The sequence below is a fragment of the Panicum virgatum genome, chromosome 9K, assembly GCF_016808335.1.
Source record: "Panicum virgatum strain AP13 chromosome 9K, P.virgatum_v5, whole genome shotgun sequence".
Classification (NCBI taxonomy): Eukaryota; Viridiplantae; Streptophyta; class Magnoliopsida; order Poales; family Poaceae; genus Panicum; species Panicum virgatum.
Window position 1 is genome coordinate 69,164,581 of NC_053144.1, and position 66,300 is coordinate 69,230,880.

The 66,300-nt window shown below is 49.8% G+C and overlaps 9 protein-coding genes and 1 pseudogene across 12 annotated transcripts in view; 5 read left to right on the plus strand and 5 right to left on the minus strand.

Moving 5' to 3' along the window:
- Positions 1 to 5,473: 5,473 nt before the first annotated feature.
- LOC120647436 lies at positions 5,474 to 8,750 on the plus strand. Its single transcript, XM_039924231.1, has 6 exons — positions 5,474 to 5,733; positions 5,834 to 5,910; positions 6,034 to 6,070; positions 6,726 to 6,933; positions 7,373 to 7,799; positions 8,350 to 8,750. Exons 1-6 carry the CDS (start codon positions 5,586 to 5,588, stop codon positions 8,572 to 8,574), a joined length of 1,122 nt encoding a protein of 373 aa, XP_039780165.1. The 5' UTR covers positions 5,474 to 5,585; the 3' UTR covers positions 8,575 to 8,750.
- An 878-nt stretch (positions 8,751 to 9,628) lies between these two features.
- LOC120647435 (plasma membrane ATPase-like) lies at positions 9,629 to 13,682 on the minus strand. 3 transcript variants are annotated; one of them, XM_039924229.1, is made up of 12 exons: positions 13,626 to 13,682; positions 13,334 to 13,453; positions 12,065 to 13,189; positions 11,861 to 11,965; positions 11,631 to 11,775; positions 11,368 to 11,532; positions 11,037 to 11,275; positions 10,902 to 10,934; positions 10,716 to 10,797; positions 10,437 to 10,597; positions 10,184 to 10,357; positions 9,629 to 10,104 (listed from the first exon to the last, which is right to left on the minus strand). In XM_039924229.1, exons 1-12 carry the CDS (start codon positions 13,680 to 13,682, stop codon positions 9,634 to 9,636), a joined length of 2,877 nt encoding a protein of 958 aa, XP_039780163.1. In that variant the 3' UTR covers positions 9,629 to 9,633. The 3 variants fall into 3 exon arrangements, with proteins under 3 accessions (XP_039780163.1, XP_039780162.1, XP_039780164.1); XM_039924228.1 differs by having other exon boundaries at positions 13,334 to 13,490; positions 13,597 to 13,682; XM_039924230.1 differs by having other exon boundaries at positions 13,334 to 13,447; positions 13,620 to 13,670.
- A 919-nt stretch (positions 13,683 to 14,601) lies between these two features.
- LOC120647443 (uncharacterized protein At4g15970-like) lies at positions 14,602 to 16,572 on the plus strand. The gene is made up of 2 exons (XM_039924238.1): positions 14,602 to 15,197; positions 15,273 to 16,572. Exons 1-2 carry the CDS (start codon positions 14,760 to 14,762, stop codon positions 15,753 to 15,755), a joined length of 921 nt encoding a protein of 306 aa, XP_039780172.1. The 5' UTR covers positions 14,602 to 14,759; the 3' UTR covers positions 15,756 to 16,572.
- A 1,006-nt stretch (positions 16,573 to 17,578) lies between these two features.
- On the minus strand, positions 17,579 to 20,941 carry LOC120647442 (probable protein phosphatase 2C 27). Its single transcript, XM_039924237.1, has 5 exons — positions 20,702 to 20,941; positions 20,168 to 20,338; positions 19,885 to 20,082; positions 19,191 to 19,396; positions 17,579 to 18,630 (listed from the first exon to the last, which is right to left on the minus strand). The coding sequence occupies exons 2-5, from the start codon at positions 20,321 to 20,323 to the stop codon at positions 18,072 to 18,074; spliced, it is 1,119 nt and encodes a 372-aa protein (XP_039780171.1). The 5' UTR covers positions 20,324 to 20,338; positions 20,702 to 20,941; the 3' UTR covers positions 17,579 to 18,071.
- A 358-nt stretch (positions 20,942 to 21,299) lies between these two features.
- LOC120647441 (glyceraldehyde-3-phosphate dehydrogenase GAPB, chloroplastic-like) lies at positions 21,300 to 24,097 on the minus strand. Its single transcript, XM_039924236.1, has 8 exons — positions 23,876 to 24,097; positions 23,658 to 23,768; positions 22,953 to 23,114; positions 22,694 to 22,861; positions 22,448 to 22,608; positions 22,261 to 22,322; positions 21,687 to 22,143; positions 21,300 to 21,591 (listed from the first exon to the last, which is right to left on the minus strand). The coding sequence occupies exons 1-8, from the start codon at positions 23,951 to 23,953 to the stop codon at positions 21,456 to 21,458; spliced, it is 1,335 nt and encodes a 444-aa protein (XP_039780170.1). The 5' UTR covers positions 23,954 to 24,097; the 3' UTR covers positions 21,300 to 21,455.
- Positions 24,098 to 24,964: 867 nt separating this feature from the next.
- LOC120647439 (exosome complex exonuclease RRP44 homolog A-like) lies at positions 24,965 to 38,626 on the plus strand. Of its 2 annotated transcripts, none has more exons than XM_039924234.1 (24): positions 24,965 to 25,134; positions 25,210 to 25,350; positions 25,444 to 25,601; positions 26,500 to 26,555; positions 26,662 to 26,784; positions 26,885 to 27,015; positions 27,103 to 27,343; positions 27,434 to 27,590; positions 27,681 to 27,921; positions 28,013 to 28,169; positions 28,249 to 28,317; positions 29,063 to 29,188; positions 29,321 to 29,373; positions 29,873 to 29,979; positions 35,885 to 35,939; positions 36,024 to 36,123; positions 36,204 to 36,315; positions 36,624 to 36,744; positions 36,838 to 36,897; positions 36,980 to 37,085; positions 37,529 to 37,624; positions 37,707 to 37,788; positions 37,963 to 38,028; positions 38,173 to 38,626. In XM_039924234.1, exons 1-24 carry the CDS (start codon positions 25,081 to 25,083, stop codon positions 38,366 to 38,368), a joined length of 2,808 nt encoding a protein of 935 aa, XP_039780168.1. In that variant the 5' UTR covers positions 24,965 to 25,080; the 3' UTR covers positions 38,369 to 38,626. The 2 variants fall into 2 exon arrangements, with proteins under 2 accessions (XP_039780168.1, XP_039780167.1); XM_039924233.1 differs by having other exon boundaries at positions 24,970 to 25,134; positions 27,431 to 27,590.
- Positions 38,627 to 38,628: 2 nt separating this feature from the next.
- LOC120648281 lies at positions 38,629 to 40,848 on the minus strand (annotated as a pseudogene).
- Positions 40,849 to 57,656: 16,808 nt separating this feature from the next.
- Positions 57,657 to 61,248, plus strand: LOC120647444 (protein MLO-like). Its single transcript, XM_039924239.1, has 13 exons — positions 57,657 to 58,106; positions 58,215 to 58,272; positions 58,522 to 58,757; positions 58,850 to 58,966; positions 59,111 to 59,171; positions 59,270 to 59,355; positions 59,458 to 59,532; positions 59,618 to 59,706; positions 59,804 to 59,853; positions 59,947 to 59,987; positions 60,122 to 60,331; positions 60,417 to 60,545; positions 60,655 to 61,248. Exons 1-13 carry the CDS (start codon positions 57,984 to 57,986, stop codon positions 61,045 to 61,047), a joined length of 1,668 nt encoding a protein of 555 aa, XP_039780173.1. The 5' UTR covers positions 57,657 to 57,983; the 3' UTR covers positions 61,048 to 61,248.
- On the minus strand, positions 61,232 to 63,671 carry LOC120647445 (phosphatidylinositol-glycan biosynthesis class F protein-like). The gene is made up of 8 exons (XM_039924240.1): positions 63,345 to 63,671; positions 63,178 to 63,243; positions 63,046 to 63,088; positions 62,709 to 62,763; positions 62,461 to 62,509; positions 62,217 to 62,284; positions 61,987 to 62,104; positions 61,232 to 61,624 (listed from the first exon to the last, which is right to left on the minus strand). The coding sequence occupies exons 1-8, from the start codon at positions 63,654 to 63,656 to the stop codon at positions 61,511 to 61,513; spliced, it is 825 nt and encodes a 274-aa protein (XP_039780174.1). The 5' UTR covers positions 63,657 to 63,671; the 3' UTR covers positions 61,232 to 61,510.
- A 1,426-nt stretch (positions 63,672 to 65,097) lies between these two features.
- LOC120647446 (dolichyl-diphosphooligosaccharide--protein glycosyltransferase subunit 1A) overlaps positions 65,098 to 66,300 on the plus strand; it is a 4,707-nt gene continuing 3,504 nt past the window's right edge. Inside the window, exons 1-3 of the mRNA XM_039924241.1 lie at positions 65,098 to 65,339; positions 65,446 to 65,490; positions 66,264 to 66,300. The exon at positions 66,264 to 66,300 is cut by the window's right edge and continues 592 nt beyond it. Of these exons, the coding sequence (XP_039780175.1) occupies positions 65,220 to 65,339; positions 65,446 to 65,490; positions 66,264 to 66,300 (202 nt within the window). The 5' untranslated portion in view covers positions 65,098 to 65,219. The remainder of the gene's footprint in view (positions 65,340 to 65,445; positions 65,491 to 66,263) is intronic.

Consider the following 66,300-nt stretch of genomic DNA (forward strand, 5'->3'; position numbering starts at 1 on the left):
GCTTTTCTTGGCTGTGCTTGGTTGTTGGACACACGCTTTATTTATTTGTATCCTGCTGATACTCTCAACTCATATACAACATCATTTGCTAATTGCTAGCTAGGTAAGCCGGCCGTTTGCTTGCTTGCATGCATGTCGCGGTCGTCAGGTGTGTCATCATGCATGGTTTATCACTTTCAGTTGCTGGACTGAAACAGTTAGCAAATGCTAAGCAATGCAAGCTTGATTGCTAGCTGATCGAATTCATGGAAACGATTGAGAAGGAAGAACCAACAAAGACAGTGTGCACCCAAATGAATAATGGGTTCAGCAAGTTGCTGGTGTCTGTCCAGTGTCTACAGGCAAGCAGAGGAGGAGGATGTGGAGGTGGACAAGCCAGGTGCATGTCAGAGGCCATCCTGGCGTGAAGCTTGGCTTGCTCTGCCCCAGGCTGTCTTCATCTCCGCTCGGGTCAACAGCTCTGCCCCAATCTCATAATTATCCCCTCCTACGGCAGGCATATGCTCTGACCGCATCTGAAACACCCCCTTTGTCTCCAACCTTTTGTCTCTTGCCCGCCGCTGCAATCGGCTGCCCTACTCCTACGCAGCAAAGCCCCGTATAGTTTATAAAACAATTTCTACGGTACCCATCACATCGAATGTTTATACACATACATGGATCATTAAATATAATTAAAAAATAAGTAATTACATAGTCTAACTGATTAGCATAAGACGAATCTTTTAAACCTAATTAGTCTATAATTAGACATTAATTATTAAATAACGATAAAAGTGCTACAGTGTCAAAATCCAAACATTTTCGCGAACTGCTCTCTCTCTCTCAGGCTACTGGCTATAGAACTTTAGAGGAGAGGAGGCAGGTGTTGCACTGCGAGTATATGAGGTTGCTAGCCTGGCTGATGGATGGTCATTCATGTGCAAAGACCAAGGTTCACCAAACCGGTGGGAATTGGTCCGGTTTGGTCCGGTATGAAACCGGTCCAAATTCAAAATTTAAATTTAAATTCAAAAAAATGAAAAAATTCTAAAAAATTCCTAAAAATACTTTAAGGTGCGACGAATCTAATGGTGTCAAATTTTCTCAAAAATTCATTCATTTAGTATGGTTTGCGGAATTTATAAGTTAAATAAAAAAAAGAAAAAGAAAAAAGCGGCGGCCCATTAAAGCCCATCGCGCGGCAGCGCGCATTTAACCTCGCGTCTGAGGACCCGAAGCCTCAGTCGCGCCTCCCTCATCCGCTCCCCCCTCATTGACTCCTGTCCGCCGCCAGAAATCGCCGTCCGCCGCCCGACACCGGCTAGCCGCCCGTGGAGCTCGGCTAATCAGTCTCCTCCACCGGTAAGCCGGACCGGTAGCAGATCTACCGGTCCCGACCGGTTAGCCGCCCGGGTAGGCCGGTTTACCGGCCCGGAGAGGCGGTAAACCGCCAACTAGCGGCGGTAAGCCGCGGTCAGGTAAGGTTTTTTTCCCTAGGATTTAGGTGTATTTAGATGTTTTGTTTTAGGATTTAGGTGTATGACTTAGGTATATTTAGAATTTAGGGAAGATTTATATGTATTACATGATTTTTTGCACTATGTAGTAGGTTTTAGGTAGATTTGATTTAGGTGTATTAGATGATTTTTGACACTATGACTTAGGTAGGAGTTAGAATATTAGATGATATATTTTTGTTGTGCATGTATGCAGATAGACAATGACAAGCAGATATGTTGTATGGGAATACGGTGAAAATCTTTATCCCGGATGGCGATGTAACTATTGTCGTACGCAAAAAGGAGGAGGTGGTGCGACTAGATTGAAACAACATTTGGCTGGGCGCGGGGCAGAGGTGGTCCATTGCAGGAATGTGCCACCTGATGTGCGGGACTTCTTTCAGCGTGAGTTGGATAGGGCAAAGAAGGCAACTGTTGTCCGGGCCCGAGAGAGGTTGAGACGGGAGAAGACTGCAGCGAAGGGAAACTATCCCGGTGATGAAGAAGATGAGGAGGCTCAGGTGCAGCGTGCCATGGATATATCGAGAGCGGAAGCAGAGTTCCGATGGGGGGTGGAACAGAGAGGAGGTACATATGAGCGTGGAGGGGGTAGTGGTTCGACGAGGGGGAATGTTATGCAGAGGATGTTTCGAAGGTCCACTTCGCAGAGGGAGAGTCCTGTGGTGGAGGACAATAACTTGGCAGCTGGTGGGAGAAGAGGAATGACACAACCAAGGATTGATACAGGCTCCTAGACGCAGAAGGGTAAGAACACAAAGGAAGCTATTGTTAAAGCTTGGTTAAAGTTTTTTTATATTGCAGGAGTACCTGGAAGACAGGCTGACAGTCCATACTTTATTAGCGCGGTCAGGGAGACACAGAAGTGGGGTAAGTTTTCTTTCATTGCAATGATACCTATGAGGTTACATTCTTGTATCTCATGATTTTCATATGGTTGCAGGTGAAGGTATCGCATCACCCACTGGACGGGATATTGATGGCAAGTACCTTGATCAGAATGAGCAAGACTTGAAGACGAGGTACGTAAAGTTTCAGAAAGACTGGCCCTTATTTGGCGTCACGTTGATGTGTGATTCATGGACTGGTCCGACGAGGATGAGTGTCATCAACTTTTTGATATATTGCAATGGGGTCATGTGGTTCCATAAGTCTATTGATGCGACTGGAAGAACTCAAGATGCTGCATATTTGTTCAAGGTAGTCCCTAAATATGTTCCATTCACATTGTGTATGTTTTGTCATGTTACTAAACAATCTGTCTTCCATTGCAGGAGATTCGAAAGGTGCTGGAAGAGATTGGACCGGAGAATGTCGTGCATGTAGTCACCGACAACGGCTCGAACTACAAAAAAAGCATGCAAGGAACTACTAAGTGACGTGTATGACCACATATCTTGGACAGCTTGTCTAGCACACACCGTCTATTTGATGTTGAAGGATATAGCTCGAAGGCCTGAACATGGTGTTATCATCAAGCAGTGCAAGCGAATTTCAAATTGGTTACACAATCATGGTCAGTTGAATACAATGATGAGGAACGCAATCGGTGGTGAGTTGGTCAAGTGGAATGCCACTCGATTTGGAACCAACTACATGTTCCTAGATAGCATCTATCGGAAACGTGATCGTTTCATGCAATGGATGGCATCTACTGAGTTCCAACACAGTAAATGGGCGAATACCGAAGATGGTAGATTTACTCATGCAAGTTTTTCAAGTATGGAGTGGTGGGATGCAATGAAATATATCATCGACACGGTTCAACCAATATACAAGTTCCTTCGCTTCACTGATCAGGACAAGAAGCCGAACATGTGCGAAGTCGTGATGGCCTACCAGACTATGAAACATGAGCTGCAGTCTTTCTTTGGAACAAATGTTTCCACACTGAAAGAGTATATTGAGGTGGTGGACGAGAGGTTGGGTGACGTGTTCATAGGCACGTATGTGGGTCCAGGTAAGCACACATGAGTCGTCTATTTTTAAACTCTATTGACATAATGCTTATTTGAAGTGATTTATATTTTGCAGCTGCTGTCCTAAATCCGAGGTATGCATATACGATGGATCCAACTCAACAAATGTTTCGTGGACTCAAGGATACATTTCAGCGCATGACGGATCTCCAGAGCGTCGTCCAGGCATTGCAGGAGTTTGACGTGTTTCGGCAGAAAATTGGCGAGTATAGCAGTGAAATGGCAATGCGGATGGCGATGGACCCAAAGACATCCCCATGTAAGAGTTATTCCGTATGAAATTGTTGTTTTCTCTATTCGAATATATTGCTTACATACTCGGTTGCACATGCAGCGTCCTGGTGGATGATGTTCGGATCAAGTACTCCAAAACTGCAGTACCTTGCCATGAGGCTTGTTTCACAATGTTGTTCGTCCAATGGATGCGAGCGGAACTAGAGTACTTTTGCCTTGCTGCATACAAAGGTTCGCAATCGGTTGTCGCACAAAAAACTTAATAAGCTTGTCTATGTCAACTACAACCTTCGTCTCTGACTTGAGGAGGTCTCCGGCCCACTGATGCGTGAAGAAGGTGATTTCATTGACCAGCTAGCCCATCTTTCTTTCTATGATGAGAATAATCCGGTGCGGGAATGGATGGAATATGGTAGATCTAACCGGTCTCCAGTTCTGGACGAGGATGATAATGACGGCGACATCCATCTCCCGTCCCATATTGTCAGAGATCAAATAAACGTGTCAGATCTACGTGTGAGGCTGGGCGAATGATTCCATCAGCGATTGGGCACATCAAAATATAGGTGACACTCACCTAGGGAAGAGAAAGTTGCAGAAAGGGCCTAAGAAGGGTGACCCGAAGCGTCGAAAAGGCAAAGGAACAACAAAGCCAGTGAGCAGCGACACCGAGACTGATGATGGCGAAGGTGAGCGTAGTCCTCCGTATCAGGAGTCCGAGGATAGCAGCTCGGCCGATGACGGTGATGATGGTGACGGTGCTGATCCTGATGCTGGTGGTGGTGGTAGTGGTGCTCATGCTGCTGCTGGTAGTGGTGCTCGTGGTGTTCATTTCACAGTTATACATTGCACATATAAATAGACACATATTTCTGACTATGAGTATTGAGTCTATTGACTACTAATTATGAAATTTGGTTGATTGCCGGGGAGACTCAGTTCACACATGCTACTCAGGACACCGACCATGGAGTACCGCACTCGCAGAGGAGAACAGGTGGACCGACAGACTATGACAGTCCACAGCACTCTTCTTCCTCCTACAGCGATTCCAGGCACTCTTTTCACTACCCCATTCCTGACATGCAGCCACCGACGAGATGGGTGTACGAATGGGAAGACCCCCATTTTTATACTATGTTAGTTCAGGAATGGCAGACAACATCGGCGTGAACGGGCCAAACTTGGCAACACTAAAAGGCTGAGCTGCTTAGAGTGCGAGGTATCGCTTTGATGTCCACCGCCGAATACCAAAACGCGTCCCAAATGGGGTCTTCCCATTCCTACGTTGAACTTTCATTTCATGTGTATAGGTGTATGACTCCGTATTTGTATGCACGCTTATTACTATTGTATTTGTATGCATGATTATAAATTATTGCTTTGGTAGGGTCATTTACATTAAAATGTGCATAGCTAATGCCGAAATTTCCTTTTATTTCACACCGGGGATCCATTTTTTAAGCGTCGGAAAACTGCACGAAACCACCGGTATACCGGCCAAACCGGCCGGTAAACCGGAATAACCGGCCGGTATGCCTCTAAGAACCGGAACGCACAAGTAACCGGTATATCGGCTAAACCGGCCGGTAAACCGGTCTAACCGACCGGTATACCGGTTAGAACCGCTTCAATGAGAAAATTTGAATTCAAATTTGTATTTGACCGGTTCCGACCAGTAACCGGCCTAACCGGACCAGTAAACCGGTACCGGACTCGGCGGTTAGGCCGGTCCGGTCGGAAAATTAAACCCTGGCACAGACACGCATGTGAAGTGGCTGGGTGTCTAACCAGATATATAGATTCTGATTTTCAGTTCTTGCTAGCTGGTCGGTTCGGCGTAGTTGGAGCGAGCGAGCTAGCTGAGAGATAGATGACCATGGTGAGGACGGCGGTGGTCGGCCGGGAGAGGAGCGGCGGCGTAAGGCAGTACAACAGGTCGAAGGTGCCACGCCTCAGATGGACGCCCGATCTGCACCACTGCTTCGTCCACGCCATCCACAAGCTCGGGGGACAGGACAGTATGTGCATGCCTTTCCTGCTAGCTTGATCATCTTCTTGCTCCGATTTTCCTCATCTATCTTTCTCAACATACCACGAGCTCTGAACCTGTGGCTGCAGAGGCTACGCCGAAGCGAGTTCTGCAGCTGATGGGAGTGGGAGGACTCACCATATCTCATGTCAAAAGCCATCTGCAGGTTCATCACTACTTGAATACGTTCTTCATCTCTCCCCACACACACACCCATGTTCTTAATTTTTCTTCGATAAATTTGCTCACTAGCTAACTGAACAGCTTTTATTTCTGAATGTTGAAGCAGATGTACAGAAACATGAGAAATGGTATTGGAATGCAAGGTATACAGTATACATCTTTCCTTTTGTTTCAAAACGAGTTATTACAAATCTGTACACATGTATATCCTAGTTGTCCTGCCCTAGTACGTTCAGGAACATGATCTTTTCTTTCTTCCCACAAACGTCAGGAGAACTGAAAAAGGAAGCATATACTTATCTTTTCTTCTCACCCCTGTAGCTGGTTGGATCCTTGTACTGTAGAGCCTCTAAAAGTAGCTAAATATATACTTTCTTTTAGAAGAAAATAGCTAACGAGTTTATTTAGACTTACGTTCGTGAGCATTTTTTTAAAAAAAAGGGTCAACAAAGTAAATGCACCTCAGTATTATAGTCTATATATGTATAATACCAAGGCTCACATCTAGTGATGTAATTACTAGTCTTGAGAAAGAAAGGCTGTTGGTTGTTGCATTGGTCATGGAAAAACTAGTTCTTCCTTGCAATTCATGCATGTGTGCATGGATGGCACGATTCTCAACGGCAATAAATTTTTTATGTGCTTGCTTTTGTGCAACCCAATGGCTAGGTGTATAGAAGCAGTGATATACTGTACTCCATGCATACAGCTGCTGCAGCAGCACACTCCATCAGCGTCAGAGAACAAAACCTAAACTAACCCCCATTCTTCCTATTCTTTTGCCGATCCGGCGATCAGGGTCGCCGATGCAGCAGGTGCCCCGGCCGGATGAGGAGCACATCTACGGAGGAGGCCGCGGCATGCATGTGGAACTCTGCAGTGAGGATGCGCAGCGGCAGCAGTGGTGGGATCATGAGTGCGATGGCCCCTGCTGCTGCATCTGCCGCTCGCCAAAGCCTAGAAAGGAGCCAACAATGCCGCTGCTGCTTCACCCCCAACTGAAAAGGTCGCTGCCTTTTATTTTTTACTCATTCCCTTTTATTCTCTTTCGATGCGGTCTCTGCCAATCTATATGCTCATCGGTCACGTCAGGAGGCAGCCATTTCGCGCCGCGAATAATTGCCTGTTATAAGTAGTTACTTTCTCTGGTTTCCTACTTTTTTATGTGTATCAAGGATGCTGCTGTGGAATGTTTGTCTATATAAATGCCAGCATGCATGGTTGGTCCGTTTTATATTATCATTATTCAGAAGTACATTCTAAGTTGGTACTAAGAATACATTTCAGATAAGTTAATTTGTACGCCCTCCAAATTAAATCAAACACTGGCAATTCACCTGCATCTGAACGCAAGTACGTACGAGTAGCAGGCAAATACTGGTGGAACTTGTTGGCAGCGAAAGGGCATGCATCAACTAACTATGCATGCGTGTGCAACCAAACAGCAACAGGACGGAGACGAGGCGGGAGCGGGAGGAGGAGGATTACGGCGGGAGCGCGAGCCCCAAGAGCCTGCTGCTGCGAGGCCCAGGACCAGGAATATGTGAGGGCGACGGGTCATCGCCGCCGCGCCTCTACCGCGCCCTCGCAGCAGCAGCAGCAGGTGGCTACAACTACATGCGCATCATGCAAGCGGCCATGGGCGGCGGCGTGGCTGCTGCTGCTCCTCCTCACGCGGAGGCGGGGGTGGTGGTGGAGCCCCTGCAGGGAGCGGGAATAAAGCGGCAGCGGCACGAGGCGCGGCCCCTCGCCGCAGCAGACGGCGGACACGGCGCCTCTGCCCCTCCTCCTCCCTCTCCCTGCAGCAGCAAGCTCTTCACATTCTTGGGCTTCGTGGTGGCGCCGGGGCCGTGCCGTGACCACCCTTCTGAGGTATGCCCTGCACTGCACCGCACTGTCTGTCTGCCTGAGGCATGGATCGGGGGGGACAAAGCGCATGGATGGACGGATCGATCGTCGTCTCAGAGCAGAGAGCACGCAGCAGCACAGCAGCTAGCGCAAACTGCAAAGCGTCCTTGTTCGCGTGCGGGACCGGGACGCGCCCTGTGAGTTACACGGACCATGGTTGCCGTGTTTTTGTCCTGGCGCGGCCTAGCTTGCTGCTGCATCGCACGCGTGCTGCCTGCTCCCCCTCGACTTCCTTCCTGCAGTAGCTAGAGAGCACCAAAAAGGCAAAAGCTTTGAGGTGACCGCCCGGGCCGGCCTGATAGTCAGGTCTCAGGTCTACTGCTGCCTTTTCCTTTTCTGCACACTACTAAGAATAGCGTACTACGATATACTACTGCAAGAAAAATGCTGCATGTGACAATACAGATTTGCACGTGACATAGTAATAATTAATAATAATATGTTCTCATAAAATTTTTTAGCAGAGTCAGAGTGTGATTTTAATTCAATGTTAGCTTAATATGCGTGTATGCAGATAGCCGGCAGAAGGACTCCCACCGGCCACAGCGTCCCTCCCACGGCGAACCGGTTGCCGCCAAGCAAGATGAAGACTGCCAAGCAAGCACACGACGACGACGACCGCGGCTGCTCGCTCTCGCTGACCCTGGCGCTGGACGCCGGCGGGAGCGGCGAGGAGACGACGTCGTCGGCGGGGAGCCGGATCAGCCTCGACCTGTCGCTGTCCACGTCGTCGAATTGACCGACCTCTGTCTCTGCGTCCTGCGCTGCGGCGGCGTGTGTGCTTGCTTGTGCCCATGTGACGGACGTGGGGTGCAGTATGGGCCTAGGTGGGCCTCTTGCTCAATTTTTGCCTGGTGTCCTTGTAGCCTTTGGCCCATACAGCCCAGATGTAATAGCAGCCAAGTTTCTGCTACATGCCAATGGTGTGCACTAAGAAGAGCTAAGATAATCTTATATCCCTAGATCTCGATCTAACCTAAAAGGCATGCGTGATCAGTCTAACAGATTTTTGAAATCCGTATGACAAATATTTGCGTAGAGAAGAACCGGTTCAAAGAGTTACTTATATTTCTCTACTCTTTTTTTTCAGATTACGGTTGTGATCTTTGCATTAAACATACGGTAGCACAAATCCCCCGGCCGTCGTGTTTACCACTTTATCTTGTTGTCGATAGAATGGTATCGAACAGAACAATAAAAATCCGATGCAAATATAATAAATATTAGCAGACCAGGACATGAATCAAACCTATATAAGATTTAAATTTTGGGGGCATGCGTGATCAGTCTAACAGATTTTTGAAATCCGTATGACAAATATTTGCGTAGAGAAGAACCGGTTCAAAGAGTTACTTATATTTCTCTAGTATTTTTTTTTCAGATTACGGTTGTGATCTTTGCATTAAACATACGGTAGCACAAATCCCCCGGCCGTCGTGTTTACCACTTTATCTTGTTGTCGATAGAATGGTATCGAACAGAACAATAAAAATCCGAAACAAATATAATAAATATTAGCAGACCAGGACATGAATCAAACTTATATAAGATTTAAATTTTGGGTTCATCACAAACAAGCAAAACTGTTGCAAATAAGTTAAAGAGGGACTTCTAAGACGGAAACAACTTTTTAACCTATAGGATATAGGACTAATAACACAAACACGTCTAAACAAACGACCTACGATGACCGGACCGACGTGCACCTCGTACATGATGAGATCCTAAAAAAAATGCGCAGCCAATTCAATGAAGCGCGCCGCTGGCGGGGCCCGCCGTGCAATGCCTGCGTATGTGTTTACATGGTGTAGTAGGGAGACTTGACAGCCGAGATGTCGATGCCCCGAAGCTTGGCCGACGACTCGAGGTGGCCCCTGAGCGTGCTCGTCTCGCGGAACCTGGCCACCTCCGCCCGCCGCCTGGCCTGCTCGGCGATCTCCGAGAGCTCCGCCGCGTAGCTGCCCCTACCGCCGCCGGCCTGCAGCTCCGACGAGTCGGGCGCCGGCAGGCCGTGCAGGCTGCGCTGCGTCGTCGCCCACTGCGCCTCGCGCTCCTCCCGGCCGTACTCCTTCTTCGTCGTGAAGGCCGTCTTGTTCTGGACGTTGTTCCAGGCCCTGCCGCTCAGCACGTAGCGGACGGCGAACTTGAACAGGTCCAGAGGCACGAACGTCACCAGGCTGTAGAGCCAGATCACGCCCGCCCAGCCCCACCCGATGGGCTGCATCTTGGCGAACCCAGACTTCCAGTAGACAGCAATCAAGGTGGCGATCTGAAGAAATTAAACCACGGCAATTAGGATCATCAACATGCTCCTGTGCAGCAGTGTGTAGGATCAGCTAGCTGCTTACAATCTGCGCGATGACGAAGGCCGCGCCCAGCATCAGGCCGGGGCGCTTCGCGAAGCACCAGCTGCGCGACCGAGTCACGAAGATGAGGGCCTGACTGATGATGCTCACTTGCAGGTACAGGGCCGACATCATCTCCTCGTCACTTCCCCTGATCGATCTCACGTGGAAAGTGCTCTGCATGCAATCCAAACCAAGATGAGGTTATTCAGCAGAACAGTTACGATGCTTCGTTTTCGTGGCAGGACATGCTTACCGAGAAGAAGTCTGTGCTCTTCATGGCCCAGAAGAAGATGACAGTCATGACGGCCATGTAGGTTCCATACACAATGCCTGTGGCAAATATCTCATTCAGCTTCCAGCTATCAGGGTGTGGGGAAGGTTTTACTCGGTCCTTTGAGATAGTCATGATTGTGCCTGAAATCATACAGCAAGAAAAGTTCAGCACATTTATTTATTTTTTTAAAAAAATCAGCATATCGATATTGAATGAATGTTCAGATTCCTGTTCTCTGAATCTGCATTGCAAACCTACCGTCGTTCAGAATGGCAATGACCAGAATCATGAACGGTGAGAAATCAAATTTCCAGATAAGTGCAATCAGCATGAATCCAAGCTACACAACAACGACAACAGGTTAGATTTCTCAACAATAAAATAAAATAAAAATCATTGTACTAAAGGTTGATGCTTCTACAGCCCGAGCAAAAAAAAACTTACCACAATACGAATTGTAATCGAAACTGCATATATCTGCAGAAATTACAAGAGCAGGAAATCAGTGTAATTGTCGCTAAAAGTAAAAAGGAAGGCATGCTCCTAACATGCAGCAGCAAGTTGGAATCCGATTCTCACAGTGTAATTCTTCATCCTCTGCAAGATGGCCCGGCTTGTAAGCACGGCACTGATGATGACACTGAGTCCTTCTAGAGTAAGCACAATGTCAGAGGCACTCCTTGCTGCATCAGTAGCACCAGCCACGGCAATTTCGATATCCGCCTTCTTCAACGCAGGTGCGTCGTTCACGCCATCTCCAGTCATCCCACAGATGTGTTTCATCTCCTGCAGCTTCTTAACGATCTCATACTTGTGCTCTGCATCAAAATGCAGCTATGTCAGACTGCATCAACTGAAATTAAATCTACAGTGTAATTGACTGAAAAAAAACTAGCAATGCAATGCTCACCTGGGAAGACACCGGCAAAGCCGTCAGCCTTCTCGATCAAATCATCCACTGGGATTGAAGCAGTAGCCTCATCTTTGTTCTGCCCAAGAAGAGCTGACGACGGGTACATGTTAGTGCCCATCCCTAGCCGTCTCCCGGTCTCCTTGGCAATGGCAAGCTGATCGCCTGTAGGGTGTCAAAGTAGTGTCAGCTTGCTTCAACAATTTCTAATTAAGGTCTGTAGTGTAAACTAGTAGAATTAGGTGATGAAAGACAGAATGTACCAGTGATCATCTTCACGTTAACACCGAGGTTGAGAGCACGCGTGATCGTGTCAGCGCTGTCTGATCGGGGTGGGTCAAGCAGAGGAAGCAGTCCGACGAACTCCCAAGGCTCTCCAGCGCTTTCTTTGCTCTTCTCCGGGACTACCTGTAAAGCATGACAAATATTAAGAAACAGAAGACATTACTCATAGATGTAAATTTGACTGCGTTCTGAAAAAGTTGAGTCGTGCCTGTCTTGCAACTGCAAGAGATCGAAGGCCTCGCTCGGCGTACTTGTCGATCACAGTGTGAACTAGGTTCCTGACGTTATCTCCACATTTGCAGAGGTCCAAGATCTACATGGATATACATGACATGGTTAGTAACAGATGTGATCCGTGCAGTGAGAAATTAAAGACAAATTTTTCGGTGGTAGACAATGATAAACAAACAACCTGCTCAGGTGCGCCCTTGCTGACACGGTGCCAGCTGCCGTCAGTGAGGTCAATGTAGGTGAGGGCCGTGCGCTTGTCGACGGGGTTGAAGGGGAGGAAGTGAACCTCCTCAATGCCGTCCCTGGCCTCCTTGGGATCACTCAGCATGCCGACCATGGCGGCGTCGATAGCGTCCTGGTTCTCCACCCTGGATGCCCTAGCAGCGAACAAGACGACATTGTCCTTCTCAACGCCCGCGGCAAAGATCTCGACAAGGCTGCGGTCGACGCTGAGCTTGTTCAGGGTGAGCGTGCCCGTCTTGTCGCTGCAGAGCACATCCATGCCGGCCATCTCCTCGATGGCTGTCATGCGCTTGGTGATGGCGCCCTGCTCCGACAGGCGGTGCGAGCCGATGGCCATCGTGACCGAGAGCACGGTGGGCATGGCGATGGGGATGCCGCCGATCAGGAGCACAAGGAGGTTGTCGATGCCGTCGCGGTACCGGCGGTGCTGGATAGGGTACATGACGATGATCTCGACGATGATGCCGATGGCGATGGAGGCGATGCAGAAGTTGCCGATGGACGTGAGCACCTTCTGGAAGTGGCCGACATGGTTGGTGCTGTCGACTAGGTGCGCGGCCTTACCGAAGAAGGTGTGGACGCCCGTGGCGATGACGACGGCCTCGATCTCGCCCTGCTTGCACGTGGAGCCCGAGTAGACACTGCTGCCGGGGTTCTTGGTGACCGGGAGGCACTCGCCGGTGAGAGCCGACTGGTCGATCTTGAGGGGATCACCCTGGAGCAGGCGCGCGTCGGCTGGGAGGATGTCGCCGAGCTTGATGCTTATGATGTCCCCGGGGACGAGGACCGCCGCGTCCTCATCGCTCCAGCGGCCGTCGCGGAGCACCTTGGTCCTGGGCGCGAGGTTGGCCATAAGCTCCTTGGCAGCGCTCCCGGCATTGTTCTCCTCAATGAACGAGATGGTGGAGTTGAGGACGAGGAGCACGACGATGCCGACGAAGTCCTGCCAGTCCGGTGGCCTGTGGTCGCCATTGGCGAGCCCGATGGCGATGACCGCGGCCATCTCCATCACCCACGACCGCGGGTTCCACATGAACCCTAGGAAGTTGAGCACCTTGCTCTCCTGCACGCACGGCACAATATAATTGTCACAAACGACGCGAACTAACCTGAATCAAATCTAAACAACATACACATAAACGGGAAAGAAAAAAAAGGAGCCAGATCAGGTTAGCTACACTAGACGGATCATCGATCGTGATCTAACCTTCTTTTCCTCCAATTTGTTGGGGCCAAACATGGCAATGCGTGCCTGGGCATCCGATGTGGTGAGACCTTTGCTGCTGCACTTGAGTTTGACGAAGACCTCCTCCACCGGGATGTTCTCCTGCGAAGTGGGCGCATTGTTAGATCGAAACAAAGAGCTATTGAAGGCCGCCGATCTCAAAACTTTTAAAACTAGCTGACCAAAAACAAGAGTGCAAACCGGATCGACAGATCGATTGAAAGAGGAGAAGGACGCAAACGAACGAAAAAACGCAGATCGGATCAATTCTAACCAGATCGACGGACTCATGCTTGATCTCGTCGAGGCCCTCGTCCATGGCGGCCGCCATCGCAGCGGGGGCAAAACCCTGGCCGCCCTAAACCTCTCACGAGAAAACTGGGCGCTATCTGCTGCTGCGTGCCAACGAGATATCCTGGCGCTGGACACCGGCGGGAGCGGCGAGGAGGGCAGCAGCCTGACGACGTCGTCGGCGGGGAGCCGGATCAGCCTCGACCTGTCGCTGTCCACGTCGTCGAATTGACCGACCTCTGCGTCCTGCGCTGCGGCGGCGTGTGTGCTTGCTTGTTTTTTTTTTTTTGAGAGGTATGTGTGTGCTTGCTTGTGCCCATATGACGGACGTGGGGTGCAGTATGGGCCTAGGTGGGCCTCTTGCTCAATTTCCGATCAAACCGCCCTTATTTCAGTATATATGGCCGCGCCGCCGCCGCCGCCGCTGCCGGTGACGCGCGCCACCATGCCCGACCAGCAGGGCACTGGCGGCGCGGCGGCGCGGAGGGCGGTCAGCGCCCTGCTGTTCTTGGTGGCCGTCGCCCTCCCGTGCCTCGTGGTCTACCGCCACCGTGCCGTGGCGCTCGGAGACGTCCTCGTGCCCCCGCGCCTAGGCGCACCGCGCGACGACGACGTCGACCTGGTGAGCACGCGATGCATTGCAGAAGTATCTGATTGTGAAACATTTTGATCCGGTTGGGCGTGGTCATCCGAAAGGTCCGTGATAACAGTCATTTTGATCTTTAATTTCTTCACTGCCTATGTTCAAGTGGAACCATGAAAAGAAAAAACGGTAGCCCACTGAAACTTACTGCGCCTCCGATGCCAAATATTTCAATTATTATTATTTTTTCAAAAAAATTACTTCAATCGATCAGAAGAAGAAGAAGAAAAGGAATGGATGAACTGGTTAGGTACCGTACCATTGCCAATTCCGTGGAGTACAGTACAGGCCACCAATGGTGGGCTAACCGCTAACCCTTGCCCCCCTTTCTTTTTCTTTAGCTGCTGATTGATATACTAGGAGTCGCTATGCTGCGTATTCAGCATCTTGATGTATGCAGCCACTTCGATTCTTCTGAGTGAGCTAGAATTTTCATATTCCTGAAAGTCAAGCAGCCTTGCGCAGTCTGCAACAATGGCAGGCCAATCCTCTGCGGATCGAACTGCCGGGCTTAAACTGACTGACGCGCTCGCTGCACGCATTCAGGACATCGATGACGCGAAGCTGGAGGAGGTCCTGTGGGGGGCAGCCATGGCGAACGACACGGTGATCCTGACGACGCTGAACGCCGCGTGGTCGGAGCCCGGCTCGGTGCTGGACGTCTTCCTGGAGAGCTTCCGGGCCGGCGAGAGCACCAGGGAGCTGCTGGACCACCTCGTCATCGTGTCCCTGGACTCGGCGGCGCACGAGCGCTGCGGCCAAGTGCACCGGCACTGCTTCGTGCTCGTCGCCGGCGGCGTCAACTTCTCCGGGCAGAAGAACTTCATGACCGACGGCTACCTCAAGATGATGTGGAGCAGGATCAACTTCCTCGGGCAAGTCCTTGAGAAAGGCTTCAGCTTCATCTTCACGGTATCTGCCAAGATCAGTTAAATTCTGGAGCGACTTTCTGAATGTGCGTCGATTCTGAAACTCTGAACATTTCAGGACACGGACATCGTGTGGTTCAGGAACCCGCTGCCGCACTTCTACCTGGACGGGGACTTCCTGATCGCCTGCTACCACTTCACCGGGGACCCTGACGATCTGAGCAACGCGCCCAACGGCGGGTTCGCGTACGTGCGTTCCAACTCGGAGACGATAGAGTTCTACAGGTTCTGGTACGCGGCGAGGGAGAAGCACCCCGGATTGCACGACCAGGACGTGCTCAACTCCATCAAAAACGACTCCTTCGTCGCCGAGCTGGGCGTCAAGATCAAGTTCCTCAGCACTGAGCTCTTCGGTGGCCTGTGCGAGCCGAGCCGGAACATGAGCAGGGTCTGTACAATGCACGCCAACTGCTGCATCGGACTGAGCCGTAAGATCAGCGACCTCGACGCGATGCTCCGGGACTGGAGGAGGTTCATGGCGCTGCCGCAGGACGATAAGCACTCAGTTTCATCATGGACTGTACCACGCAATTGCAGGTAAAGGCAACCAAGGCATATTAAAATAGGGAATGCACATTGTGTGTTTCTGATCAAGAGGAAGCTGTCTTTCCAGTGTTCAGACTTCAGAAACTGGGGCGATAGAGCAAAGAGGAAGCTATCTTTCTGCTTGACAAGTGATTAATTCAGACTCCGGAAAGATGGGTAATGTAAACAAAAATATGGGAAGTTTATAAGTTCATTTTTGTTGATTGTATTGTAGGTACTGACGTTAACCACAGTGAATTATTCGCACATTTTTTACTCCATGTAAGCAACTGAATGGAGCTGCTAATCGATGTCTTTGCACATGCTTGTATTACAATTTTTAACTGAAATAAACGAATCTTAATCTGCAAAGTTTGAGAATGCAGCTGCACAATCTATTAAAGTAAAGATGCTGTTCTGGGGAAAATATATTAAGGTGCTTGCTCATTGTTGCCCCAAATCCGGTGCAGTGGAGTCGTGGTTTATCTTCTAAAACATCTGTATTCCTGGAGCTCTCCATGTCATCTCACCTGCTAACAGAAATCGAGATTCAGAATTTCAGATGTGTATGTGAATCTTACAATGCAGTTACTGGAGCATCAGACTGGGCCGCAGAGCTATAAACATTGGCTCACGATCCTCTTCTGAAGCTCTGAAACTTGCAAACATAGCGTAACAGCAGGAATGGAAGAGGCAGGCACAGGAGAGCAACCGAGGGTAGCGCAGGTCGGCTTCCAACCAAACCTCCTGCTCCTCTGCATGCCCCTTCCACTGCTGCTGCTACAGCCAGAAAACTAGCCCTGATTTCTACTCTTACTCCTACGTATAAAAAAGAAGCTCTTAACCACATGACCATGCCTTTCCAAGTCACTGGTGCCCTATTTGTAGGTAGGCAGCAGCCATGGTGTACTGATGCTCGCTCACTCCAGCAGTACAAGCTGCAGTACACATGGAGAAGAGCTCTGCTCGGCTCGGCGGCTTGTACTTCAGGGTCGCCAGGTTTCCGAGTGTGTACTGGCGGTTTTCAGTTGTACACTTGTACTGCAGCAGCGCTGGGCAACGGGCCAACGGCGACGGCTAAGCCACACATCCCATCGCCATCGGTTAGGTGATCTACGAGCCACAGGCTTCACTGTCAGCCCCTCGCTGCCGATCGCCGTTGTCCTGATGCAGAGGCCGTTGTCCTGATGCAGAGAGAGAGAGAGAGAGAGAGAGAGAGAGAGAGAGAGAGAGAGAGGTTTCTTCTCCGTTGGGTGGTTGGGTGTTTGATTTTCTAGCGCCAGCCGGCAAATCAAAGTAAGCGAAGAACAGCAGTCAGGATGCAAAGTCTAGCGCTCTTTCAAAAAAAGAAAAAAGGATGCAAAGTCTAGCTGCAGTATATAGGGTGCTGTACGTCGATATGAGTGCTCATTTTGTACATACTGACTGCATGCCAGTGTTCTTATTTCATTATTTCTGACCAGGTATTTCAAGACATAAAACTACAGTAACCAACTGCAGCCCTTTACAAAGTTTTTGCATCAATTGATGTTGAAGCCTTGAAGGGATTGACACTGCTAGGATTTTCTTTTCGCAAGCACAAGGGAACACATGAATACTGAATCAGTTGTAGTGAGTTAGTAGTGGTTGCCCGGTCAAATCCTGTCGTGAAAACATCGGATTAGAAATCAGGTAGGTGTTCATGCTTTGTCTGGTAGATTATCATCTAAGCAAACATCCACCCAACCAACTGGGACCAATACAATTAACAGATAAAATCCAGCCAAAAGAAGCTTAAGAAGGTACCTCAAATCTTTTTTTTACTCCTTTCAGCAAAGAGCCCTAACTTTGCTAAATGAGTGATAACTTGCCATGTCTTATTAGCTGAGCTATGTAGAAAGCGAGTACCATGGTGCTACTGGCTTTCTGAAAGCATGAACAGGCTTTTTTTTTCCCTCTAGAAAGTGGGCATCAACATATTAAGAAGAAAACAAAAAGGTAAGAATCCTAGGTGGTACAGTTTAGGGCCTGTACCATGCCCATCCATACAAAGAAACCCCTGTAGGCTATTACATAAACACAAAAAGGTGGGGCCTGACCAAAATCATCAGCAGACTAAGAGCAGTATGGAGCATCTGAGCAACCATACAACAAGTGCAACTCTTGTATGCACCAAAAGAAAAGGGATTGCTGACAATAAAAATCTTGCTTACCGATACAAATAAGTTATACCTCAACTCTGCAAATGACTAGCCTAAAGCCTCTCGACAAAATTTCTCATAATTCTACGGGATTTATTCGCGCAAAATTGTATGATAAAACAAAAAATGGCTAGTGAAAGAATGGACTGAGATCAGGCATTACTGTCCAGAGCTCCCCTGAGTAAATGCAACCCTTCCAAGGAAATGCTTCTTCGTACACGGGATCTTGGGATCTCAATTTGAGGGGGTGGATTGGATGAGAAACATATAACCACAACAGTCAAGTTATCACAACTATCCCGTTTAAGCGCTTCCTGGACTAGCTCGCCTGAGCACTTCTCTGGGTTATTGTGTTGCATCAGTTCTTTCCTTACGATCGACACAGCGCATTGACTGGTCATCACATCCCAAAGCCCATCACAGCCTATTATTAAGAACTCATCTTCTTCAGAAAGTACAATCTCCTGCAGCTCAGGTTCCGCACTCAGAGGGCTAATCGAGCCTTTTGGACCTTTCATGTGCCAGTCTCCAAGTGCCCTTGCTACTGCTAGCTGACCGTTGAGATAGCCATCAAAAACAGTACCGCCTAGTTTTTCAATTATAATCTTCTCACTCTTGCAGGTGGGTTTATGGTCTCTTGATAGTTCCACTGCTCGACCTCTTTTTCCTAGAACAGCTCGGCAATCACCTGCATTTGCAACGAACAGCGTCCTGCGGTGCAGAAACATGGAAATTTTGCTGAAGAGCCAAAAGAATAGAACCAAATAAAGTAGTTCTTCAAGGTTCAGAAAGAATAAAGACTTAGTCATGTGTACTATTGCGGCAAGTGAGTCACACAAACAACATAAAAATGCACTGTAGTTGCATCTGCTTTTACAACAGTTGTCATACTTTTAAGGATTGAATCAATTGAGTAAGGAAAGAAGATGTATGACAAACTGTAAAAGAAAGATTGCTGAAATTGTTCTACTCAATAGCCAGAATGGTATCAGATTTTAAATGATGCGGCAAAAAATGAGGAGAAAACTAAACACAGTATAACTAATCAACAGTCAATGACAATCTCCAAATATCTCGATTTTATAAGACATACAAAGTTGGTCTGGAATATATTAAGCAACAGATGCTAGTCAGTGTTCAGATGTTCATTGTATGTTTTGTAGAAGGCCGCAAGGCACCGCATTCTAATTTATTTTATGCTTGGTATCATCATTGGACAATAATTAGGAATGGGTTCACAAAAAAAAAAAGCATTGACATAGAAAATTCACCTGCCAAATATAAGAGCCATCAATGCAGTGGTTCCAGAATTGTTGTCAAGGGAATGGGAATCTGCTAGTGCATAATCAGCCTTAAGAAATGCACCTCTTATTGCCTTTTCAACGTTCGTGGGAAAATGCATATCTTCAACAATGAATTTGAGTAAGTTCTTGCGAACAAAACATGCTGCATCTGTACCGCCATGACCATCAAACACCTGCATTTCGGGGCACAGTAAATGATTACCCTTCAAGTTAAGAAGGTTCTTGCCCCACTGAGATAATGGCACATATGCACAAGTCTTGTTTCAACATGGAAACAAATAATGAAGCAGCTGTTATCATGTTTGTGTCACATTCATAAGCACCAAGAAGACTTTTAGTGACTGTTTGGGGTGCAGGGATTATGTAGGAATTTCACAGCAAACAGTTCGATTCTCGAAGAAAAAAGGAAAGCTTCCCAATAGCTCTCCATGTTTTTTAGCACTTTTTCTTTGACAATTATTACTTAAAAAAGTACCCCACCAGACAATCCGACTGACCATACTCAAAGCTGAACGGAGTAGCATTTGTAACAATGATTGTAACACTACCCATCATCACCAAATTGTCTGTTCAGCAACAGAAAACAAACATCAAGTATACGTTTACACCAACCATGTCCATACTTACGTGAATGGAACCTGACATGCCAGCGAGAACTCACCCCGTAGAAGGCGCCCGGGGCAGGGATGCCGGCGGCGCGCCCCCCGAGGTGCTCGATGAGGTTGTCCACACAGACGTGCTCGTCCTCCATGTACGATTTGGGCCCAATCTCAGCGCAGCTCCCCGATCGGAAGACGGGCAGGAACCCGGTCCGGACGTCGGTGGGCGAGATCAAGCTGAGCGTCCCCAAATCCAGGCCCTGCAACGCATAAAAACCTTGTAATTTTGCGTGCGAAGCGAGAAATCACTCGCGGCAAACGGGTTGCTGGGCTACGGGTGCTCACGTAGTCGGGGGGCGACGCGGCGGCGGCGGCGGCGGCGATGCGCGCGCTGCTGGCGCAGTGGCGAATCGAGGTGAGGTGGTGGCGCGGCGGCTTGCCGACACCGGCATCCATGGAGGGGCTGTCCGGCGGGGTCTGCGGCTCCAGGCCTCCATTCATGTCGCTTCAGTAAATCTGTAATGAATGGAAAAATCAAGATGATTGCATTGGTTACGGTTGTCCATCTGAACATGCAACAATCTATGTGTTTTTTCTTTCCTTTTTTTGTTCTCCGATCCAATCAGAACCATGATTTGGTGAAAGAAATTTCAAATTTGCGTTCGATGTACCAAAAGCAATTTCCATGGTTATAATTAGCAGAATTAATAGTGAGGGAGGCTGTAATCTATGGTTGAAATTCAATAAACAGCGGAAATAAACACTGTTGTTGCTCAGTGGTTGCGGATTGCGGTTAAATAAAAGGGGAAATTTCTGAAGACGATTTGTTCCGATGGGGTTGGACCGAGGGAAACCGCCGGGAACGCAGGAGAGGCTTACCGGGGAACCGTCGCCGCCGTGCGCGAGTGATGAGATGATGGGACGGTGGCGGAGGGAGAGGATTCCGCTTTGCTGCCGAGGAGCGGGCGAGGAAGGAAGGAAGGAGCGAGCGAAGGGGTCGTCGTCGACGCGGAGGTGTGGTGTGGTGGTGGCCTGCCTGTGCCTGGAGGGGGGGAGCCCGAGACGTGGTGCAGTGCAGGTGCTGCCCAGGGCTGCTCGGCTAGGCTCTGGCTCGGCTTGGATCAAGCGCGTGCCCGTCGGCTTTCTGGTGTGGGCCGCCCGCCGTTGCGCGCGGCCCTCGTGATCCCTCCGCGCGCCCAACGGTGCCGCGGCAGGCGGGCGGGCGCTCTCTTTCCGCCGCCGCGTTGCGTGCCTGGCCGGCCGGTGGGCGGTTGGCGGCGGGCGCGTGGGGGGTTGCGTTGCGCCACGGCACGGGATCGGTGCCGGTATGCGTCTGTTCACGGTTTCTTGACGAGTTGGCTTTTGTGATCGCGTCATCTTCAGGTTCCTTCGGAAATCTCGTTTTCCTTTTTCAGGGAACGGCGATGGTTGCAAGCAAACATCGTCTGTCTCTCTCGGCAAACAAAAGCACAGCAGCAGTCCCAACAGGAAATGAAATCTGAAGCCTGTACGAGTTCAGTGATGATTACACCTCACACACAGAAACAAAGATGCATTTCTGAACAACAAAGTTACTCTGCCCTCTTCCTGATCGATCGTAATGTACGCTTCCGAACAACAGAACACGGAGGCCTTATGCCTCGTACACCTTGCACTCGTCGGTGGCGGGGTTGTCCTTGCAGAAGTCCTCCAGGGGGTCGCCGCTGCCCGCCGTCGCCGCGCCCGGCCACTTGGCCGCCACCAGGTGCGCCAAATCGACCACGCGCTGGCTGCATTCGATCGATCAGCAAGTGCCAAGTTGAGTTGCAGATCGAATCGAAAAATAAATACAGTACATAACATGGTGGAGTGGTGGTCGTCTCACCTGTATCCCCACTCGTTGTCGTACCAGGCGACGACCTTGACCATGTCGTCGCCCATGACCATGGTGAGCGAGGAGTCGATGGTGGAGGACACGTCGGAGCACCTGAAGTCGACGGACACGAGCGGCGCGTCGCAGACGTCGAGGACGCCATTGAGCGGGCCGGCGGCGGCCTCGCGGAACGCGCCGTTGACGTCGTCGGCGGTGATGCCCTTCTTCTCGGTGTTGATCACCAGGTCCACCACGGACACGTTCGGGGTCGGCACGCGGAGCGCGATGCCGTTCAGCTTCCCCTTGAGCTGCGGCAGCACCAGCGCCACCGCCTTGGCCGCGCCGGTGCTCGTCGGCACGATGTTCAGCGCCGCCGCGCGGGCACGCCTCAGGTCGCGGTGGGACGCGTCCAGCAGCCTCTGGTCGCCCGTGTACGAGTGGGTCGTCGTCATCGTTCCCTTCACGATCCCTGGGCATATCATAGCAAGACTGTCTGTCTCAGCTGTGCGTGTCTCATGCATGGCGTGGGTACTAGCTACCAGTACTAATCAGAGTGACTGTGTCAGGAAACAAGTCAAGTTCTCACCGAACTCCGCGTCCAAGACCTTGACGAACGGCGCGAGGCAGTTGGTCGTGCAGGAAGCATTGCTGCAGGCAGGCAGCAGAGTTTAGATGCAGATATAAATGTTAGCTAGCGTGATACAGACAGAGACATCTGAATGAATCAGGAATATGCAGAGCAAGAGCACTACTGAAGCTTCCAGCTTCATTACCTGATGATGTCGGCCACGCCGTGGTCGTAGTCGCCCTCGTTGACGCCGACGACGTAGGTCGGGATGTCGGCGCCCTTGGCCGGAGCGGTGATGATGACCTTCTTGGCGCCGGCCTGGATGTGCTTCCCGGCGCCCGGGCCGTCGACGAAGACTCCGGTACCCTTGACGCACGCACGACGCAGCAGTGTCAGGCTGGCAACCGAAGCATGCATGCTTCGACATTTCACACTGATGGTGGTACTTTACCTCGATGACAATGTCGATGCCGAGCTCGGCCCATGGGAGCTTGAGCGGGTCCCTGTTGGAGACGACCGTGATGAGCTTGCCGTCGACGCTGATGGTGGTGTCGTCGACGATCTTGACGTCGGCCTTGAAGGTGCCGAGCATCGAGTCGTACTTGAGGAGGTGAGACGCCTGAACAGGTGTTTTCTGTCAGAAGAGAAGAATATGCGTGGCAAGGCAGAGGAGTCTGAAGAAGAAGAAGAGGCTGCCTGGCGTCACGTACGTTCTTGACGCCTCCGCTGTCGTTGATGACGACGACATCGAGCGGGGAGTCCTTGCGGCCGTGCCAGCACCGGAGGAAGTTCCGGCCGATGCGCCCGAACCCGTTGATCGCCACCTTGAGCTTGGCCTCAGCGGGCGCCCTCACCGCGTTCTCCCCGGTGGCCTGTCCGCAGGTTAACCAACAAGCCGAATGAACAGCTAACACTCACATCCATGCCAGCCAAATTTTGGGCAAATCAAAACTGGGACGAATATTCTGACTGCACGATGCTAATAATGAAAACCGACGAGGTGCTATAACTTTACTAGGTTCTTTTTCTCTAAAATAATCCACTGATACGGCAGTTATTCTTTAGCAAACGAACAGATGAAACTGTCATTCAGACAGCAGTAACCTAAGTGTATGACGATACAGTTTATAGTCCAATAACTACAAAAAAAAAGATGTAATTTGAATTGTAGCTGAACATGATGAATCTAGCTGTACTACCTTGCTTGGATCTACTGTTTGATTGTTTTTCATCAAGACAAGTGATCTCTGTTAAATCAACTACTATGCATAATCGAGACTGTCTGATGTTGTGGTGAATGCGAGTTGACGTCGGATAGCTCAACTATGGTCTGCAAAGCACATACGAAAACATGCATGCTCTCGATACACAAAACCTATATATATGTACTGCCGCCATGGCTGTGCCGTGCGTACCTTGGCGACGAGCTGCGCACCGAGCACGTCGGAGAAGGACGCCTCCCTGGCGGCGGTGCTGATGGAGCATGATCCCGGCCTCGGCCCAGAGAAGTCGGCGAAGTCCACCCTCTGAGCACGCACGCACGCACATTAGTCACCCTCGCCCATCGTCACCAGATAAGAGACCGGAAGTGTTCATATCTATCGATCCAGCAGCATCTCCGGCACGCAGGTACCTGCCTGGACGCCGCCCTGCTGTGCAGCCGGGCGCCTGCGGGGATGCGCGACGCCGCGAGAGCAGCGTGGGTGGCCATCGTGCTCTGCTGCCAAGCCAGCCACAGCCAGACGAAACTGAGCCGGCGGCGGTGCTCTGAATTTATGCGTGCGCTGCCGGCCGAGAGGCAGGCTAGGGGTCGCGTCCGGGGAGGGAGGCGCCGTGATCACTTGCTCGCGCTTGTGGCGCGGGGCGCAGTAGAGGATAAGGCGATTGCGCGCGGCGCAGCCACCCGTTCGGGCGCGGGCGATATCCGATGTGTGGTTGGCGGCAAGAGATCGAGACGCAAATATCCCGACGACGCTGGGCGTCACTGTTGCCGCCGTTGGGCCTCGTGTCCGTGTGCCACCAGAGCCGCGCCTGTGGGTCACAGCTTTGCTTGGGGCTCATCTTTTTTTTGTCATTTTGATCGGGACGACGGCCGTTTTTGTGTGTCCTGTGTGTCCCGTCTTCTGGGAGCCATCGGTGGGCAGATATGTATGTTTGATCGAGTGATCAGTATGTGTTTGTGCATGCATGGTGAGGATGGACTGACTAGCTAGTTTCTGTGATTGTTCGTCACCCTACGCTGTTGGCTTCTCCCATATATTGGTGGTCATTCGGGAACGGTCTTGTCTTCATCCTTTTTTTTTCTCCGATGGCACCTAGTAGGCACTTCTTGTTTTCTTTGGGGTCGTTTTACCCCTTGCGTGATTTTCCGTATTCTCCCGAATAAGAAAAGAAAGAATATTTAACCTTTTTTTTGGCCTTTCAAGCCTACTTCATATTTTTTTTTGCATGTATAAATAACTAAACTTGTTAGCTTATGTCGCTTCATATTCAAACATTACTAGTAATAATTACTGAAAATTGTCTACATTCGGTGCGTGTGATAGCTGAAAAACTGCAAAATGGTATATTGTGCAAAAGGCCCGGCTTGGGCCTTGTTTGATGTTGGGCTGCTTCAGCATTTGTACAAGTGACGACCCACACGCCGGACGGGCCCCAACCCAAACCCAAGCTGGGCTCAAGCTACTTCAACCGACCCAATACGCACTCACCAGACCAAAATTAAACGCCGGCACCCCTTGCCGGCGCCGCCACTACCCCACGCCGCCGGCTGGTACACGTCTCCTCCACCGCTCCTCCTCCTCGCCGCCGCCGCCTCGTGCCACGCCGCTTGCCACCATGCTGCAGAGCAAGTCCTTCGTGAAGAAGACGAAGCAAGGTCGCATCCAAAAGGTCAGTACTCGGCAACACCACCACCTCGCGAGGCCGCCCCAAACCCTACCTGACGCCGTCGCCCGCTCTCCGCAGTACGTCAGGGAGCACTACCTCCGCGACGATGTCTACTGCGGCTTCGTCCCCTGCACAGCCTGCGACGCCGCCGCCGAGCGCAAACTCGACGCCTCCGCGGCTGCCATCCTCGTCGTCGACACCAACGTCGTGCTCCACCAGGTATCCAAAGCGTTCCCCGGTCTCCAGCTTAGCCTCCTTGTTGGATATAACGTTGAGGGCGTGGAGGCATGATGAGTTGAGATGTTGCGGCAGATTGATTTGCTGGAGAATCCGGCGATTGAGGATGTCGTCCTGCTGTCGGTTGTCCTGGAGGAAGTGAAGAATAAGAACCTTGCCGTTTTCAACAGGATCAAGGCACTATGTACCAACAAAGCACGGAGGTTCTACGTTTTCGCCAATGAGCAGCACAGGTGAGCCCATATTCTACCATGGTATCCTTGTCGATAATTTCTATTTAGTTTGCGATGCGATGCTCTCTTGCTATATTATGAACCAATAGTTGCCTGTTTCAAATTCGCAGTCAATAGAATGTTGCTCATAGAGCTGCTGCCTGCTGGCGTCGTAGTGGTATAAATATATTTGAGTTGCTAGCGTGAATAATGGAGGAAAGCTTAACGGTTAAGCTAAGATTACTCGTGCGTGGCATCTGATACTGTGGTCACATTTTTGTTAGAGATAGTGTTGAGGAATTCCTTAAATTAGTTGAAATTGATGCTATCTTTAAAAGACTTTGTTCAAAACTTCAAATGATGTTTGCTTCAAGCCACATACTCCTTTAACATGCAGCATAAGTATTGAACACCATTTTTTGCAGTTCAGCATGATTGTATTGATGAAATGTCTTTAAGCAAGCACCATGACTTCATAATTACTTATTAAGTTTCCTGGAAAGAATTACATCACTATCTGTAAATACAGCTTTCATAATGCAAAATTGTCGATGTGCGTCTCAGTCTCTTACAAGTTTAGGCTTTTCCTTACACCGCCTCTTCTGAAGTGAAATAGAAGTGGATGAACTGCTTGATAAAAGGGCAATAAGCCAATAATTCTTATCTTTCTACAGAACTAGGTCAAACACAGTGATGTATGTTGGCAGTAAAAACAGAAACTATCGATTTATGTTCTCAGTAGCTTATAGGATCTATTTTCCTATTAATGGGACAATTTTGAAATCTAAATGCACACATTACAGCTTCTATCTGTGCACCCCTGTTAATATTGTAACCTATTTATAGCAAAACTTGCATCTTGGCGGTAGCCTTTTCTTTTCCTTGCCATTCTAAATTTCTCATTTTCTTGAAAAAACAGGGATACTTATGTCAAAGACATGGTTGGGGAGAGCTCTAATGATCGTAATGACAGAGGTATGGTTTTGTTAACTTGGTTATGTGATTCCACATACATTCATTTCCTATCATATATATAGGACAGTGGTATGTAATTTTCAGACATTGCTGTTTTCCAATCCAGCAATTCGTGTTGCTGCCCGTTGGTACCAAAGCCATCTTGGTGGGAGTGTGAAGGTTCTGCTGATTACAAATGATAGAGAGAACAAAAGGAAAGCTATTGAAGAAGGCCTTAATGCTGAGACAGGTGGATAACATGCTGCAATGAACTTGTAGATTAAGATGTTTAAGTACTGAAGTAATGATTTTATGTAGCCACAACCTCAATAAAATATTTCTTTTTCCAGTTGAGTCATATGTAAGGTCGCTTGCGCAGCCTAGTTTGCTTGATTTGGTGGTGGTTCCAACTAGTGGAGATGTTGCCATGGAAGATGTAGAAGATCATAGACCATCCAAGAAGAAAGTAATCTACAGTGAGGTATGCTAACTGTACACGAGTGCTTTGTTGGTTTCATTTATGCTCTAGCGTGTAATGTACCCCTATGTTTGCTTGGTATTATCTCAGCACAAACCAATGTCGGAAATTACATCTGGTCTGCGGTGTGGAATCTACCATCAAGGGAAGCTTCGAGTTAATCGTTACAATCCATTTGAAGCTTATGTTGGAAGTGAGAGCATTGGCGATGAGATTGTTATCCGCGGACGGTCAAATATGAACAGGGCTTTTGATGGTGATATAGTTGCTGTTGAGCTCTTGCCACAAGATCAATGGCATGAGTCAAAGTCATTTATAGCAGATGATGATGGTATTTTCTCAGTGCTGAAAGAACAAGATGAAACACATCTCATTTTATTTTCTTATTTGGTGAATCTTGCTGTGTGTGTTTTTTTTCCAGAAGAAGAAGAAGAAGAAGTCCATCTGGTACCTAATAGTGCTGATGATGCTCCTCGGAACACCAGTTCCACACAATCAACAGTTGGATCATCTGCTCCTTCTGTCGCTAGTCGTCCACTTGGACGTGTTGCTGGTATCATTAAGAGAAATTGGAATTCGTAAGTTTCTATGTGTTCTGAATCAGATGTCTAACTGTGATATATACTTCTGATCTCAAGATAACATGGTAAGGTGCTGGTGTTCTGCAGGTACTGTGGATCCTTGCAGCCAATGCCCATGCCTGCTGGTAGTGGGGGCGTTGCTCATGCTTTATTTGTTTCGAAAGATCGAAGAATTCCTAAAATCCGAATTCAAACCAGACAGCTTGAGAATCTTTTGAACAAAAGAATTGTTGTTGCGGTTGATTCATGGGATGTTTCGTCTCGCTATCCGTCAGGTCACTATGTACGAACGATTGGAGATATTGGTGACAAAGAAACTGAAACAGAGGCAAGGATACTTCAATTTTACCTAACAAAATTTGCATGCAAAAGCGCATTCTTGATGGTGACATGCTAAGTGATGTTTGTGCATGAAGCAGGTTGTCTTAATAGAGAATGATATCAACACGAGACCTTTCTCTACACAAGTCCTTTCTTGTTTGCCACCATTACCATGGACATTATCACCAGAAGATTTGGCTAATCCTAATCGACAAGACTTGCGTCATGTGAGAGTCTTTAGTGTGGATCCACCAGGTGATTTATTCAGGATACCCGCAATCTATTGCTATTTTATGTAGCTGAGTCAACCTCTTATGCTAAAACTGTTGTGTAGGTTGTCGAGATATTGATGATGCACTACATTGCACGTTACTCCCAAATGGAAATTTTGAAGTTGGAGTCCGTATCCTTTAGCAATTTCTGCTATAAATTCTTCTATCTAGTTCATATGTAGGAGCGAATTTATCATGTGTTTTATTCCTTGGTAATCTTTGAGTTAATATATCTATTTAACTTTCTTTTAGTTGGTGGTGGTTTTGCTTTTGCAAATTGTAACTAAGCCCTTTTGCATCTACCATTACACTTGGCTTGGAGTGTATTATATAGAATTGCTTGTTCAGTAATAAATGGAATTGGTTAATAAGCAAAAATAAAAAGGGATACAATTAAATTGTCCTAAACATGCAGCATATGCTGCACAAGGTTGTGTCGTGCGGGAAAGTAAGTGTTATGCAGGAGTTTTTAAGTTAATTCACTATGGTCTCTGCTTGGCATAGATTCAAGTTGGAATTTAGAAATCTTTTTCTTTAATAACTTTCATCTTCTACCTGTTAGATAAAATCCTTTTGTCTCATCTGATTGGGTACTACCTGTTTTCAATTGGAATTGCCCATCTTCCAATTCCATGAAAAAAATCAATAATGACATAAAAATGAATTAAATTTACATATTGAAAGTGGATTCAAACAGGCTATTGCACAATATGTGATCATCTATGTTGTACCCGTGGTGCTTGAATTTGTTATCTAGACCAATTTACTTCTGGCCTCAGATCACAATCTCTCTGTCTCAGTAGGCAATTTGTCTCATTTACTCTGTGTTCTGTGCTACTGATCCACATAATGCATTTCTTGACATAGGCTGATCAGATATTGCTGATGTCACTAATTTTGTTCACCCTGGTACCCCTCTCGATGAGGAAGCTGCTCAAAGGGGCACTTCTGTTTATCTTGTTGGGCAGCGGATTGATATGCTTCCAAAGCCCCTGACTGAAGGTGTGGATTCTCCTTATTGCATACGGAATTAACTAAACATGAAATATTGCTATTTAACTGAAGAAAAAGCTGACAATTTGTAGTACCTGAATTGGCTAATTGGCTAATGCTTTCTTTTATTTCGATTTCCAGATGTTTGTTCACTTCGTGCTGATGTTGAAAGGCTGGCATTCTCTGTCATTTGGGTAAGTCTAGTTCATGTCATTTTGTTGTTTTGGTTCCCGCTTGTTACATGTGCATTGCATAGGATACTTCAATCGGTATTACCTTTTCTACTCTTATCTATAACATGCCTATCATGTGGAACACATGCCCACAGTGCCCTCCTCCAAGCCCTATGAACTCAGGTGGTACATATTATCTTAGAATCCACTGCGTGAGTTTGCAAATGTCTTTTATGTTCCCCCCATGGTTTCAGGTTTCACATATTTCTAATTTGTGCGCCTTACATTGATTTGGGCTAAACTTTGGTGCCTTTACATTTTACGATGCAATATTACTTATTCTGCTTGCTGGCCCTTTCTGAATTATGATTTATAAGTAGAATCAACTTTTAGAGCTTCCCTCATAGTATCATTCTGCTATACGAGGAGAGTACTTCCATCTTACCTCTGGCATTTAAAGAACAAAGTATACTGATACTTTCATATTGGTGTATTGGTATTTGGAACATTATGTTTACAGGAAATGACTCCTGATGCTGATATCATATCCACGAGATATACGAAGAGTGTTATCAAATCTTGTGCTGCAATGTCTTATGTGGAAGCCCAGGCAAGAATGGATGACAGGTGCCTTCTGTTGGAGTATATTGAGCCCATATGTATAAAGGCCCATCTAGAGGCCCATGTATTGGAACTATATATACCCACCCATCTAGGGTTGGAGTAATAGAGCAATTATTCCCGTCATTATGGTATAGAGCCAGTTTTTTTTCTCTCCTCCCTACCCTGCAGCCGCCGGCCGCCGGCGCCGCCCCTCCCGGCGCCGTCCCTCTTCCCCCCTTCCTCCTTCCCTCCCCTCCCCTCTTCTTCCTCTGCTGCCGCGCCTCCCCTGCAGCCGCCGCAGAGATCCTCTGCCTGGGCCGCTGCTGCCCCCTACCCGCAGATCCGCGCCGCCTCCTCTGCAGCAGCTGGCGTGGACGCGGAGGCTGGGCACACGCGAGCCGCCGCCCTGGTTTCCTCCCTCCAGCCGCCGGGTGCTGCCGCCGCCGCCGCAGATCCCGCCGTCGTGGACGCCGCCGCCGCAGATCCCGCCGCCGTGGACGCCACCGCCGCCGTGGGTGCTGGCGCCGCCACTTGGGGAGCTGCCGTGGCCGCCCCTGCCGCCCAGCAGCCTCCTGCGGCCGCCCCTGCAGCCCAGCAGGGCCCTCCGCCCGCCGCGACCTCTGCTGGCGCGGGTGTGGGCCCTGCAGGGCCCACGGCCGCCGCGCACGCCGCCGAGCAGGCCGCTGCGTGGGCTGCAGCGCAGGACGCCCACCGCGCCGCCATCGTTGCTGGCAAACAGCACGCCGCAGCAGCCGCCGATCATGCGTGGTCCGGCCTCGGGATGGCGCCCGTGGATGCGCCGCTCTCCGCCGCCGCCCTCCGAGGGCAGCAGGCCGACGCCGCTCTCGCCGCAGCCCTCCTCGCCGCCAAGTCGGAGGCTTCGGCGGCCCAGGAGCGAGTCCGTGTGGCAGCCCTCGCCTGGGAGCGCGAGCGCGCCACGGCCGACGCACTCGCTCTCCGGGTCGCGGAGGCGGAGCGCTACCTTCGCGTCTCCTCCGGCTTTCCCGTCGACCCCGAGCATGGCGCTTCTTCCTCCCACCAGCCCCCTCCTGCTGGTTCTGGACCCCGGTACGACCCGACCGACCCCATGGTCGCCCAGCTCCACCTCCAGGCCGCCGGCGTCCAGAACATCAGGGCCCTGGTCTCCGTCCTCCTCGACCCCGCGTCCTCCTCCTACGGCCGCTGGCGGGACCAGGTCCTCCTCACCCTTCGCCGCTACGCCCTCGACGACCACGTCCTCGTCGACTTGCCGATCGAGGCGCGGGACGTGACGTGGCTGCGCCTTGACAGCGTCGCTCTGTCCTGGATCTTCGGGACCATCTCCCTGGATCTTCAGGACCTCGTCCGGACCCACGGCGGCACCGCGCAGGCAGGCCTGGGTGGCGCTCGAGGGACAGTTCCTCGGCAACGCCGAGTATCGCGCCCTCCAGCTCGACGCCACCTTCCGTACCTTCGTGCAGGGGGACCTCTCCATCGGTGAGTACTGCCGGCGGATGAAGAGCATGGCCGATGCTCTCCACGACCTCGGGGATCCGGTGTCCGATCGAGTCTTGGTGCTCAATGTCCTACGGGGACTGAGCAGCACCTACGACCACCTGAAGGGCTGGATCGCCCGCCAGAGGCCCTTCCCCACCTTCCTGCAGGTCCGGGACGACCTCGCCCTCGAGGAGATCACCAGGGGTCTCGCGCCCGGATCGTCCTCGCCCACCCCCGCCGCGCTCGTTGCTACTCCACCGACCTCCTCCACTGTTACTCCTCCCGTTGGGCAGACCGGAGGAGGGGGGGACGTGGACGTCGCCGGCGACGGGGTGGTGGTGGTGGTGGCACTGGTGGCCCTGCCTCTGGCAACACCGGTACCGGTGGGGGCCGTCGGGGCGGCGTGTCGACACCGGCTCCGGCTCCGGCTCCCACCCCTGCTGCTGGAGGTACGCCCTGGCCATCCTTCAGCAACCCATGGTCAGGGCGCATCTCGATGTGGCCGTTCCAGGGTCCGGGAGGGGGGCCTCGTCCTCAGCTCCAGCCGGCGGCCATGTTCACTGGCGCTGCTCCACTCTTCGCGCCTTCCTGGACCCCGCCCGCTCAGCCCAGCCAGCAGCCGACCTGGCCTGGGGGGTGGGACCAGGCCGCTCTGGCGCAGTCCTTCAGCACCATGGGACTGACGCCGCCGACCAGCACCGAGTGGATCGCCGACTCGGGCGCCTCGTTCCACACCACTCCCGATGCTGGTATCCTCTCTTCTGTCCGACCCCCACACCCTTCTTGTCCTTCTTCTATCATGGTTGGTGATGGGTCTTGCCTTCCTGTCACCGCCGTGGGTTCTGCTCCTCGTCTTCCTCATGTTCTTGTTGCTCCTCAAATGGTTCACAACCTTCTTTCTATTCGCCAGTTTACTGCTGACAACTCCTGTTCTATCGAATTTGACTCTTCTGGTCTTACTGTGAAGGATTCGGCTTCCCGGCGTCCACTTCTCCGATGTGACAGCCCGGGGCCCCTTTACACTCTTCGGCTTCCTGCTTCCGCTACCTCGCCTTCGGCTTCTTCGTCTTCTGCTTTTGCCGTGACGCCTTCTTCCACCACCTGGCACCGCCGGCTTGGTCACCCCGGCCGCGACGTTTTGGCTCAGCTTCGCCGTAGTACCGATGTTCCATGTACTAGGGCTCCTGCTGAGCACCTCTGTCATGCGTGCCAGTTAGGTCGTCATGTTAGACTTCCGTTTTCTGTTTCTTCTTCGCATGCTGCGCATGCTTTTGATCTCATTCACTGTGACCTGTGGACATCTCCTGTACTCAGCATGTCTGGCTATAGATATTATCTGGTCATTGTTGATGATTTCTCTCATTACTCTTGGACTTTCCCTTTGCGCGCTAAGTCTGAGACCTTCCCCACCCTCCTCCACTTCTTTGCCTGGGTGTCCACTCAGTTCGGCCTCACCGTTAAGGCCGTCCAGTGTGACAACGGGCGGGAGTTCGATAACTCCACCTCCCGGTCTTTCTTCCTGTCTCGGGGTGTTCAGCTGCGTATGTCTTGTCCGTATACCTCTCCTCAGAACGGCAAGGCTGAGCGGATGATTCGCACGACGAACGACGTCGTGCGCACCCTTCTGATCCAGGCTTCTCTCCCCCCGCGCTTCTGGGCTGAGAGCCTCCACACCGCCACCTACCTGCTCAACCGCCTTCCGTCCACTGCTTCTCCTGCTCCCACTCCACACCACGCTCTTTTCGGTACCCCTCCTCGCTACGACCACCTTCGGGTCTTCGGGTGTGCGTGTTACCCTAACACCTCCGCCACCGCTTCTCACAAGCTGGCGCCCCGCTCGACTCGTTGTGTTTTCCTTGGGTACTCCCCTGACCACAAGGGGTACCGATGCTTTGACCTCACCTCTCGCCGCGTTCTGATCTCCCGACACGTCGTCTTCGACGAGTCGGATTTCCCCTACTCCACCTCCTCCACACCTTCTCCTGATCCCGAGCTCGCGACTCTGTTTCCGACTGACCCGGTGGTTCAGCCACCGTTACCTGTCTGTCCCTTTCCTGCAGGTTTTCACGGCGCACCGGCACCGCTTCCGGTGAGCCCTGCTGCGCCGAGCGCGGCCCCGGGGCCCGCGGTCGAGCCACGCGCGGCCCCCGGACCTCCGGTTGTGCCGCGCACGGACCCGGTGTCTTCTGCTGCGCCTCGCGCGGCCCCGGTACCTTCCCCTGCACCTGAGCGGTATGCTCAGCCGGTGCAGGTGTACCGGCGTCGTCCGGCGCCGAACCCGGCGCCGCAGCGGTACGCTGAGCCGGTGCAGGTGTACCGGCGTCGTCCTGCGCCGACACCGGCTCCGGCTCCTTCTCCGGCGGCTCCTGCGACGCCGACACCGGAGCCGCCGCCGCCGCCTCCTCCGGCTCCCCCTCGCGCAGAGCCGGAGGTGTACCACCCGCCGGTCATCCATCGGGATCCTCGACATATCCATCCCATGGTGACTCGGCGGATGGCGTCCCAGGCTGCGACTCTCTCCGCCATCGAGGGAGAGCCGCGGGTCTCTCCGGTACCCTCCTCTGTCCGCGACGCCTTGGCGGATCCTCACTGGCGTCGGGCGATGGAAGAGGAGTACGCGGCTCTTCTTGCCAACCAGACGTGGGACCTCGTGCCGCGTCCGTCTGGTTGCAATGTGGTGACTGGCAAGTGGATCTGGACGCATAAGCGTCGGGCTGACGGAACACTGGAGCGCTACAAGGCTCGCTGGGTTCTCCGGGGGTTCACTCAGCGGCCTGGTGTGGACTATGATGAGACTTTTAGCCCGGTTGTGAAGCCCGCTACGGTGCGCACGGTCCTCTCACTTGCGCTCTCGCGCACTTGGCCTGTGCACCAGCTGGACGTGAAGAATGCATTTCTTCACGGCACCTTGTCAGAGACTGTTTACTGCTCTCAGCCTGCGGGATTTGTGGACTCGAGTCGTCCGGATATGGTCTGCCGGCTCAACAAGTCTCTCTATGGACTGAAGCAGGCTCCACGGGCTTGGTACTCTCGGTTCACCACATTCTTGCTGACACTGGGGTTCACCGAGGCGAAGTCTGACACGTCTCTCTTCATCTACCGCCATGGAGATGAGACGGCATATCTGTTGCTATATGTCGATGACATTGTGCTCACAGCTTCCAGTCAGCAGTTGCTTCAGAGTGTCATCTCCTCTCTGCAGCAGGAGTTCGCTATGAAGGATCTTGGTCAGCTCCACCACTTCTTGGGCGTCACTGTTGAGCCTTGCCCGTCTGGTATCCTTCTGCACCAGCGGCAGTACGCCCTCGATATTCTGGAGCGAGCTAGGATGACAGATTGCAAGCCCTGCTCCACTCCAGTCGACACTCAGGCGAAGCTATCTGCTGATCTGGGTGATCCGGTGGCTGACCCTACAGCCTACCGGAGTCTGGCCGGCGCTTTGCAGTACCTCACCTTCACCAGGCCGGACCTCACCTACGCTGTTCAGCAGGTCTGTCTCCACATGCATGATCCCCGGGAGTCCCACCTTGCTGCGCTGAAGCGTCTCCTCCGGTACGTCCGTGGCACTGTGGACCTCGGCCTGGTACTTCACCGCTCGTCCTCTGCTGAGCTGGTGGTCTACACCGACGCTGACTGGGCTGGCTGTCCGGACACTCGTCGCTCCACCTCCGGCTACGCCGTCTTCCTGGGCGGCAACCTGGTCTCCTGGTCGTCCAAGCGGCAGCCGGTTGTCTCCCGCTCCAGTGCCGAGGCGGAGTACCGGGCTGTCGCTAACGGCGTGGCGGAGGCGTCCTGGCTGCGACAGCTCTTGGCGGAGCTCCACAGCCCGCTCGCCAAGAGCACTCTTGTCTACTGCGACAACGTCAGCGCCGTGTATCTCTCCACCAACCCCGTCCAGCATCAGCGGACGAAGCATGTGGAGATCGACCTACACTTCGTGCGCGACAGAGTCGCCATCGGCGATGTTCGGGTACTCCATGTCCCGACTACCTCCCAGTTTGCTGACATCTTCACGAAAGGGCTGCCCTCGTCGACCTTCTCGGAGTTTCGATCCAGCCTCAACGTAGCCGGTGGCTAGTTGTGGCTGCGGGGGGTACTTGTACTCTCATCTTGTCCAGTCTTGAACACCGCTGCGTCGATTGTTCAGACTGCGGGGGGGTGTTAACTTTCTTGTTGTCCAGTCTTGAACACCGCTGCGCCGGTAGTTCAGACTGCGGGGGGGTGTTGGAGTATATTGAGCCCATATGTATAAAGGCCCATCTAGAGGCCCATGTATTGGAACTATATATACCCACCCATCTAGGGTTGGAGTAATAGAGCAATTATTCCCGTCATTACCTTCTACATTGCAAATTTTCAGAACATTACTGAACATGAAAGTCAAACTCTAAGTTGGTCTAATAAGTCAACAACGTCAGTGTAATTTATTGCTTTTCTTTCATTTATTTTTCAGCCGTTTAGTTGATCCACTAACTGTAGACTTGCGGAACTTAAATTCATTGGCAAAGGTCAGCCATTGTGTTTACTCTCATCATACTTTGTTGGGTATCTGTTACCCATCTAGTAAGTTTATGCTTTTATTGCTTATGTAGATCATGCGACAACGACGTTGCGAAAGAGGGGCTCTGACTCTTGCTTCTGCAGAAGTAAAATTTGAGATTGATAGTGAAACTCATGATCCTCTTGACATAGGTATGAAGTTTTGTAAAGCCTATTGGTGTTATATTTCAGAATTTGCACCAGTAAAGTACTTAGTTACATCAAATCCGCAGGAATTTATCAAATCCGTGAGGCAAATCAAATGATTGAAGAGTTTATGTTGGCGGCAAATATTTCTGTTGCCGAGAAGATTTTGAAGCACTTCCCGTTATGTTCTTTGCTAAGGTACACATTTGTCCAATTTTTATTGTCACATCCAGATCATGTTAAAACCGCACACATCCAAAGATACCTGTAACTTGTTTGAAAAGCCATTGGAAATATCCACCTCACTGTCCATAAAAACGAGCAGATTTGGTGAAAAACTGCCATTTATCACATTCTTATTTGTGACTTATTTATCTGCTTGCTGATTTTACTGCTAATCTGTTTCTTCTTTTTAAAAAAACAACTCTTCCAATTCTGGAGCAACTTTACCAATTGTACTTACTGACCTTTTATAAGCCTGCAAATTTTCTTTCTGTTGGCAACAGGCGTCATCCTAGCCCAACAAAGGAGATGCTTGAGCCATTACTCCGTACTGCTTCTTCTGTTGGCCTAAATCTGGACGTGTCATCCTCAAAGGCATTAGCTGAATCACTTGACAATGCAAAGGTGAAACTGAGCTGTATTATTTTAGTCTCTGGATGCTTCACTCTAGATGATAATAGACTATATGCTAACCCTTTATTACTGCATGACATGCAGCGTGATGACCCATACTTTAATAAGCTTATTAGAATTCTGGCGACTAGATGCATGACACAGGTAAGATAACTGAACTGAAATCTCTATTCTAATTTACTGATTCCAAAGAATCCATATAACTTTCCCCTGTTGCAACACACAGGCCGTTTATTTTTGCAGCGGAGATTTGACCTTTTCTGAGTATTACCATTACGGGCTTGCAGCTTCTCTTTACACTCATTTCACTTCTCCTATTCGCAGATATGCAGGTTTGTTTTCCATCCATAGATGCTGTGATGCATGAAAATAACATTAGATCTGATAGGTTGGTTGTTATCGGAAACCAGCCTTTCAAGACATGATATTGCTCATTCCTTTTGATTGAACATTGCCCCCGCCCCCCCGGCGCGCATATTAGCTGAAGCTCCGCCCACTGTTGGTAGAATGATAGCTTGCTGTTGAATCTGCTTCTGTCTTAGTATAAGATGCACCCTGGGACTGAATCAGATCAATCTATCTTCTGCATGAGTGTAACATGGACAATTTTGTAGCCTCGTGTGGAGTGCCATCACACAGCGGTGGTCTACCACTCCTGCACATGAAATCTGTAGTATGCAGCCTATGATATTTGATAACATAGCTGATCATGCAGTTTTTGGTTACAGCCTGTAAAAGTGGTGCAAGGCATCAAATTTATACCCTTTTGTTGCAGATGTTGTTGCTCATAGGTTGCTAGCTGCAGCGCTAGAAATTGCAAAGCTCCCACCAATCTTTCAGGATGGTCCACAACTTACTGGCATCGCTGACAGTAAGAAATCAAATTCAATAGTTGAGCATTTATTTCTATTTGAATCTTGCTGTTTTTGGTACTGATACTGCTATCATGCCAGACTTGAATTACAGACACCGAAATGCCCAGATGGCAAGCAGAGCATCAGTTGAACTCCACACCCTCATATATTTCAGGACAAGGTACAAAACCTGATTGTAAATTACATAGGTTTGTGGTAGGTTAGAAGTAGATAATATGCGAAGTTGTGATAAAGATAGGGGCAAAAAGTAATGACTTCAAGACTGTTGAAGCCTTTAAGGACTGTGTACATAATTGTTTTCTGAGTTCTGACTGCTGAACTCTTCACTGTGCAGGCCAACTGATACTGAAGCTAGGATAGTAAAGGTCAAGGCAAATGGTTTCATAGTCTTCGTCCCAAAGTATGTTTCTCTCTCCCTCTCCCTCTCCCTCTCCCTCTCCCTCGCTCGTATTTGCCAGGACTATTTATTCCAACATTCACAGCAGTTGAACTCAATGTTATGCATTCATAGTTTTACTCCTTTTTTTTTTAAAAAAAAAATCAGGTTTGGGATAGAAGGGCCCATCTACCTTACTCCTAAAGGAGACAAGGGTGGCGACTGGGTTGTTGATGAGGTGAACCAGAGGGTAACCAAGCCCGGAACAAACATCAGTTATGCTGTCCTGCAGACTGTTAGGATTCGTATGGAAGTTGTTGAGCCTCAGCCCCACCGCCCAAAGCTGCTACTCACCCTCATTTGAAAATGTACAGCAGAACTGTAACATTAGTGTTCTCAGCCTTTACACCTCTTTGATCTCCATCCCATTCTTTAATTCAACATTGGCGATTTACGCTTTGTAACAGTAGCCTCATGGTCAGGGTCTTGCACTATAAAATCGGAATATGGATCGTTTTCCTATGTACATGGGAACTTAGTTTCTGAATGGTACTGGCAGCTGTGAATTATACATTGCTATATTTTGTTAATGTGAAAGAGCTGCTGTATAATTGTATGTTCATGTGAAAGAACTAAGTAACGATGCATTCACTTACATGGAAAGCAAACATTATTTTACATGGCCAAATCTTGCTGATGTTTACCGTTACTTCAAAATTAAATTGGCGACGATACGTTTCGTGCTCCTAATTTGTTTACATCATCGTATCTTCAAGCTGAATTCTGTATTGGTAGCTCACAGCACGAGCGACATGAACACCGTTGACCAAAGCGTAAGAGCCAGGGCAGCAACCAGATGTGTCCACAGGAAGATGATGGAGCACTCCTCTTCCCCAACGTTAAACAGCTGAGCTATTGTGCCTGCGTTGGAGAAAGAAATGGTTGTTCACCTGAGAGGCGGCACATCTGCCCTCAGATACAGGGCATCTCTAATACTGACAACAGAAGCGGAATTTGCATTACCAATGCTCATGGCTGGAGGAACTGTGGACTGCAGCAGGAGCACATAGCGGTACAGGGGAGATCTTGGTAGGAACCCAAGCTTGGTGGCTGCGGTGACGACGCCGATGCCGCAGGCAGGGAGGACGAAGTAGCGTATGGCAAGATCGATATCACCACAATAGGCTCGATCACCGTCTTGCCTATCCCTGATAGCCCCAGCATTGCAAACCTAAACTTGAGAGGCGATGTGATTATGGGCTTTATGGCAGCGAGCAGTACCTTTTGTTAGGTTTCCACCGAGGATCAGCACGGTGCATGGAATTGCAGCATCTCTGTGGAAAAGTTTCAATGGCATCCAAATTAAGCACGTGTTTTCTCATTTGATGCCAACAGCTTTTCATCAAGAACATAAGTAAACTAAGTGATGATGCTGACGGCTGAACTTACCCTAGTAATTTGGCTGAATCTTGGACTACCCGAAGTGGGGAACCTTCTTCTGTAACAAGTGACTTCATCTTGTATATTGCGCCGATAGTGAATCCCACGAGCTACCACAATTGTGTTACACAATGATATCAGTTATTTTTGAATTACAATGGCTGTCAAAAATTTTTGAATTACAATGTTCACTTTCTGCACTAGCATGATAGTAAAAGCAGGTTATACCGCAGCTATACTTGGTGGTGACCACAGTTCTTTCAGTACTTCTACCAACAAATCTTTGGCCGCTCTCACGTAGCAACTCAAGAAGCTAGCTCTTAAATCATTTGAAGGTAAGGGGGAACTAATCTGGACCACATTGAAAGAACAATTAAAGTTTATTTTGTACATCACTTATCTCCTTAGGGCAATGAAATATTTCACTTACGGAGTTGCCAACATCGTCTGAAAATTTTTCAGAAGTCGGTGGAACAAAAGCCACATAATCATCCGTTGCATCTTGACCCAAATGTTCTTTGCTCGTCAGTCCGAGCGTGATGCTTCTTGCATTTTGCCTTGTACAGATTAGCAGATCTCTTCATGACGCTGTAGCTGTGCGTCCATATGTAGAAATTTCCGAGCTGCATGAGGAACAGCTAACATTCTGAATCCAAGCTAATCGTTCCAGCCTTCCATGGAGGAGATGAAGAAACCATGACCTTACCGCCATTGATAGCGAGACATAGGAGAGACCAAGAGAGTTGCAGGTATTGGCGTCCCCAAAGGGACTGCCCTCCTCGTTGCAAATTGCTGGAACAATCATCAAAGGGATAGTGCCCCAGTCACCTGAAATTGGTCAGGCAAGCAAGTAAAACCTGGGAAGGAAATTCTAGAAATCTTTTCGTTTCTCTGTGTCCGCTATCTATCTTGCCTGATGAGCAACAAGCAATGACGAGTCCCTGAAGGTGTTCTCCAGGTCTGAAGGCTTTGACGGACACCCATCCTAGAACTGCTCCAATAAGAAATATGATGCCCATGTTCACTGGCATGAACCACCTTAACCCATCAAGTTCAGCAACGACCAATCAAAAACCGAACTATTCATCGAACTGCTGAGTAAAGGTAGTGGAAGTGGATTCTAACCAGGAGATGATGTCCTTGAGCGTGACCGTGCTCGCCAAGCTAGAGAAGACGAGCGATGGAACGAAGACAATATAAACAATCTGCAGAAAACATTCAGTTGAGTGTATCGTCCAACTAAGGTACGGGGTGCTCATTTGGCGTTACCTTATTTATGTTCCTTCGAGCATCAGATGTGAGAACATTCAAACGATTGGATGCGAGAAGAGCTCCGAGCAATCCTACGAGGAGGACCTGCAGAACCGGTAGCCATGCCACGATGAGCAGAGACCAGAACCTCATCATGGAAGCCTCAGATTTTGACTGCCAGAAACATGCAGCAAACATTCAGAACGCCTAGCCTTTTCATAACGTCCCTGAAAGAGACGCAGTGACACTAGAAAGTGAAAAAAGTGGCGACGATCAGGAAGGAAATTTACCTGCCAGTGTTTGTGCTGTTCCAGTGATATTTGCAGGAAGAATTGAAACGAGCCAACGATCTGAATGCCTGCAACTTCAGGATCAGGAGAGAACTGAAAGAAGACAAAATCTGTTGTTGCTGCGCCGCCGCTTAGCAGGGAGCTAGTAGCTGTAGAAGAAACGCCGTGCGTTGCTCAACAGCCATGACGCGTGAGGTCCCACGTGTCAAACTCAGCAAATGCGGAGTGCTTCCATGTGTGCACGCCCAAAGAATTTTATTGATGGAAATATATACCCGATATTGAGTTTACAGTTTGAAGCGCTCTGACCCGAAGATCAAGGCTAAATCATATATTAATTATCGAATAATGTCTCCGGCATAATACATGTTACATCAAGTGGAATCCAGAGTCATACAGAGCTTTATTCAACACGTACACGAGGGGTGAAGTGACAGCACAACGCTACACAGAACAACCATAGGATAACGACTAGAATGACGGCATGGAGGACTAGCTCTTCATCCATCACGGCTCCACTCGATCAGCTTGGGTGCGGACACGATCTACTCGTAGTCTTCTGGCACAAAGTCAGGATCCTCTGAAGAAAAATCAACAGGGGTGAGTACAAAAGTACTCAGCAAGCTCCACCTCACCCTACGGGAGGGGAAATGACATGCACGACGCACATTGAACACAATGCATTAGCAATACAACTAATGGTATGTAACCCCTTCCCGACACAACCCACATTAGGTAGCTCACTAGTTGTCAGGACCACACCGTAGCCTGTCCATACTGTGGACACGGACCATTCGAATGGATTATACGCTCTGCAGAGGTCGTACACTGTACCCACACGCTCGGCTGTCCGAACGGACAACCGACATAGCCGACACCCAGCCGTGGTCACGCCCCAGCCCGGCCGCACAAACTCTCGGGCCCTGACCCCAATGATCTATACCCGTAAACCATCCCTGCACCGTCAGGCTAACCAGTGGGATTAGGCTAAATCCGGCCCATACCGGAACCTGTGGTCGTACTAAAGTAAGCTAGGTGAGATGTCAAAATAACTCGGTCCTTATGGTTCACCAGGGCAGCAACCATCCATCAACATGTCAACTCGAGCCTACCACCACGGTAGCACTCATCTGCCAGTCTACCAACACGGTAGCGCCGGCTCCAGCATACCCAGCTGTCCTGGTCTCAGCCAGATCCCTTCGTATCCTATTCTCAGCTCTGGATATGCATGACTACTCAGATGCATGCATGAGCACACTCAATCACTCAAGTACTGGTATATGTAATCGATCCTAGACCCAGGCTACAGCTAAATGTCCTCACATGGATGCAACCGCTCACGTAGGGGTCGATGAAACTTGCCTTCGCTTGCGTACGCGTCGGCGGCGGCGGCTTCCTGCTCGTGGTACGGGTCTTCTGGCTCCTTAGCAGGCTCCTCCTCGGTCACTCCGTAATCTACGGGCGAAAACGACACAACCGGCAAACAAACACAAACAAGCAATAAAATAAGCTCAAATGGAGATGAAAATAGGAGGAATAGATAGTATATGATTTGAGGAGAGTTAAGGAAAAAGAGTTACGTGAAAAGGAGTTGATATGGAGATATTGAGTTTACAGTATTGATTTGTAGAATGATTTGGATTAAGTGCTCACGGCCTGGTGGGTGTTTTGGGCCTTTATTAGTGTTGTGGAGTTAATGGTCGGGGAGCTGCCTGCCATCTCACCTTGGCGTGGAACAGCTCGAGCAAGAGGGTCAACTGTTGGAGCTTCGTCTCGTGAGTGAGCTGGGCTCGTGAGGAGTGGTTCAGCTAGCGGAGCGAAGCAGCTCGGTGTGCTTGGGCTGGTGACGGGGCACGTCACGGCCTCGCTCCTTTTATAGGCGAGGAGAGCAGCGGCGGCGGCGCGCAGGGACGGGCGACGGCGTGGGCTGCGGCAGCTCGTCGTCAACGCGAACAGTGGCAGCGCTGAAAGCGCGAGCGTCGAGGCGGCAAAGCCGGCGAGGACGCTGCAGCGGCGTGGGCGAGGTGGGGACGCGGAGGTGGGCGGCACGACGTGGTGCCGGCGGCAGTGCGCGGTCCCGTCGTGGGGCCGGCGTGTCGCACGTGCGCGAGCGAGAGCAAGCGGGTGAGGCGGTTCGGCGGAAAAAATCTCGGCCGGCACTGTGCTTGGCGACCCCGATTTATAGTGAGGTGGGTGCTGCCATGACGGGTCATTTCAAGATCAATGGTGTGGGTACTCTGTGGCTTCCAGGGAATGATGAAGTTATGGCAAAAGAGGTAGGCGTTGTCATGATTGTCTGGGAATTATGGCATGGTACGGTGACTCGAGAGGCTTTTATGGAAAGAGACGAGATGATTTTTGTCGTAGGTGCAAGCATGCGTATGCTGGTTACTGGAGGGAACGAATGTACTAACGCAAGGCTAGAGTATAAAATAGTTTGCCTAATAATTATGTAATACCTCATATGACGTTAGTATTATTTTACGTTACTAGTTTAATTGCAACATAAATTTTATTTTAGTGATTGTTGGAAATTGAGGTGGCCCTACTAAATTGAGGATCTACACCAACTCACTTCAAAGTCGGTCAGCTTCTAGTTACTTAGTGTACCGGGTCCTTTTGACGGCAGAGCCGCCTTTTGCTTCCGGGAGGCAGAGCCTACCAACAGATGAAGCTGGCTTCCGGGTGGCAGAGCCAACCTTCGATGAAGCCCATACACTTTTGTGATCCCGGGTGACAGAGGCAACCTTCGATGGATCACAACTTATACACTAAGTACTAAGTTTAACTAGAAGACTAACACTTATAAAGACACTTATCTTATTGGAGCAACAAAGTTACGAAGGAACACACCTTGTGGTGGCTAACCTAGCACACTCTACCTATGCTCACTTCTACCATGCCCTTGGATGTGTGTGGGATGGAGTGGGGTAGTATGACATGGCAAGGGATGGCACCCTCCTTATATAGGCATCCATACCCTCTTTGATGAGTGACACATGTCACACTCAGGAAGTTCCCTACAAATATCTAAGTTCCCTACAAATATCTATTTCTAGAAAATTCTAAATTTTACCATGACAAGAAAATATCCAAGCTTCATATCTTCTTATGATTCTTGTGGAACATTCTAGAATCTTGTCATGGTGAACAAAATTATGCCATGGTTTATCTTTATTTTTATAGAACCTTCTAGAAGTTTGCATTGTATATTTCAACACTCCCCCTTAATCGTGATGAAAACTGGGATGTTACACAGTTGCCCGTAAGTTTCCTTCCTCCCGGTCGATTTTTTCCACCGCAGCACATGATGGGCCTCACTGTGCTAACATATCTTCTCTCCTGCAGCGCATATCCCACTCACGTGATCCCCCTCCTTCTCACCCGCTCCCTTCCTCCTCTATCTCCTTTTCTCTTTCTCCTTCTGGATCCAGGCGAGGCGAGCGCCGGGGCCGGCGGCGCTCCCCGGCGAGCGACACGGCGGCGGCACTGGGGAAGTGGCGCGGTGGGGAGGCGCGGCGGGCCGGCGACGGAGGTGGCGGCGAGGAGCGGAGGCGGCGTAGCAAGCTGGTGGCGGGGAGGAGGGGCCGCCGCCGGGTTGTTTTTTTTCTTTTTTCTTTATTTTTTATAATCTAAATAAAAAATTTTCTACCTCAAATTTTTTTGATGTAATTTTTTTCAATTGATTTTTGCACAAATTTTTTCTCGTTAATTTTTCCCTATCTCTTCAGAATTTTTTCCATCTCTCTCAATTTTTTTCTTGAAATTTTTTTATCTGTCTAAAATTTTTCTTGAAATTTTTTCTCTCTCTAAAATTCCCCTTGAAATTTTTCTATCTCTCCGAAAAAAATTTCTGAATTTTTTTCTAAACCTTTTTTTTATCACAAAATGACAAAAACTTACTAAAAAAGGAAAAAAAATCTGTCGGAAGATCCACTGTAAGGAGCCGTCCTTACGATCGACATAAACTAGCAGGACCCCTGGCGCGCGCCGCGAGTTAATATTTCCTAAAAGGGAAACGACATATTTCCTAAAAGAGAAAGAAAACTATGTCCGAGAATCGACCGTACCAACATGGAGGTTACGGTCTACCGCAAATTAGCAGGACCCAAATATATACCTGTATTAATATGATAGGAAAATGTATATGGACAGATAAAAATACAGCTACTACCTACTAGAAGATAGAGCGGACAGCTGTTCAGCCAACTTTTCATAGAAGATCCTAACAAAAATAAAAATTACAATCTGCTTCTTTTGATAAGGAAGCTCTTTCAGTTCGTCACAAGCTCATTCAGACATTCAGTTTCGTCAGACATCGCATCGTTGCGTCTGACCGTTTTCACTGTCCACCTCACGATGGCGATCCGCGATCGGATGGCTACCAAGCGAGTACAAGGCGTCAAGGCTTCGCTGCTGTTAAAGGCTTCTTGCCGGATGTTAAACAGTATTACTTCAGTTAAACTCTGCATTAAACTTAATGACCACGCCACTGGTATTTAGGCGTCATCCAGCTTGTAATAGGGCATCGAGACATTCATCCAGATGAACCTTAGGTACAATTAGTAGCTTTAGCTGTAATTCGGTCCTCTTATTGTCGACCTCTATATCGTCAGAATCGTCGCTGCTCTTCCTTCGATTCAGTTAATGCAGCAGCTAGTTCTTCCATCCCGTTCTCGATCTAGATCTTTACTGCTTCTCCTATTTGCTTACTGTTACATTCGTGCTCTCGTTTTGCCTTGGATCTCGTTTTATCTGTCACGGATCTCGTCGGTCCTGACGGTCAAAGAGGCGGAGGATGGCCCGGAGAGACTTATTCCACGACGACATCGGCTCCACCGCCTGATTGAACGTTGGTATTCTGAAGCGCTGATTCAGGTGAATAAAGTTATCACAAAGAGTTTGCACAAATCTGACATTTGTTGGCCACTAAAGCATGGAAGCTCTGAATCTAAAGTGGGCTGGCAAAAATAACAGGTCTGAAATTGGTGAGACTTGCTGGGATATATATATACAGATGGTAAAGCCAACTCTTCAGGAGCGACGAGGATCAAATGAAAACAACAAGAGTAACTATAAACTACTAAAGTGCAAAGATCTGATATCTTGGGCAGAACTGAAAACGCATATGACCACTCTACTTGCTGAAAATATTCAGATGATTCCCTTCAAAAAAAAATATTCAGGTGATCGATGCCGCTGAACTTGCATCAGATATACTGAATCAGCAAAGCACTCTGAAGTCTGAACCCTCAAGTATCTGTGGCGCATCCCGTTTTCCTGAGTTCGTCATCTTGCTGTCATCGAATCGTAGTCTTTTTCGCGCCGTTTTTCCTGCCTCGATCTCCATAGGATTGGGTCAGAGGAACTGAAGGCCAGCCATTTGGACTCTGCGTCACCAGTAGCATAACTGAGTACCTGACCTACCGATCCTGCAACAAACCAATAACCACAGCCCGCCATTGACGTCGGGGACATCACCGACCAAGCCACAATCGGGAGTGACTGGAATTGGCAATGGGGGGCGGGGGTTCAGCCCCGCCGCGAGCTCTGACGACCTCTACCCACGCGACCGGAATCGCCTCCAGAGCTGAGGAAGAAGACAAGGGTCCCCATGTGTTATTATGCGCGCAAATCTTAGCCGCAAATGTCCGATCCGATGGCTACCAGAGAATCCAGGGTGGACGGTATTTCATTTACCGTCCACCCCGGACGGTATCTCAAATACCGTCCGCCCCCGTGCCGGCCCGCCTCTCGCCACTGCCCACTCGGCTGACATCGTCGGCGCCACCACGCCCTCTTTCCCTTCCACTTCGAGCTCCCCAAGCTCAAGGCGAACGTTCTGCTGCCACAGCGTTCGTCATCATGCAAGGCTTTGGGCATCTCTCGTCACAAACGACCATGCTGCACCCCGCGCCCATGGCGTCAGACTCCGACCTTCGCCGCTAGCTGCCGCTTTCGCAGGAGCGGGCGCAGGAGGTCCGAGTGGAGTCTTACTGCTGCGCGCGTCGTGACCTGTCCTACTCCTGTCCATGGCTCCGCCCTTGGCGTGGATTTCCTTGAGCTCTCACGGCTTGCATCTCCGGACCACCGGATTTGCCGAGGGGAACGGCGAGCTGGAGAGCTCAAGGAAGAAGAAAGGCGTCTCCGGTGGTTATATTAATCGCCGCAATCTTGACCGCACATGTCCCATCCGACGGCTGTTAGAGAATCCAGGGAGGACGGTATTTCATTTACCGTCCACCCGGACGGCATCTGAAATACCGTCCACCCCGTCCGTGGGTCGCGGCGTCGGGCTGCCACTCGCCAGCCGCCCCACCGGGCAGCCGGCAGACATCGTCGGCGCGAGCGCGCCCACGCCTCCATGCCCTCAACCTGGAACCCCAAAGGCCAAAGCCATGGGCGAACGTTCCTCTGGACGCGTGCTGGCGCTCGCTCGCCGGTTTGCTGGCTTGCTGCCCAACGACACCGAGATCGAAGAGACAAGCTTGGCCTCGGGCGTCCATCGTCGCCGCCGCCGCGAGCCCACGACCATGCGATTGCCGTCTTAACTTGGCCCCAAGAAGGCTAGAGGCATGCCGATGCCGCCACAAGCTGCCGCGCGCGGAGGCAGTCCACGGTTCGCCATTACGCGCGAGCTCAGCTCTCCCCGGCCATGAAACGAATCAGCACGCGGCATGTATACGGAATCCGAAGACGGGATCAGCTCATGAGTCATGAGATATACGGAGAGCGACACGAAAACAGCGTCAGCGGAAAAAGTGAAGCAGGAGTAACCTGCCATTGACGTCCCAAATATCTCGTGCGCCGAAGCTCCTGCGTTCACACGCGCACGGAATCGGCCAGAGGTCGCCGCCGGCGTGGTCCTAGCCGCTGCTGCTTCATGCGCAGCCACTCAGCATGCACGGCGATCTGGCGCCCAGAGATTGTTCTCTCTACCCAGGCGACCGGAATCGTCGACGGCGGGGGCGACCGGTCGAGCACTCGAACCTCCAGTGCTGAGGAAGAAGAGAAGGATCCCCACGTGTTTATTATGAGCGGAGATCTTAACCGCAAATGTCCGATCCGATGGCTACCAGAGAATCCAAGGTGGACGGTATTTCATTTACCTTCCACACCGGACGGTATCGCAAATACCGACCGCCCCCGTGCCGGCCCGCCTCTCGACGCCGCCCACCCGGGTGACATCGTCGGCGCCACCACGCCCTCCTTCCCTCCACCTCGAGCTCCCCAAGCTCAAGGCGAACGTTCTGCTGCGACAGCGCTCGCGGCTCGCGCTCGTCATCATGCAAGGCTCTTGGGGCGTCTCTCGTCACAAACGACCGTGCCGCGCCCGGCGCCCATCAGCCCATGGCGTCAAACCTTCGCCACCAGCTGCCGCTTGCGCAGGAGGTCCGAGTGGAGTCTTACTGCTGCGCGCGTCGTGACCTGTCCTACTCCTGTCCATGGCTCCGCCCTTGGCGTGGATTTCCTTGAGCTCTCACGGCTTGCATCTCCGGACCACCGGATTTGCCGAGGGGAACGGCGAGCTGGAGAGCTCAAGGAAGAAGAAAGGCGTCTCCGGTGGTTATATTAATCGACGCAATCTTGGCCGCACATGTCCCATCCGACGGCTGTTAGAGAACCATGGCGGACGGTATTTCAACTACCGTCCACCCGGACGGTATCTGAAATACCGTCCACCCCGTCCGTGGGTCGGGCTGCCACTCGCCAGCCCCCCCCCCCACCGAGCAGCCGGCAGACATCGTCGGCGCAACCACGCCTCCCTGCTGGCCTCAACCTGGAACCCCAACGCCATGGGTGAACGTTCCTCTCCGTACGCGTGCTGGCGCTCGCTCGCCGGCTTGCTGGTTTGCTGCACAGCCCAACGACGCCGAGATCGAAGAGAGAAAGCTTGGCCTCGGGCGTCCATGGTCGTCGCCGCCGCCGCGACCATGCGATTGCCGTCTGAACTTCGTCCCAAGAAGGCTAGAGGCACACCAATCGGGCATGCCGATGCCGCCTCAAGCTGCCGCGCGCGGAGGCGGTCTACGGCTCGCCATTACGAGCGAGCTCAGGTCTCCCCGCCTCCCCGGCCATGAAACGAATCAGTGTAACAATCCGATTTTTAAAAATTCAAATGAAAATATGAATTCACCAAAGTTTAATGAAGTTTAGCCAAATTTGAACCTTACACCTAGGCCCCACTTGTCATACACCATCCTAACTCTCTCATGCCTCTCCCTGTGCAGCACAGGGCACGGTATGGAGGGAGGAGCCCTCCCGAAGCTCCTCCACCGCTATGCGCTGTCCATCGGAGGAGCCTTCCCCAGTTTCCCGGCCGGCGACATCGCCAAGTCGTCCACGCCGCCTTCCCGAGCTCGCCACCTGCCTCACTTCCGTCTCCGCCTCGCCTTCCTCTTCTTCTCCTTCCTCGGTTCGCCATGAACGGCGCTTGAGCAGCTCGCGCTCGTCGGCCGATTTCGCGAGTTTCTTTCCATGGATTTCAAATCCATCGCACCCTTAGCTCCCTCACCTCCCTAGCTTCCTTTCCAACCCCTCCAAACCTAGCCCCAAGCCCCATCTCGCCGGGAATCAGAGATTCCCCGGCCGCCAGCCATTAGAGCCGCCCGAGCTCCACCTCAGCGTCGAACTCCCACCTCCGGTCCCCGTTTTCTTCGCCCAGCAACTCGAATTGACTCTAGGTGAGGTACTGATGCTCGTGCTCTCCGCGTTCCCTCGCGTTCACGAGGTTTCCACGCTCGTTCCCGAGCCATGCCGCCGCCGGCATGCTGCTGCTCGCCGCGTGCTGAAGCGTCCCCTCATAAGAGAGAACTTAAATGTGATACAAAACACCAGTCCCAGGAGGCTGATGCCACATTTATTACATCAGATGGTTCAAAACCGTACAAACTTTGGAGGACATTCGATACAGATAATGATAATAAGTAACCAGGCTACAACATAACACCAGACCGCAAACCACATGGGGTCTAGCACGGTTTCAGAGTATTGCGACAGCAGAGGCATCTCGAACAGGGCCGGTTCCACAGGCAAGGTTGGGTGCAGAACGATAACCCTACTCGGCGTCGTCTGGTATGAAGTCTGGGTCTTCTTCTGTAAAAAGTAAGAATGGGGTGAGTACAAACGTACGCAGCAAGTCCAACCACACCCACGGAGGGGGATATATCAGAATAACATGCATAGGTAAATCAATGATAAGGTTGCGGTTTAATTTGCAGAAAAATGATATTTTAAGCAGGGGTCTATTTAACATAAAACCTTTTTGAAATCAGTTTTTGTAGTAACACGGAGTTCAAGTTTTAAACTGCTACCGGACTCCCCGTCCGTCGTAACACACGGCACAACTGCCGAACACAAATCCAAAACAACTCACACCAGCCCATCCCAAGAAACACTAGTTATGTGACCACACCGTAACTCGCCCAATACCGTGGGCACGGCTATTCGAATAGATTCTTAACTCTGCAGAGGTGTGCAACTTTACCCACAAGTAGGATACCACAACTCGAACACCGTCGTGTCAGTGTAGATCCCAACATAGCCATTACCCACCATAGCTAAGCCTGACTAGCCATCACGGGATGCACCAAGGGGTCATCGACCGTTCACTTAGGTATAACCGGGCATAAGTCACTCGGGGCTTACCCCTTTTCCTTAGTCACCCGTTGCTCTCAGCTCTCCTGATGGCTATCACACCAACTAGTGGGATTTATGCTACGCCGTTGCCCATTCAACGGTCGAGTGGTTTGCACGATAGTGGAGTTAGGTGAGATGACACACTAACTCGGTCCTTAGACACGACAAGATGGATATCTCCCTTCCTTGCCCTGCCACACAGGCACAAGCACACCAATCGGCAATTCACACAGAAATGCCGTCCATCCCGTCCGTACTCATCTTTCGAAAATCAACATTTTATCCCTTCCCACACACACATTTTCTTTATAAAATAAATCATATTATGAGTAAAGTCCTAAGCGTTCTAATACCGATTAACGTCCAAGCAAAATCAGACATTAATCTAGGTAGTCAAGGAATGGTCATCATAAATCAAGGGGTGTCTATCCAACCTTGTTTTCATGCAAGCAAAACATATGCAGTTTTATAAAGCAGGCCATTGGGTTGTGTTTATAAAAACTAGGACAGAAACATGCATCAAAGGATGGGATTGAACTTGCCGTCTTCGTAGCCTTCGGGGAAGTCCTGTCCTTCGGGCTCGGGGTCGCGGAACTGGTCCTCGTTCTCCTGCTCACAATACTGCTCGTTGACGGGCTCTCCTTCGTTCACTCCGCGGTCTACAGCACACACAAACAAGCATCCAATCAATACAAAGATCTATCGTTGAGCTCGAATCGGAATCACATAAAATATGGAGATAGAAGTGGCATTTTTGAGTGGTTTCTTAATGGTAAGGCTAAAACTTGGTTAAGTGAGGCGTGGTAAAGTTCCGGGTTGTTTCGGGGTCGTTTGTTACATGAAATGATAGGTTTAGTAAAGGTTTGGGGGTCGGATAAGGGGTCAGGGGCCCAGTTGTAACTATTCCTCGAGAAGGCAGGGGCCTAGATGTAATTTCTAGAAACATTTGGACTAACTGGAAGGGTCAAGGGTATACTTAGAATGGTTTACTTGAAATTAGAACAAAAGGCAGGGTTCTTTTTGGATAAAAGCCATAAGTGGGGGGTTCTTTAAGAAATAAAGGAAAGGGGAGGGGCTTTTGGGCTAAATGCCCTTTCCTTCCCCTTCCTTCATCCCGCAGAACAGGGGAGGCGGCCTAGGGCGCCGGAGGCGCCGATTCCGGTGGCCCTGGGCCTCGGGGAGGGGTGGAGAGGAGGGGAAAAGGGGTTCGAGTGTGCGGGGGATTGATTCCCCAGCTCACCTCGGCTCGGGGCGCGGCGAGGGAGCGGGGCAACGTGAGCCGGCGGCGGCGGGCAGGAATGGCTGCGGCGGCGACGGTGGCACTGAGGAGAGGAGGCGGCGGTGGCTGTGACGGTTTGGGTGTGGGGGAGTGGCGCTAGGGGGGCTTTTATAGACCGAGTAGGTCGGTGGAGCGGTGGAGGTGGGTGGCCGGCTCAGCGAGGTCCGCGGGCGGCCATTAATGGCATCCCGGCCGCTAGCAGCCGTCGTGGGGCGGCTCTCGCGCCGAGGGCGGCGTGGCGGTGTAGGGGTGACGGGACTCGAGCGGCAGCGGCGAGCACAGGGCGGTGGCGCAGGCGGCGAGGCAGCGAGCAGTGCCGCTCGGAGCGAGGCAGCGGCGGGCGACGCGCCGAGGTCAGGCGAGCACGTGGATCAGCGGCGAGCGGGACCGGGGCGGCCAGCGAGCGGCGTGGCCACGCGGGTGTGCGCGCGCCGAGACAGCGAGCAACTCGGGGGGGTGGCGCTGGCGCGGGCCGGCGGGCAGCGCGGGCACAGGGGCGTGGCAGCGGCGAGCGTCACGGGCACGCGCACGTGGCACGGCAAGGCGTTCAACGGCGTGCGGCGCGGCGGGCCGTGACAGGCTCGTGTGCGCGCACGCGCGTGCGCGCGTGGCGACGTCGCGTCTTGGCGTCGTGCGCGAGTGCCGCGGCGTGGGCAGTGGCGGTGCTCGGTGTGCGGCGCGGCGCGCGGGCAGGGGCGGTGCTCGGTACGCGGGGCAGGCGGGGTTGGGACGAGGCGCGGCTCAGGGCGGCTTGGCGCGGCGTAGTGCACGGCCGGGAGCGGTGGTGCGCGAGCGGGGCAAGAGGCGCGCGCGGGAGCAGAGGGCCGGCCGAGCCGTGCGCGCTTGGGGAGGGAAAAGAGAAGGAAGGAGAAAAAGAAAAGAGAAAAGAAGAAAAGGAGGGAGAAAGAAAAAAGAAAGGGAGAGGGGGCGGGATTCGCGGCGCTGACCGCGGCCGGTCGCGCACGCGCGCCGGTCGCGCGTGACGCGCGGGTCGAGGGCCAATAAAGTAGATACGACAGCGGAAGATTCAGATCTCGAGCTCGGTTCTCCGGGATATCAGGAGATCGGGCGGAACAAGGAAAATTGTCGAAGATTTAGGGTTAGGGTTTTAAGGAGGGGTCGAGCTCAACGACAAAGAAAACAGTTTTAGCGCACGGTTTAACTTAGTGGATTTTCGGGATGTTACACATGCACGCGCCGCCGAGGTGCTGCTACCGCCACCGGCGCCTCTTCGGTCGCCCCCAACCCCAACCAAGCCCACCTACAGGTAGTCCTCGTCGCCCTCATGCTCATCCACCCCTCCCTCCCGCCAGCAAGCCCCCCTGGCCGGAATCGCCGTTCCCCTTTCTCCCCTGCTTCAAAATCGCGACTAGGGACCTTGTGCGACAATTGAAACAAGTTCAGGGGCCTATCTGCACAACCGTAGACTCATATGAATAGTGCTGCGAAGGGTTATTTTGCAATAAATTGGCTGAAATTTTGAAAAATCATAGTAAATCATAGAAAAAATGGAAAATTGCAAACTAAAATTTGTTGGATTCCTTGTTCTAAGATCCACAACTTTTCTTACAGGTTTATCTTCAGTTTATAAATAGTTTTTGCTCTAGTTTAAATTTTAGTTTAAGTGGCTGTAAACTTTGAAAATGCATAGTAAATCATGGAAAAATCATAAAATAGAAAATAAAGGTGTTTTGGAATTTTTGTGATTAGATCTATGCCTTGAACCTATAATATGACATGTGTTGGTAGAAAAATATTGTCCTAGAATTTTATCCATGCTTGTTAGGTATAAAATCATATATGTAGTTATGTTGCTCCTTTTTGCTGTGAAATTTTTATGGTAGATTAGTCATGTGATGTATGTGATGTGGTAAAAGTTTCAGATTTATTAGTGCACGTGTGCATGAGTTGTTGATTTAACTTGTTTAGTGTTTAATAAATAGTTTATGAGTAATAGGAATATGCATAAATAATTATGCTTGCTGATAAATCATGAAAACTTCATGCTAGGGTTGTTTTCTATTGTTTTATCACTAGTAAATATTGTATGTTCGGATCATATAGGTTGCTAATCAAAAATATTTTTTATTAGTAGTTAGGCATGTTCTATTAGAAATAATAGTTTCTTTACATATAAGATCATGATAAATTTATGTAAAATACTTTGTTAAGTATAATTATAGGATATAATAAGTAAGAATTAGTTTGTGCTATTAAATTGTACTCGTGCAACTTATTTCGTTCCTAGCATGTGTAATTTATCTTGTTTTGTGCCATGCAAATATAACATTAGGTGTCACACTTAAATACACACCACCTTGGTTCTTTAGGTAGTTACTAATGCTTGGTTTTCTGTAAACGAGTGTCCAATGAGATAAGTTCAGAAGAGAGTAATTATCATGTTAAGTATCACTTTTACCACCTAATAAATTTCACCTATGTTACTGTAGTTTGAGTCTTGCATGTTTGTAACTAAAGGTACTTAATGTATATAGATGATGCAATTAACATGTGGTAGACTTCTTATTCTTGCGACGATATCCATGATGCCTTGTTAGCTTTAATCACTAGGGCAAGTAACTTCATAAGACAAATCTCAAGGATGAACTAGTCCTTCGGGTGAGGATGAGTGATCAACCTTAGTACGATTTGTACATTACTTCTTTACGACAACGTACCACGCATTACTTTCTGGTCGTCCTTAGAATATGTGCTTATACCTCTTTTGTGCATGCATGTGCATCTATGCATATCATTTAGGTACGAGGTAGATCAATTGAAGGACGATTGGAACATAAAGATGGAGAAAACTCCAAAAGATTGTGTGTTAGTTTCTATCCAGAAGGTGGTGGATTATCTATCATGAAGCTCCAACCTACTAACTTATAGTGATACTTTACTCCCAGGCAAGCCCCGGTGCATAACCCACTCTTTCAAATTATGAATTATTATATGTGTATTACTTGTGCATTATGTTGTTAGGAGTTGTCTGGAACCTTAATTGCATGATCCCTAGGTTCCCTTGGTCTTATACTAGTATGGATAGGTCGATAGCACTGCTATGCTTAAATAAGTCTCGGTAGAAGTCGAGTGATTTCTTGTCACTCGCGAGCTATAGGGAAAAAGTCGAGTAATTTCCGGTTACTCGCGAGATTTATAGTTATCTTTATATTCCAGTATATGAGATATGAAATGCAATATGGAATGAATGGAAATTTGAGACCGAACGGGGGAATAATGATGAGATATAGGTATGGCAACAGGACAGGGTTCCTGATGTCTTAGCCTCGTCTGTGTCGATTGAGGACCGTACCGTTGTTGGCCCTGCTGATCATGTTTGAATTGTACTAACTGCATGCCGGGAATAGGAGGTAGTCAAAACCGGTAAGCCTAGTACTGCCTTGCTTCGAAAGTACAGGAATCCGCACCCAACTCCTGGGGTAGTTGAGTAGTCGCGGAGAAATGGGGATGCATATGTTTACTTTTGGTGGTCTCACGTTGAACTCGGCTGACCATATGTCGTTGGGCTGGTTCCTGTAGTTCGAGGCGGGGAGGGGAATTGTTGGTTCGTATGGTCCGACGGGGCTAATACGTGCCGTGTTGGTTAGGTCCACCTTGCAAGGTTAAATCGGATCGATTCGCCGTCAGTCGCTCTCGGATATGAGCATCTTGATCGCAGCACCGCATCGTAGTAATGAGATGGAATATTAATGTATATGTTGAAGGAAATGTTGAGATTACTAATTGATCTTCTATTATGTTTGTTTTAGAAAGTGTTCTGCAAATGCCTAGAGGATATTAATTTATATAGAATGTGAGCTAAAATATTGAAAGTAAGGATCCACCCTTAGACGTTTTTCTGCAAATAATCCACAGCCAGAAAGCCTTGTATGTCTAGATAATGGGCTAAGTATACCCTTAGTCGGGTAAGTCTTGCTGAGTATTAGTATACTCAGGGTTTGTTGTTTACCCTGTTTCAGGTATAGGAGCTAACCCGGATTCACATCGGTGGGCTCGATGTGACGTCCTCACGTCTCCATAGTTATTGTTTTATTTCAATTTATTTCAGTTGGTTTCTAATGAAAATTTTCCTCTGGTTAGACTCTCTCTCCCGCTGATATTATCTATTATGTGAACTTTAATTTGTAAAAGTCATTTTGTAAATACCTTAATATTGTTTACTATTTTGTAAAATTGTATCATGCTGGTACCGTCTGTGCTCGCAGTCGCGCGAGACTTCTGGTGTGTTTCGATCGGCCTGTGGGTTGAAAACAGGCTGTCAGGTTATAATTAATTAAGGTAATACGCCTGATGCGTTCAAATGATGGTCATTACGCTTAATTAAACCGTTTAACTTGGCGGTTCTGTCACAACAAGCACACGGCATGTATAGGGAATCCGAAGACGGGATCAGCTCACGAGGGATACGGAGAGTGACACGAAAACTTCGTCTCTCCCCGTGAAGCAAAAATGAAAGCGATGCCCATATTATTGCTCAGCAGAAAAAGTGAAGCAGTAATAAGTAACCTGCCATTGACGTCCCAAATATCTCGCGCATTGAAGCTCCTGCGCGCACGGAATCGGTCAGAGGTCGCCGGCGTGGTCCTAGCCGCTGCTGCTTCATTCGCAGCCACTCAGCATGCACGGCGATCTGGCGACCGGAGATTGTTCTCTCGCCGTATAGCTGGCCGGGGCGTTGTCACATTTATTCAGGGAGTGACTTGACTAGTATGAATATGATCCGTACGTCCTGCAGGTTGCACAAGTGTAGTAGTGTATACTTGGTCGTCGCAGCGGCAACGGCGAAGCCCAGCCAAGTGGAGGACCTCTTCACGCCGGCATTCAGTTGCAACGCCCTGTTTGTTGCTCGATCTATCTTACTCATGAATGCACCACGCGCCGTGCTGCCCGTGGAATCGGTCAACGGCTCGCCGGCCGGTGGCGTGGTCGTCCTGTCCGTGTCCGCTGGCTGCTTCGCACGCACAGGGTAGTACCTGGATTTCAATTGAGTTCCTTCCTTGTATTGGGTTTTGGGTTTCAGTCCAATCCCAGGAGGCCAGGAGTTTCGGCGACCGGAGAAAACCCCGTCGCCGGCGAAGGCCAGCCGTCGCATCGCATTTAGTTACCGGTCAGTTTCGTGGAGGCAACTGTTTCCCTTGTCTCCAGCGCGCTGCACTGAGCTGGGTCAGTTAGTCAACGGCGATGTGAGACGCCATAACTGACCGGCCCCGCGAAAGCGTTATCCGCCGGCTACCGTTGGGTCCTTGTCCTGCTACTGCTATTTTTTTCTTCTCAGCTGCGTATACTACGTGCTAGCCGTGGACTTGTCTGTCCACCCCGTGAGCGTTTACTAAAATGTATACAAGGCCTCAGCATCTGTCGCCGTCGCCTCACGCCCTCAAATCCCCATCCTAACAAAACACAAGCCAGCTTTGCCTTTTTACCCCGTCTACGTTGGCGTCCTGGCCCTTGCTATTCTCACGTTAGTTTTATCTCTTTTTTTGTCTTGCTAGCTGGTACTCTTTTTTTTAAAAAAAAACTAATGCTAGCTGGTGCATAGCTGCGACAAGAAATTAAGCAGCATGGGGGCCCTGTGTACCGGCCGGCCGGCCGGCCGAGCACTCGCTAGAAAAGCTCGCGCGCTCGGCCAGGCCAGGCCAGGCAAACCAACCACCCCGCTTCGCTTCGCTCCGCCCCGAGCCCAACCGGCCGCTACAAAACATCGTATCCTCCGGTGCTCCCGAGCAAAGATCACGTGGCCGAGACCAATCACTCTCGTCCCCGGGCTCGCTGCCCGGCCGGCCACGCGCTTTGACGCGGCCGCCAGGCAGCGGCGCAGGCGCTGATAAAAACGCCGCGACCCCGTGCCTGCAGCTCCCACCAGGCCACCACTCGGTTGCTCTGACTGAGTTCTTGCTCTTCACAAGGCTTTGCGTTCGCCACCGGGACGAGGCGGGCGTGCGTGCGTGGGGCTTGCGCGCGCGTGCCCCAGCCCCCAGGCCACAGCTCGTCTCGACCTGCTCGAGCCCCCGGCCGCTGGTTGGTGCTTTGCTCAGGAACAGGGAGCTAGTTGGGAGAAGATGGCGGGGGCCGCGGGCGGCAGGGACCTGCCGTCGACGCCGACGTGGGCGGTGGCGCTGGTGTGCACCGTCATCGTGCTCATCTCCGTCGCCATGGAGCACGGCCTCCACAAGCTCGGACACGTACGTCACCTGCCCTCCCCTGCCTGCTCATCCATCGTTTGGCATGTGCTCATCAAACAGCGCCTGAGCTTGATTCTTTTGTGTCTGTTTACCCCTGGGTTCATGCAGTGGTTCCACACCCGGCAGAAGAAGGCCATGCGGGAGGCGCTCGAGAAGATCAAAGCAGGTGGGGTGGGGCGGCTTCATCAACACCTTTATTATTGCCCTGTTGCGCCTGATTTTCAGCTCTAATAGCCCTTACCAAAATTCCTTATATTCTCCCCGTCCGAATCTGACTTCAGAAAAGTACCTACCTGCTCATAAACAAAGACCTTACAGTGCACAAAAAAAAAAAGTTAGTCAAAGCACATGAACTCGATTTAGTTCTCGTGCTGAAATTCTTCTTTTTTTCTCTTTTCCCTTTGATCGCTTGCAGAGCTGATGCTGATGGGCTTCATCTCCCTGCTCCTCGCCGTGGGGCAATCGCCCATCGCCAAGATATGCATCCCTGCCAAGGCTGGCAGCGTCATGCTGCCGTGCAAACCCAAGGCCGACGGCAAAAGCGGCGGCGGGGATGGCCGCCGGAGGCTCCTCTGGTACCCTGGAGAAGAAGTCAACCATCGCCGGTTCTTGGCCGGCGCCGGACCTGCGGACGACTTTTGCGTCAATAAAGTGAGGCCAACGTTGCAAAGCAACATACTGCCCAGTGTGCGATGATGATGATGGAAGTCAATGACCTTTCTTCTTCTGCTTGTTATCCGCAGGGCAAGGTGTCCCTGATCTCCGCAAACGGCGTCCACCAGCTGCATATATTCATCTTTGTGCTCGCAGTGTTCCATGTCGTTTACAGTGTCGCCACGATGGCTTTAGCACGTCTGAAAGTAAGCACGAGCCAATCATCGATATGATGTTATTAACTTCTACTAATTCAGTTTGCCCAATTCTTTCATCAGCCATTCGATTACTCCGTTACAGTCAGAATATAGGCACTCACATCTTGTCAATTGTCATGTTCGTGCGTGTAGATGAGGAGATGGAAGAAATGGGAATCAGAGACCAACTCGCTGGAGTATCAGTTCGCAACAGGTAAGAGCCAGCTCCGTTTTCTCAACCAACCGCATGTTCCTCTCGAGGCATGCATGATCAGAGTGAAGCTTAGCTTACACGTGATGAGTTTCTCGCAGATCCTTCACGATTCCGATTCACACACCAAACGTCGTTCGTGAAGCGGCACCTGGGCCTCCCGAGCACACCTGGAGTCAGATGGATTGTGAGTTTGACCAGGCCCCTGAGCTCAAATCTTTACTAGTTCTTGCACCCTGTTTTTGTGCGTTTCTCGCTAACCTACGCTCTCTGAATATTCTTATCCCAGGTGGCATTCTTCAGGCAGTTCTTTGCTTCGGTGACCAAGGTGGATTACCTGACCATGCGCCAAGGCTTCATCAACGTACTGACCATCTCCCAATTGCAATTGCTTTTGACGCTAGAGTCAGCTGTTCGCGTTCCATGACGATGCTTTTCTTTGTATGCAGGCTCATCTGTCGCCCAATGCTAAGTTCGATTTCCAAAAGTACATCAAGCGGTCGTTGGAGGACGATTTCAAAGTCGTTGTTGGCATCAGGTTCGTCGTCCGTCTCTTTCCGCAGCTAACCGTGCGTAGTTTTTTCAGTTAACCGTTTGCACGTCATGATCCTGACACATTTGGCTGGTTCTTGCAGCCTCCCGCTGTGGTTTGTTGCCATCTTCATACTCTTCATCGACATCCGAGGTACAGCCTTGTCCCTTCTCACTCATTCGTGCCGGATTGTCTTGCAATCACCATCCTTTTTTGTTAAAAAAAATGCTCCGCTCCTATGCGCAGGACTCGGCACGCTTATTTGGATCTCTTTCGTCCCACTCGTTGTAAGCGCTCCTTCCTTCCTCTCTGTTTTTCCTTTTATAGGAAAATGCCTGTGACTTCCTCTCTCTTGACGGCAATAAATTAAAGAGACGTTTGAAACTGTCCTGAAATACAAACAAATATGTCGCTGTCTCAGATCCTCTTGTTAGTTGGCACCAAGCTAGAGATTGTCATCATGGAGATGGCCAAGGAGATACAGGACAAGGCGACTGTGATCAAGGGGGCACCTATCGTGGAGCCAAGCGACAGGTTCTTCTGGTTCAACCGGCCGGAGTGGGTCCTGTTTCTCATACACCTGACGCTCTTCCAGAATGCATTCCAGATGGCACATTTCGTTTGGACACTGGTAGGTTCTGAAGGTGATTCTTCATCCATGCACCGCAGCATGGGGCCTTGCCAAGGCTAACTTCTTTTGGCTGTTGCCTGCGCAGCTGACCCCAGGCTTGAAAGATTGCTACAACGAAAAATTGGGACTGAGCATCATGAAAGTTGTAGTGGGGGTGACTCTTCAGGTCCTCTGCAGCTACATCACCTTCCCATTATATGCACTCGTCACACAGGTAATTTTGTTTGTTAAAAATAACCATCTGTAAAATCTACATGAACTCTTTTGAAAGAAACACATGAGTATAGGATCACATCCAACTCCAACCTCGTACGCTCGTGCAGATGGGCTCGCACATGAAGAAGGCCATCTTCGAGGAGCAGACCGCCAAGGCGGTGATGAAATGGCGCAAGGCGGCCAAGGACAAGGTGAAGCAGCGGGAGGCAGGCTTCGACGGGTTGGTGAGCGTGGACACGACGCCGAGCCAGAGCCGGGCGACGTCGCCGAGCCGCGCCAACTCGCCGGTGCAGCTGCTGCACAAGTACAGGGGGAGGTCGGATGATCCCCACAGCGCGCCGACCTCGCCGGGGGGAGGGCAGGAGCTCGGAGACATGTACCCGGTGGCCGACCAGTACCGGCTGCACAGGCTAGACCCTGAGAGGAGGCGGACGGCCTCGTCCTCCGCCGTGGACATTGATATCGCCGATGCTGATTTTTCCTTCAGCGTTCAGCGGTGATTGAACAGATTTGTGTAGCATGTTTTGCCTTTTCTTTTGTATAGCAACAAAGCATAGGAGGGAGGGAATACTACTGACACGTTAGCCAAGTTTCGTTTATTCAAAAATAATATGTAATAGTGTGGGTAACTTTGTGCAACAGAAAAAAAAACATGGATGCAAAGAAGCATCACAACAACATATAAGCACATGAACTTCGGACTTCTCTATAGTAAAAGCTAACATCAATTATTATCATTACAATCATGAAAACAATGTACAGCAGCAAAAAGGACTAGCTGAAGGAGCTAACAATGCGAAACTCAATGAAAGCCATCGGTACTCACACTATAACAAGAAAGCTAATAAAAAATACATTGCTTTGTGGAAAGAACAGTTGTAAACTACAGGAATCTGGATTAGTCGCACCTAGCCAGGAAATTAGAGAGATAAAAAAAGTATGGCAGCACTTATCATCCACAGGCTAGTCAGCTTTTGCACGGACCCTTCTCTTGTGAACAGCTATTAGGACCGGTGACATTGCCATTCCAACCAAATGCCCAGCAACTGCCCCATAAGTGACACAGATTGGCCATTCCTGAGAAAGATCAAAGAAACAGAATAGGATAAATACTTTACTATAAATTAAGATCTATGATCAAGTGTAGGAGATATAAAAGGAATCAAGATTAATAACTCAAAAGCAGGAACGCAACAGCATGTCAACGAACCAATGAAATTCAGGCTGCAGCTCTAAAAAATTCAGGAATTATCATGGGAATATACAAATTGGATAAGGTACTGCGCCATGCTTGTGAGCACAATTGTTTATTCCAGGTAATAGGCATGAGTACGTCATGCTAACAACTGAATTTGTGCAAACATATCTATATGATCCAGCACCACCTATGGTTAGGAATCGGCAACAAACCATTAGAGATTCAAAGATAGTATCTTTACCTGCCAAGGTCTCTCCCAGTCAAGGGGCATAGGCCAAGCACCGAGCCATGCTCCTAGCACAGCTCCATGACAAGGTGCAGAAATCATGTAGTTCTCAACTTCAGTTGGCGTGAAATAACTGACATGTAAAAAGACACAATGAACTATCATGCCACAGTTGCTGGACAATACAAAAGGAAAGAAATATCTCCACTGGATGAACCTCAGCAGTTTACAAGTCAAGAACATACATGGAGTGAGAAAGCACATTCTGCCAATCAATCTTGGATGCTCCAAAGACACATGCTGCAGGAACAAACTGAAAGCTAACAAGATTAGTTTCCCTGCCTCGATTGCTGCAGTTATTTAGTAAATACGAAGTGGTAAACAATTGGTAAACTTATGAGTAAAGGAGTATCAAAACAAGACTTTACTGATTCTCGTTGTAGAAGTGCTCAGTTTAGTACAAAAAAAGCAAGCGAAAATGGCACTTACGGTAAACAGGGACATGAGAAGTGACCAATAAATAGTAACCATCCAGTACCTGAAAATTCACAATTTAATCCAATGAGGACCTTTTAGTACCTGTAAATTGAAATATCATGGTGTATTTTGCTAAAAGCCTAAAACTCAGATGGAAGATACAATTATAGAGCAAAGCACTACAGACGCCAATCCTAGTCATGATTCCTACTCAATATTAAGTGAAAGATAGGCTAACTCCTTTCTGAATCTACACTTACTTGATTCCAACAGGTGCACCAAGAACAATTGCTCCAAACGCATTAAGGAATGCTCCTGGCATTAAGAAAGAGAGTGGTTCAGTAAGATCAAAGAAATGAAAAGAAGACAATAAACAGATACTAGATAATATAACAAACAGTATGACAGTTATTCCATGAGAGAATGGCATTTTGACTGATAGTCCAACCAGCCTGTAGTACTAACAACTGGTTCAGATCTCCAGCATGGAGCTGTTCGTTTTGGGCTTCATATTAATACAGCAACGTGCTATCACAAGAGTTCTGCCATTCCCGAAGTAAAAAAAAAATGCAATCAAAGTCTAGTTATAGAGCTAACCCACAGGCAAGCCGATCAATCCTCTCGCAGCAGCCTTGAAAAACTGAAAGTAAAGGGAACTCGATCACCACATCACTGAACAAAAAAATTTAAGAGGCATTTGATCGAACAGGTTTTGCGCACGCGCCGTACCGAGCAGCTTTTGGGGTCACGCCGGAGGTAGCTGAACACTGCGATGACCACGGGCGCTTCACAAACCTAAGTGAAGGAGAAAATTGCTCAGTTCGGATCAGCTCGGATAAGTTTACGCCGCCGGCGGCGAGGTGAGGCGAGGGGGCGGGAAGGGTGAGCGGAAATACCACGAGGAGGCGGAGGGCGCGCGCAGGATCGGAGACGAGAGCTCCGCGGCCAGCGAGCGAGTGGGCGGCAGCGAGGCCGGCGAAGCAGAGCACATGCGCGGCCGCGGCCGTGAAAGCGCTGATTTCGGTGACCGAGGCCATGGCGCGGCTGCGGTTGGGTACGTTAAGGCACGCGCGCTGAGGTTGAAGCTGCGGCGGCGTCACCCGACTACGGCCGCCGGCCGGCCGGTCTTCGCTGGCGCCCGGCGGAGGTTGATGCGGCCGGCTTGGGTTGGATGCAGATCCTCCCGGCGGAGACGCTGCTTCCCTCATCAACCGTCGGTCGGATCCAACCGTTCTCGTTTCGGTGTTTCTAGCAGGCGCCCGCATATCCGATCCATTCGACATTTTGACAAATATAAAAAATTAACTAGTACAACATTAAAGATCACTATTTCTAATATGAAAAAAATGATATGTTAAAATTTAAAAATGGCCATCGTTCAACTTTAGAATAAAAAATTTCAGTAGCAACTGAACACTATGTTTTATGCAATATTCATCGTAAAACATATAGAAATAATAGTTGTAACATTAATATTTAAATATTGTAACATATGTTGGAGGGTTTGATTTTTATTGAAAAAATTTCAATCGCTGGTACTATAGCATTATCTACCCGATTCTTCCTGGAACAACAAAGCTAGCACAACAACGAGTTGCACGTTGCATAAAAGTACTAAAATCATAGGCAAACTGCAAACAAATTTCGCTAAATAAATAAAAATTCAAAAAAAATATAGAAAAACTGGTTTCTCCTTGAGCAAAATGTAAGACTTTTCTGCATAGTACAACTTTAAAATAGTAATGGAGTCAATTTTAAATGACAATATACTTACCATTAATATAGATACATTTGAACCGTGACATTTGGATGGATTTTTTTAAAAAAAACTCATTGAATGGATTTCTAACCGTGTGTGTATAGAGCTTGCACACCAAATGCCATATTTCTACCCCGTAGCCGTAGTTTGGAGTGCATGCCAAGATCTCCACTAGTTTGTCGCCGAAGCCACAGTGCCGGACCGGGAAGACCGTAAGACTGCAAGGTTAGAGAAACAAGGTTGAGATTGCACCAAAAATCAGAGCCTCTGAAGAAGCAAACACCCAAGCTCGTGTGGCAATCACCGGAGGAAGGACGGATTAAAATAAAAGTTGATGGAAGTTATATCAAGGCGATGGGAGAAGCTTTAGTAAAGGTCATCATTCGAGATCACAAGGGGTGTGTCCTCCTTTATTCATGGAGATACATGTTTCAATGCACCTTGACGGAAGAAGCAGAGCTTGTTGCATATAAGAAAGCTTGTGGTTGGCTCATCAATGGTGTGACGGCCCAGTGATTTTGGAGTCTGATTGTTCTAGTTGTGTGGCTATTTTTGCTGAGCATGAAAATAATCGTTCTATTTATGCCAGCTTGGTGGAAGATAGCAAAAATATTATGAGAATGATGGAAAATGTTTGTTTGTTCAAGATAATAGAGAGCTAAATATAGTAGCACATGAATTGACACAACATGTTAGACGAGCTTTTTGCTCTAAGGATTGATCAGCAGAAATTCCTAGTTGTACAGGACATGTTGTGCTCCTAGATTGTAATGAGACATAATTAAGCTTAATGATCAATTTTTTTTCTCGCAAAAAAAAAACCCGGAGCAAAACTTTCTTGGAAAAAAAAAACGGAGCAAAACCCCCCCCTAGACGAGTGACCCGGCCCGGCCGCTGCGCAGCGTCAGCGTCTCCTCTTGGCAGGCAGGCAGGCGCACACACGCCCGAGGGTTTTAAGCACCTCTTCCTCACCGCGAAGCCAAACTCCCCGACGCGATCTGGCCGCGGGAAGATGGCGACTCCGCCGCTGCCTCTCCGCCGCGCCACCCCACTCCTCCTCCTCGCCGTCCTCGTCGGCGCCCTCGCCTCCACCACCCGCGCCGATCTCGTCATCACCAGGGCAGATCGGAGGGTCAGTACAGTCCTCGCTCCCCAGATCTCGGGGCCCAGCTCCCATCTCTCTCCGCCTCAGCGCCCTCGGATCTAACGCCACCCGGGTTTTGCTTCTCTCCTTGCAGGTTGATCTGACTTCGCATATCGTTCGCGTCCTCGCTTCCCTCAAGGTTTGCTGCTAGGCTTTGTTTGTCTCGTGTGTTTTTTATGATGAATTGTTCCAGCCTGTTGACCTCCCCACCTCCTAGTAGTTTGAAATACGTTAAAATTTCCTAATCAGCTTGATTAGAATGCTGCCATGGCCCAGGGTCGATGATGCTAGCAGTTCACAGAGTGAATCATGTACTAAGTCATGGCTACAGCTCTATTCACTTGTGTCCAAAATTGTTTCTGCCGTCGAAATTTATACGCTCTGAATTACGTTCCACGAAATCTGGCCAGCTTGTTTTGAACCAATTTCTATTGGATGATGCCTGCTGAACAAAGGTTTATGTATTGACTTCAATCTTACATATCTGAAGCGTGTTGGCCTGTTTCACTGTATTGGCATTGCTTGCTATCAGTCCTAAAATTATGTCTCATTTCCTGATTGCTGGCCTACTCACCACTGGCCAAATTACTTTTTCCCAAATGTGTGCAATGCTCTGTCCCCACAAATCAGCCACATGTTTTCTAAACCAAATTCTAGTGATGCTTATTGAATTCTGTTTGGTGTATTAGCATCCGTATTTGAAGCATGTTTATCTCTTTCACTATATGCTTTCAGTCCTAAAAGCCTTAACATTCTGTTGAACTTTTGTGTTTTCTGCTATAGTAATAATAATATCTCTCATGCAATTGCTCACATCTAGGTGGAATACAGCACTGCTCATGCATGCGTAGCATGTTGGATTCCTGCTGTTACAACAAAACTTACCACTAACATAGCTCCCATTTTCTTTAGGTTGAAAATGTTGGACCAGACCCAGTCTCTCAAGTTT

Bases quoted from the DNA above. Each gene is read 5' to 3' on its own strand.
- LOC120647436 (XM_039924231.1), top strand. From the start codon at position 5,586: ATGACCATGGTGAGGACGGCGGTGGTCGGCCGGGAGAGGAGCGGCGGC. The intron at 5,734-5,833 runs GTATGTGCATGC...CTGTGGCTGCAG, and splicing joins CAAGCTCGGGGGACAGGACA to AGGCTACGCCGAAGCGAGTT. The intron at 5,911-6,033 runs GTTCATCACTAC...ATGTTGAAGCAG, and splicing joins ATGTCAAAAGCCATCTGCAG to ATGTACAGAAACATGAGAAA.
- LOC120647435 (XM_039924228.1), bottom strand. From the start codon at position 13,682: ATGGCGGCCGCCATGGACGAGGGCCTCGACGAGATCAAGCATGAGTCC. The intron at 11,776-11,860 runs GCACGACTCAAC...CATGCTTTACAG, and splicing joins CTCTTGCAGTTGCAAGACAG to GTAGTCCCGGAGAAGAGCAA. The intron at 10,358-10,436 runs GTAAGCATGTCC...GATTGCATGCAG, and splicing joins AGAGCACAGACTTCTTCTCG to AGCACTTTCCACGTGAGATC.
- LOC120647443 (XM_039924238.1), top strand. From the start codon at position 14,760: ATGGCAGGCCAATCCTCTGCGGATCGAACTGCCGGGCTTAAACTGACT. The intron at 15,198-15,272 runs GTATCTGCCAAG...TGAACATTTCAG, and splicing joins GCTTCAGCTTCATCTTCACG to GACACGGACATCGTGTGGTT.
- LOC120647442 (XM_039924237.1), bottom strand. From the start codon at position 20,323: ATGAATGGAGGCCTGGAGCCGCAGACCCCGCCGGACAGCCCCTCCATG. The intron at 20,083-20,167 runs GTGAGCACCCGT...TATGCGTTGCAG, and splicing joins CCGCGTCGCCCCCCGACTAC to GGCCTGGATTTGGGGACGCT. The intron at 19,397-19,884 runs GTGAGTTCTCGC...CCCGAAATGCAG, and splicing joins CCCCGGGCGCCTTCTACGGG to GTGTTTGATGGTCATGGCGG.
- LOC120647441 (XM_039924236.1), bottom strand. From the start codon at position 23,953: ATGGCCACCCACGCTGCTCTCGCGGCGTCGCGCATCCCCGCAGGCGCC. The intron at 23,769-23,875 runs GTACCTGCGTGC...GTGCGTGCTCAG, and splicing joins GCAGGGCGGCGTCCAGGCAG to AGGGTGGACTTCGCCGACTT. The intron at 22,862-22,952 runs GTACGTGACGCC...ACACCTGTTCAG, and splicing joins ACAGCGGAGGCGTCAAGAAC to GCGTCTCACCTCCTCAAGTA.
- LOC120647439 (XM_039924233.1), top strand. From the start codon at position 25,081: ATGCTGCAGAGCAAGTCCTTCGTGAAGAAGACGAAGCAAGGTCGCATC. The intron at 27,591-27,680 runs GTAAGTTTCTAT...GGTGTTCTGCAG, and splicing joins ATTAAGAGAAATTGGAATTC to GTACTGTGGATCCTTGCAGC. The intron at 36,124-36,203 runs GTATGAAGTTTT...TCAAATCCGCAG, and splicing joins TCATGATCCTCTTGACATAG to GAATTTATCAAATCCGTGAG.
- LOC120647444 (XM_039924239.1), top strand. From the start codon at position 57,984: ATGGCGGGGGCCGCGGGCGGCAGGGACCTGCCGTCGACGCCGACGTGG. The intron at 58,107-58,214 runs GTACGTCACCTG...GGGTTCATGCAG, and splicing joins GCCTCCACAAGCTCGGACAC to TGGTTCCACACCCGGCAGAA. The intron at 58,758-58,849 runs GTGAGGCCAACG...TGTTATCCGCAG, and splicing joins ACGACTTTTGCGTCAATAAA to GGCAAGGTGTCCCTGATCTC.
- LOC120647445 (XM_039924240.1), bottom strand. From the start codon at position 63,656: ATGAGGGAAGCAGCGTCTCCGCCGGGAGGATCTGCATCCAACCCAAGC. The intron at 63,244-63,344 runs GTATTTCCGCTC...TCCTTCACTTAG, and splicing joins GCGCCCTCCGCCTCCTCGTG to GTTTGTGAAGCGCCCGTGGT. The intron at 62,285-62,460 runs GTAAGTGCCATT...GTTAGCTTTCAG, and splicing joins TTCTCATGTCCCTGTTTACC to TTTGTTCCTGCAGCATGTGT.